This window comes from Phacochoerus africanus, chromosome 2, assembly GCF_016906955.1.
Source record: "Phacochoerus africanus isolate WHEZ1 chromosome 2, ROS_Pafr_v1, whole genome shotgun sequence".
NCBI classification, from domain to species: Eukaryota; Metazoa; Chordata; class Mammalia; order Artiodactyla; family Suidae; genus Phacochoerus; species Phacochoerus africanus.
In genome coordinates, this window is record NC_062545.1 from 205,322,438 (window position 1) to 205,394,526 (window position 72,089).

Sequence of the window (72,089 nt, forward strand, 5' to 3'; positions counted from 1 at the left end):
CCCCTTTTAAGGAGGAAAGGCAAAGGGCATATGAAGTTGTCCTTAGACTCCTTAGCTGACCTCTCTCAGAGCTCTGAGTTTGTTCTCAAAATGACTCACATCTACCTTGTTTGGCAAGTTCTGAGCTATAGCTCTAGGGTCTCCAAAATTCCTTTTCCCTTGTGTCACTTAGAGCTTTTAAGTGTAGGTCTTTGAGTCTGTAAGAACCAAAATGATCCACAACCCAGTAGTGATGTTTTTATGGGTCAGTTTTTTCCATATCTCAATTTCCAGCATGATGTTCTAGTTCTGTAATACACATAATGAAGGCTGCTGGCCTCACTAATGGGCCAACCAGTTTAGAGGGAACAAAATGGAGATAAGATGAAGACCACTTACTATCCTGGAGCCACCTGCTATTTATGGTGGAAGTTTATAATAAATTTCTATTGCCCAAGCCACCAATCTATTGTGTTTTGTTGTGGCAGCCCAAAAAGACAAATACACTGGCCCTGCGGATATTTATCTTTGTAAAAAATCTCATTTTTGAGTAGATTTCCTTTGTAGTGAAGTACTCTCTGGAATGTTTCTTGAGCAGTACCTTCTATTTGCCAAATGTTGATTTCAGAGCCTTTCACTGTATTAAAGTGTGACAGTGCATTTTTGGTAATTTTACCTTTGAGAGCTCCAACTCTAGTATTGTTTTCAGCTCTGCACAAAACACAGAATCAAGGTGTCACAATATTATGAGTCTGCTTGGAAGCTTTGTTTCAGATAGAAAGTCTACTCACAGTCTACGTACTAAAATAAAAGAGCATTTTCTCCGTAGGGCTGTGGAATTTTCCCTTCCATCTTATTTACAAGGCCCTTTTATTTATTCTTCTTACTTAAGAGGAAAGTGAATTAGATGGTTGGCATCACTATAGTCAGTGAATGCTCAATAAAAGTTGGATGAATGAATAGACAAAGGAATGCAATCATTGCAGTTTCCACTTTCACATGGAATAATTGAGTTATAGGGGAGTTTCCATCATGGCTCAACAGGAACAAATCTGACTAGCATCCATGAGGACGCAGGTTCCATCCCTCGCCTCGATCAGTGGGTTAAGGATCCTGCGTGACCATGGTGTAGCCCAGCAGCTACAGCTCCAGTTCAGCCACTAGCTTGGGAACCTCCATAGGTGCGGCCCTAAAAAGACACAAAAAAATTGAGTTATAGAATTTTATTGCCTGGAAGTTACCATAATTCACCTAATTGAATTTCTCTCTCCTGAGGTGTCTTTGATGAAATTATTCTCCTGAACATTTATTAAAAATAATGATACTAACATTTATTGAGTGTTCACTCTATTCCAAACACTGTTCTAAGTACTTCTCATGGAGTCTCCTAGTGAATTTTGTAATAGCAGTCATGTTGTAAAAGAATGTTCCCGAGCAGAAATGGGTCTTCTTGGTCTATTAATCCCTTCTCTAACAATCTCTTCATTAGGTGAGGTACTTTCAAGATCTCCTCTTTCCTTGGGAGCCTCCCACACACTCTTTATAGGCACACACACCTTTTCATGGGTTCCCAAGGAAACCTAATTGGAAAAGTAAAGCCTGCCACCTTTGTCAAAGAGAGTATTTTTAATGCTTCAATAATGAAAGAGGATGGAGGTAGGAGGAGAAGCAGATAGTCCCTGTTCAAAGACAGTGCTGTTTTTGTTGTGCGTTTTCTTCCCCTAAGGTTCCACAGGCCTTTGAACACTGAGTGCTAGAGTCTGGAAATAACCTGCCTCCTATTTCATCTCTCGCTTAAGTTAGCTTCAGGAAAGTTTATGGTTGTAAAGGGCTTAATCCATCTCCTACAGTGTCCCCTAGAAATTCATTTTAGAAGTAGCCAGTACAGGATTATCCACAGTTATGGGAATCAGGGGTGACATCAAGCAGTGAGATGCACATAAAAATCTCAAGCCTTCATTTTGGTGTACTTGGTTGTCACCACCTCCTACATCAAAACTGGGCTCAGTTTCTGCCTCCCCCCCACCTCCGCCCCGGGACAGAGACACTAAAGAACAGGTCCTTTTTCACTTCTCTCTGAAGCCCTGATGTTTATTGATATCAACACCCACATTTCATTTTTAAGTTTGTACCTGGCCCCTTGGAGAAACCACCCAAGGAGAGAGAGGACAGGGGAGAGCACCACAATGGTCCCTCCTACCCATACATGCCCACATCTGCCCTGGATGTTATCACAAAAATACCACCAATTGCGTGGCTTATTAACTATAGAGATTTATTTCTAATGATGGTGGAGGCTGAGACATCCAAGATCAAACGTCTGGTGACAGCCTGCTTCCTGGTTCATAGATGGACATTTAGTCACCGTGTCCTCATGTGCCAGAAAGGGCACACTAGCTTCCCACTGTGTCCTCATATGGCAGAAAGGGCATAATCCCAGTCATGACAGCTCTGTCACCATGACCCAGTCACCTCCCAAAGACTCCCACCTCTTAATACCATCACTTTGGGGGTTAAGATTTCATCATGTAAATTTTGGCAGGACAGCAATATTCCCTCCTTAGCAGACTTAGAGAAAAGGTTCACCTAAGAATCAGATGTTTCTGGTCAGATTTCTCAAGAAAGTGGGCCACCCAAACCACCAGAAATTAGTTCCAGGCTCAAGAAAATCAAACAAAATTATGTCAATTACATGCTTTGTGTTTACCACAGCTAGCATTTTTGTTTTAGTAGGTTTGGTTGATTATAAAAAGATGGGAAGCCTGATGTGATTGGGCATAAAGCCCATTCATATCTATTTTTTAGGAGTGAGGACAAGAGGCCATGTGGTGTTTTGGAAGAGTCTCAGGTTGGAAGTGAAATGAGCCTTGCACTGTGACCTTCCTTCAGCATATGGCTTCATCTTGGGGTCCTCACGTGAGGGAGCTGGGCTCTATGACCCAGGGCCCCCTGGCTCCTAAATTCTGGGATCCCTTCTCTTGGAGCCTAAAATGCCTATTCTTTTTTTATTTGTCTGTCTGTTCATTTGTTTGTTTGTTTGTTTAGGGCCTGCAGCATATGGACGTTCCCCAGCCAGAGGTCGAGTCAGAGCTGCAGCTGCTGGTCTATACCACAGCCATGGCAATGTGGAATCCAATCCACAGCTTTTGGCAACACCAGATCCTTAACCCACTGAGTAAGGCCAGGGATGGAACCTGTGTCCTCAGGGATACTACATGGGTTCTTAACCCGCTGAGCCACAAGAGGAACTCTTAAAGCACCTATTCAAAACAATTTCTATGGTCTATGATTAACAGTGTGTATTTCATGATCTCTCATTGTCCATATGAAGAAATGAATGACAAGTTCTTGGACAGAAAGGTGGTCCCCCCTTAAAACAGTGCAAGGGACACAGACACTCTGCTTCACAATGACAAGGTTTTTAAGGACTTTGGGGGCCTAAAAAAGGGCAAGGCACGCCAGGTCCAGTTGCCTTACACGTTGCACATATGTGTTCTTTTGCTATTCCAGCATTTCCATTGATCTGCCTGGGGTCACATAGCTAGTTAGTCACAGAGATGAGATTAAAGGCAGAAGGGAAGAGGATTAACATTTGCTGATCCCCTGGTCTCAACCTGCACCCTGCAATTTCTCCCCAGTCTATAGATGAATGCCTCCCACACAGCCTATTTCACATGTTTCATTAGTGGTTTTTTTCAACACTTTGTTGAGGGTGATGTTTTTAATATTCGTGGTGCACCCACTCAACCTCATTTCTCAGGCTCGGCAAATGTTTTTATGGATGTCTCTTCCCACCTTTAGTCCCTCGGGGCCCTGTTGGCGGTTAAAGCACACACCACCCTCCATGAGCTTTGCCCCATTTGATCATTCCTCTGGGCATCTGTGTGACTGAACAATGTGGAGATATACTGATTTTCTTCTACAGATGTAAACTGTAGAAACAATAACAACAACAGATATGCTAGGATCCATCTTTCTTTTTAAGTAGGAGTACAGGAGTTCGTGCTGTGGTGCAGCAAAAACGAATCCAACTAGGAACCATGAGGTTGCGGGTTCGATCCTTGGCCTCGCTCAGTGGGTTAAGGATCCAGCGTTGCCGTGAGCTGTGGTGTAGGTCATAGACGCGGCTTGGATCTGACATTGCTGTGGCTATGGCATAGTCTAGCGGTTACAGCTCAGATTAGACCCCTAGCCTAGGAACTTTCATATATCGAGGATGCGGCCCTAAAAAAGCAAAAAAATAAAAAATAAAAATTAAGTAGGAGTGCAAATCACTTAAATTTGTCACCTTCCCCCAACTTGACCATGGCAGTGTTTTACCAAAGGTGAATTCTTTTTTTGCATAGATATTTAAGTCCTGGCATTGTATTTTAACCAACATCATGCCACACTGAAGGGACTCTCCAGTGAGAAGAAGTGGCATTCCTGAGTGCCAAAGTAAGTGGTCCTCTTGTGGGAAATAAAGAGGAATCGAACCCCAGCCAAGCTAAGAATGAGGCAGATACAGGCAGTCCTCTGAGGTGGCTCCCTGTGAACTGGAGATGAGATGTTATTACCGATCAATAAAACTGAACTCGAAGATGAGCTATTTTCAGATGCCTCCCGGGTGTTCATTTTAATTCTCTGATAGCAGAGATTCCATTAAAGTGGGCCCACCCTCATACTGGAATCCCTTCACAGCCAAGAATAAGAAATTGAGATGCTTCCAAGAAAGACATTTCTGCCTGGAGAGGCATCCTCTGGACTGTGAATCCGACTCAGGCCCCTCCACTGGAAACCTGACGCTTATTCTGGGGCAGACCACCCAGACCAGACACAAGTGGAAATAATATAAGATGCACATGCAGAGAACCTGAACAAATTCTCATGATATTAGGCTGCAAACGGGACAGGCTGCTGCTACTCCTCTCATTCACTGGAGAAAAATAAAAGTTGCCCATGGAAAAATAAGTTGCTAATTGACCTCTGGAGCTGTTCTCTTCTATCTATAAGTGCTCTGATAGCTAGACCTCCAGATTCCAACCTTCAGTATTGATAAATGAATCCAAGAAGGTAGTTATCCATTTGTCACAATTGTGTAGAATAACATCTCATTTCTCAATCTCTTCTTTTGTCTCTCCTTCCCTCCCTCCCACCTTCCCTCCCTCTCCTCCTCCTTCTTCCTCTTCTCTCTCTCTTTCTCTCTGTCTCATAAAATTATCCCCAGAATCCCATTAGACCACTGCAAAGTTTTATTTTTAGCTCTGCCCCATGCTGCTTCACAAAGATTCAAGGCTGCTTGTAAAAATATATTTGACAAAAAATGATAAAATGAATAGTTTTAAGAAAATTCAGCAAATGTGGGAAAGGGAAGAACAAGATTCAGACTAGAGCAAGGTGAGAACAGATTCCAGGGCTGTGATTGCTAGACAGGGATTACAAAATTGGCTCTGAACTGCCCAGGGCAAAGCAAAGAAATAAATAATATCATTTCCCTGATTCATGGATTTCTCAGAGTTTCTCAGAAGACGTATGACTCTTCCTAGTGCTGAAATGTGGAAGATTTTTCTCTCTTGATTCTCTATAAGGAGGACACTGGATCAGCCAGGATATGGTTTCACTGCAAGCAACCAAAAACTCCAAACAGTGGCTTAAGTGAGATAGAATTTTGGGTCTCTCCTAAGTCATCATAAGCTTCCCTGGGCTACTATGGTTCTTGATGGGTTTCAGAAGTCAGATCCTTTTGTACGTTTTCTCTGCCTCGTGATCCAAGATGGCTGTTCAAGCTCTGGCCAAAATGTCACCATCCCTGGCAGCAGGAAGGAGGAAGGAGTGATGGAGGATGTACCTCCACCCTTTAAAGATACATCCCGGAAGTTACAGAGAATACTTCCTGTTACATTCACCACAACTTAATCCCATGGCCATACCTTGCTACAAGAGAGACTGAAAATAGAGTCTTTATTCTAGGCCCAGGTAAAAGTAGACTTTCTTTCACGAAAGCACAGGGGCAGTCAGTATATTAGGTTGCTTGGGCTCCTATAACAAAATGCTACAGGCTGGATGGCTTAAACCACAGAAACTTATTTCCTCACAGTGCTGGGAGCTGGGCATCCAAGACTAAGCTATCTACAGGTTGTTTTCCTCCAAGGCCCCTCTCCTTTCAGATGTCTGCCTTCCTGCTGCATCATCACATGGCCTTTCGTCTGTGTACGCACATCCCTGGTGTCTCTCTGTGAGTCCTAATTACCTCTTCTTACAGGGACACCAGTCATACTGGGTTAAGACCCACCCCAATGGCCTCATTTTAACTTAATCACCTCCTTAAGGGCCCGATCTCCAAACACAGTCACAGCTGAGGTCCTAGGGGTTAGGGCTTCAACATGTGAGTTAGGGGAGGACACGATTCAGTCCATAACAGACAGAAGAGACACGAGAATAATCAGAAGCTCTTGCTACCTAATTTGCCAGCATCCTCGTAACTAGATAAATGTCTTTGGAGCCATTGGTTCTGCCTCCCCTTTTAAATTCAAGTCTCCTTCAAACCACAAGTCTCATAACTTAGTGCAGTGCTTTCTGCCTAAAAGCCCTCCATGAATACTTGCAGATGAGGGAGGTGACAACCCAAGGAATCCCAACTCAAGCAGAGACTGGCTTCCAGGGGCTCCTGATTCTCCACCACCTACTCTTCCTACCAGGCTGTACTCATTCAAGATCAGACAACCATAACATTACGATGTGTTTTAGTCTTAGGGATGTTTTAATCTCAGGAATTACAAGGCCCTAAAGGACTCATTGCTGGCCCTGGTTTTGTGCAATTCTAGGCATCCTCCAGAGACCCTTGCATATCTCAAACTATTTGAAAGCCTTATATCGTGAGACATTTGAATTATTTCTGGATCATTTTGCATTGTTTGGCTGTCTATGGACATTCTCCCAAAGGTTTAGGAGGTAATGATGGGTTGTTGCAAGGTCAAAGCCAGGATGCCATAACTCCAGGAGAAGTTACAAAATCATGCCCAGCCTTTCCTTGGGGTTGAGACAAATGTTCATGCCAGCAGCCCCAGCTTGGGCAAAGGCAAAACCAGGTCCCAGACCTGGAACAGTATTTTTTCCCACTTTTCTAACTAGTTTACAAGCTGTTGCCCATTGAACTACAGTGAGATTGCACTTGGCAGCCTTGCTCCCCAGGCACCTCTGGAATCTGCCTCAGGGTTTTGGCCTCCTTTACTTCTCTATAGCAAGATTCATCCCCAAGAGGACAGGAAGTCCCCATGGAGAGCACTGTTTTATACAGCCTGAGACATATTCTCCTTGTCCATTTCTGCCCTAGCAACAGCCACCTCAAATGCAGCTTTTGGAAGCTGTACAATATAGCTAATTGTTTGCATTGGACAGTAGTATGTTTAGAGCTTATGCATCTAAACAGATAATTATTTTCTGCCATTTGCTAGTGGCACTGCCTGCCTGGTGACTTTGGCAGATGGAGAAAGGAGCTAATCTGTAGGTTATAAGCAGAAGGGTTATTGATGAAATGTCACCATCTGTTGGTGTCATTAAAATGATATGAGTCATCAAGAGTTGCTTTTGTTTTTTTATCTGAGAAAGGTTAGCTTAGAGTTTAGAGAGAAGTTGCTAGATTGCAGATGGCAGTAGGGGACCAGGCTAGGGAGAGTGTCAACTCTGGAAGGGGGAGTACCCTTGATGAAATCATCAGATCAGCTTGATGACTCTTCAAGGAAGCATTGGAATCCTCTGCTTAAATTAAACCACCTACCTTGCATGAAGCAGGGAACTGCCTCATGCAAAGTCTCGACTCTCCCATTGTTCTCCTTATTTCTGAGGCATCTACCAGGTGGAGCAGGGGAAAGGCATTCATTTGCATTAAACAAAAAATCATATTTGGGAGGAAACAGTTAAAATGCACCTGTCTCCTTAATACTCATTGGTCGAATTACACAGACATTAGTCATATAGTCAGCTGACATTTTGGGAGGCTGCTGAGCCCAGTAAGAAGTGATGTTCTCTGCCCCTGCTTCTGGGAGAGGTGGAGGTGGCTCAGAAGAGGAGCCAGAGGCAGCTTGTCCAAGCTCCCGTCAAGGCCGAGAGACGCCAGGATGGTTAGAGGAAGCAGTGGATGGACCCTCGTGAACTACATAGCAAAGGAAACAATGTTTGGTTTTTGTTGACTTTCTCTGTTGACTTCCTATTTTCAATTTCACTGATTTCTGCTCTAATTTTTTATTATTTCTTTTCTCCTGCTTACTTTGGGTTTAATTTGCTCCTCTTTTTCTAGTTTCCTAAGGTGGAAACACAGATTATTGATTTTAGTCCTTTCTTCTTTTCCAACATATTGCCTGGCATGAGAAATAAATTTAACAAGGATCCAGACATTCAAAATAAACTATGCCAATTTCCTAATTCTACCTTATTATCTAATCCTCTTAATTCCCTCATATTTGCTGTTTAAAAATCTAGGGAGTTCCTTTCATGGCTCAGTGGAAACAAATCTGACTAGTATCCATGAGGACACAGGTTAGATCCCTGGCCTCGCTCAGTGGCTTAAGGATCTGGTGTTGCCAGGAGCTGCAGTGTAGGTCACAGTTGTGGCCTGGACCCCAAGTTGCTGTAGCTGTGGCGTAGGCTGGCAGCTGTAGTTTCGACTGGGACCCCTAACCTGGGAACGTCCATATGTTGCAGGTGCGGCCCTAAAAAACAAACAAACAAAAAATCTTTTACCTACAACCAAGGACATACTCACAAAGAGAAAAAAACGTTTTTCAGTATGGCTTAAGATTACTTTTTTTAATTTTTTTTTTTTTTAATTTTAACTCCTGGAGGAGGGGGGGGTGATAGTGTAAGCCACTACAAATCCTTTTGGCAGCACTAGGGTATAAATTATAAATAAATGAACATTGCACTGCAGTAAGTCAGGCCTCATACCCAGCCCTGCCTCTAGTCTCATCCTCTTCCTCTTCACCAACTGGCCCAAGCCTGGCCCACCTCCCACATCCTTAGGGAGAGAGATGCTGGTGGGATTCAGTGCTGCTCCTTGAAATAGTACAAGAGCCATGGGATGGGGGGTGGGGGGAGTGGGCAGGGCTGTATGAAGCCTGTGTAGGTTATTTATATGGTCCCAAAAGGAAGCATCTGTGAAAAAGTTCCCATTGATATTTTTAGATCTGATGCTTGGTCCTGCTGCTGCACTTTCATTTTTAAACAAGCAAGGAAGGGAGTGATTGATGCTGTCTGCAGTGCTGTTGTGGAGGCTCGGAGGGCCCATCTGACAGGCTAATGGTCATCCTGCTAGGCTCAGATCCACCTTCTGTCCCTTCTAGCTCTGGAACTTCAGAAGCTGCTAACTTCAGTGGGCAGCAAATAAAACATAAAATGCTGGCCACATGCTGCCAAGGCAAAAATTCTGAAGTTTACCCCTGTGCACTTGACATCCACACGTTTAGTATCTTGCTCTACTTCCATACTCATTTGTTCTGCGACTGTGACATATGTTTGCATAATAAGCCTTTGGCCAGAAGTAAAATGGCTTAGAATTTAACAAAGCAACTAAGCAGGTTAAAAACGCACAACCACACAGTGATCCACAAACTTAACCCTTCTGGGGCCAGCGAAGGCAGTTGAGTATTGTTACTGAACGGTTTCTGTGGTTACTTTCATTTGCCCAGTCAAAAATAGTGCTCTAAAAAAAACTTTTTTTGATTGTTGTACAACTATAAATGTAATAAAATTCATTGAGTAATTAAAAAAATTTTTTTTGTCTTTTTTATGGCCACTCCTTAGGCCTATGGAGGTTCCCAGGCTAGGGGTCAAATTGGAGCTGCAGCTGCTGGCCTACACAACCACAGCAATGCAGGATCCAAGCCGCATCTGCGACCTACACCACAGCTTACAGGAATGCTGGATCCTCAACCCACTGAGCAAGGCCAGGGATCAAACCTGCATCCTCATGAATGATTGTCAGATTTGTTTCTACTGAGCCATAATGGGAACTCCTAAAAAAATTTTTTTGAACTAAAAAAAAATTCTTCCCAAGGATTCTGAATGCTCAAGGAGAAGGGAGGAGGAGAAAGTGGGCATTTGGAGTCTATTTGTTCTGTAGATATGTTTTCTCCTAGGAAGTTCTGGAGCTATAGTTCACTCCAGTTGAATGATTAATTCAGGAAAGTGAGAAGCTGGGGAGTATTCAGGGAAAGAAGAGAAAGTTCTGAAACTTTCCTGGCTGAACAATGCATTATTTGCTCCTGAGATTCAGACTGTGACAGTTTGGTTATCTTACAAACCTAAAAATTTACATGGAATTCACCTCATGGCTCAGTGGTAATAAGCCCAACTAGTATCCATGAGGATGTAGGTTCAATTCCTGGCCTTGCTCAGTGGGTTAGGGAATCCAGCATTGCTGTGAGCTGTGGTGTAGGTCGCAGACGTGGCTCAGACCCCACGTTGCTGTGGCTGTGGTGTAGGCTGGCAGCTGCAGCTCCAATTAGACCCCTAGCCTGGGAACTTCCATATGTCATGAGTGAAGCCCTAAAAAGACAAAAATATAAGTATAAATAAATAAATAAATTTTACATGGATGAAGCTGCTAAGATGACCCAAGAAAACTAATGAGATCTGGGCTACCTTCCTTGCTTTGTGGCCTGTGGACGTTGTTGTATTTTTGTTTATTTTCTCTCTCTCTTTCCACAACAGACCACAGAGACAGGTGAAGATGAAGAGGACCAGCCTCTCAGCCTGGCCTGGCCTTCTGATCCACGCAAACAAGTCACATTCCTAATTGTTTTCCCTATAGTGTTTCCTCTATGGATCACGTTACCTGATGTCCGCAAACCAGTGAGTAAAACATGTTTGAAATGGATTTTTTATGAAAAGCACAGCATGTAACAGTATGCAGAGTCTGCTTCCACTTATTTTAAAAGGAAAAGGGGGTGACAGACACACGTGTTTAGGCCTTACACGCCTGAAATGTCTCTGGACAGACACACAGTCATAGTGATTGTTCTGGTTACTGCATCTACCTAATGAACCACCCCAAAATTTAGTGGTGTGAAATGGCAATCATGTTATTCTGCTCATGGACCAGGAATTCAGATGGGCACACTAGAGATGGCTTGTCTCTTCTCCACAACATCTGGGGCCTTAGCTGGGAAGACTCGAGTGGCTGGGGGCTGGAATCAGCTGGAGATTTCTTCACTTCATGTTTCCGGCACTTGGGCAGAGATGATTCAATCCCTGGACTCACCCAGGATTGTCTGCCGGAGAGCCTGGCATGTCCTCTCCTTGTGACTTGGGTTTCCTTCCAGTATGGTGGCATCAGATGTCCTACATCAGAGACTGGGGCTCCAGGAGGGAGTGTTCCAGGAACACAAGGAAAAGCTCCATGGTCTCTGATGACCTAGTCTCAGCAGCCACAATGAATCACTTCCACTGAACTCTACTGGTCAAAGTAGTCACAAGTCTGTCGTCATTATAAGGAGGAGACACAAAGTCTCTAGTATATATCAGTGTCATGTAGCCTGTGACACCCTTGAGGGGAACAGTTCCAAAGAATTTGCAGTCATGTTTTAAAACCACCACAGTGATTATCTCTGGAAAGGGGAACTGAGGGTCTGAGGCAGAAGGGTTACTCACCCTTTGTTGAGTATTTGTGTACATGAATTATTCGTTCAATTCAAAAAATAAAGAAATGCATTTGTGTAGGGTAAATGCCTGCATGTCTGATCTACTCCCTCTGGTACTATTATCATTACCATAATCAATATTATTATCTACCATTATTATGTATGGGTGCTGTGAACACAATTCCATCTTATAGTTAGCAAAGCACAATCAGAATGTAGATTAAATCAAAAGAACATCCCCTCCCAGTGTTGTAAAAGTGGGTCCTTGGGCCACGGCTTCATAGGATGAAAGAACTAATGAGAGATAAGGAGAAACAGCTCTACAATTTATTATGGCCCTACACACACATACTCGTTCAATAAAAGTATGTATCTATAAGCATCATACTCTATCTCTGGTATTTTCCATAAATTCTATTGTAAATATCAGGAAACATCTAGTGTAGGAATATATGTATTATTTGCATAAGTAGAAAGAAACTCAGGCAAAAGAAGATAACTAGATCATGTCTGGTCCCTTCCTAGGGCATAGAGCTGAGATTCAGACCCAGGCCTGTGTGACCACACAGCTTGGGCTCTTCCTCATATTTCATGATGTCAGAAGGTAGAACTTGAAAACATCATTTCTAAGAGCACTTGGAATATAACACTGCAGTATCCCAGCATAGTTTAGCAGCCGTCTTTAAGAGCCCCATGAAGGCCCCATTTTCCTCACTTGGAAAAGACTGGAGAAAAGTCATCTCATTACTTTGACCTGGAAATAATCCAGCCTGATGAAGAGCTTTGTTCCATCAAGTATAGGCCAGGGATGACCCCTCATGTAAGGACTCCTAACACTACAAGTTTCCTAGGAAAGAATGCACTTAACAGGTGTGACTCACTTAAAGCGATATCTAAGTTTCTTTGTTCAAGATGCCCCTGCAGAGCATCTGCTCTATGCAAAGGCCTGGCTTTCTGGAAACCCGCAGCCAAGTAGCTGGAATGTGTTCACTTTCTTCCTGGCTCCCATCACATTGACATTTCTGAGATGTGCATGGGCACAAATGTTCACTCACTCGTTCTCTCCCTCTTCCCCTCTTTTTCTCTTTTGTTCACCATTGTGCTGCGTTGAGCCCCATGCTTTTGCTTAGTTTAGGAAGGAAAATCAGGGAGACATGGTTTTCTTAATCCCCACAGTAGGCCTAGTGTGATGGGGCCCAGAGCAGACGGGGTTGGTTCACTTATAATAGTGATTAATATTATAGAATAGGTAACCAACAAGGACTTACTTTATAATGCAGGGGACTATACTCAATATCTTGTGGGGTTTTTTTTTTCCTTTCTACAGCCACACCTGTGGCATATGAAAGTTCCCAGTCTAGGGATCAGATTGGAGTTGCAAATGGGGCCTACACCCATAGCCACGGCAACACCTGATCTGAGTTGTGTGTGCAACCTATGCTGAAGCTTGTGGCAACTCTGGATCTTTAATCCACTGAGCAAGGCCAGGGATCAAACTCGCATCCTCAAGGACACTATGTCGGGTTCTTAACCCACTGAGCCAAAATGGAAATTCCATACTCAATGTTTTGTAATAACCTATAAGGGGAGAGAATCTGAAGAATTATATATATATATCATACAACAGTATATATATATATGTGTGTGTGTGTGTATATATTATCTGAAGAATTTATATATATAATACACACAGCATATATAATATATACTGTGTATGTATAGTATATATATATAGTATATATACTGTGTGTATATATAAATTATAAAATGAGAATACATAAATATATATTATATATAAATATGAATTATAAACATATTCAGTTTATATATATAAACTGAATTGCTATGCTGTACACATGAAACTAACAATATTATAAATCGACTATAGTTCAATTTTTCAATAATAATAATTAATTTTTAAAAAATGATGTCTACACACAACCACTGAAGCCATCAGGAAAATGTACAGGAATGGGAGAAAGTTGCCAATGACTCAAGGCCCTGGGCTCTCAGGGTTGGGTGGGACTCTCAGAGCAAGGCTGACAGAGTGCTTGTCCCCTCTGTGGTCTGATCTGCTAGTCTATGAAGCTGTTAGGGAAGATCAGAGTTCTCAACTAGTGGCTCCTGGATGATAAACAGGACTCCACCAGGGCAGTAGTTACCTGGATCAAATAACTGCTTTGGCCTATGCTCTAATCCCAATGGGTACAGCTGAATGTGACGCTCTCACCCCCAGTCCTGTTGACTGTCATTTACCAGGTAACACCCAGTGAAACCAGCCCCTGCAGCATGCACTGGAGTGGCCAAGGGGGCTTTTGCTCAGTATACCCTTAAGGGCCATCTCTGGATGGACTAGATTTTTTCTGTCATGTTCTGAGCATCCCATGTTCCAAGCATAAATGAGACTCTCAGGTAGAACATTGGGTGTTCCTAGATTTCTTCAGCAAATACTTGTTGAGCACCTATCACATTCCAGGCATCAGATTTGTGTCCTAGAAGAGATTAAAACACACAGCAGTCACAATTCACTTTTTTTAAGGCTCTAAAACTCAGTAGAGAACCAGAGCATGCCCACATAGAACTATAGGGCAAGACTGTACAGCTGTACTAGTGAGAGCAGCTAGACTCAAACCCAAGTCTCCTGACTGCAGAATATCCTCATTCTACTACGTCGACTTGAGTTTTTCCTGTGTGACTGTGCAACCTTGGGAAAGTCACTTCTCAACTCTGAACCTCCTTTATCCCCCCTCTGTGAAATACAGGGGTGGAAGATCTCTGGATTCCCTGGCAGCCATGACATTCTGTGATTTAGGAAAGCAAAAAGCGATAACCATCAATACAGTTATTACTCATTTAAGATGACTGTACACCCTCATTTGCATGGGATAACCCCAGTTTACTCTCAAAGCATGCTGGCTTTCTTTGCATATATGAAATGCCAAATGACAGCATGGCGATTTATACAAAGGCAGTAAGTGGCTTCTTGTTCATTCTCAGCGCAGGAGAGTTTCATTCGGTTTGATCTTGTGTCAGTTAGCTTTTGCTGTGTAACACACCATCCCAAAACTTAGTGGATTAAAACAAGAAGCAGGTTTTTTACCCTTAATTCTAGGAGTTGGCGATTTAGGCAGGGCTTAGCCAGACAGTTCTGTTACTTGCTTATGTGGCTAGGGGCCAGGTGGAGTAGAGCTATGTCAACTGGAACACCTTGTCTCTGTTCCATGTGGTCATTTATTTTTAAGCAGGCTAGCCTGGGCTAATTCACATGATGGCCAGGTCCCAAGAGCAGTAAGAATAAAAGCCGCAGAGCCCTCTTGAGATCTAGTTTGGAATCTCCACGCTGTCATTTCCACCACATTCTGTTGGACTGCACAAGGCATGAGACCAGCCCAGATTCAAAGGCTTGGGAAATAGACCTCCTCTCTTCATGGGAGGAATTGCAAAGCGATGTGGCCATTTTTTGCAGTCTGCCACAATCCTCATATGCTACCACAAGGGCCTCTTGAAAAAATATCCAGGGAGAGGAAAGGCAGGAGAAAACTATTCATTAATAGACAATTTGCTACTCCTCAGAGCCTTAGCAGCTCTGCCTGCTCAGTAGTTTTTGAATCACCCATGTAGATGAACATCCAAAACCTTGACAATAATTACAAGGAAAACATGATATTTTTCTTAATGTATACATCTAGTTTCAGAGTAAATAGTACTCCCACTTGTTTTTATTTCCACTTCATTTATATGCAAATTACATGACAGTGTTTGTTGAATTATGCACACTTCCAGCTCCGATAATTAACATGGGCTTCCCTTTTATAGTTTTCTTCAATTAATGGCTTTGTTTTAAAAGTTAAAGAACTGAAACGTACACCTTAATGAGGAACATGTCTTTGATGAAAATTAAAAGTAATAAACGAAGCAAAGACCCCAAAAGTTTTATTTCCTCATGACCTAGGGTAACTATTCTTACAAAACAGGAACACATCTCATGAGATATCAAAACATAGCCCATCAGATTAGGAAGGTATCTGAGAACCCAGCCAGGTTTTTGCTGTTTCTACCATGCCTTGGTTCATTTCCCAGGTATTTATTGTGTCTGCTATGTACTGTTCACGGTTCCAGCAAGGATGGAAAGATTGAGGCCCTGACAGGCTGGATGACTTGCCCAAGTACATCCAGCTAATAAGAATCCAAGCCAAGACTCTGGGCCAGGTCTCTGAAGTCACTTTCATCTCCCTGAGTTTGTTTTCCCTTCTTTTAAAAATCAGGGAGTTCCCATCGTGGCTCAGTGGTTAACGAATCCGACTAGGAACCATGAGGTTCGGGTTCAATCCCTGGCCTTGCTCAGTGGGTTAAGGATCCGGCGTTGCTGTGAGCTGTGGTGTGGGTTGCAGACGAGACTCAGATCCTGCATTGCTGTGGCTCTGGCGTAGGCCAGTGGCTACAGCTCCGATTCGACCCCTAGCCTGGGAACCTCCATATGTGGCAGGAGCAGCCCTAGAAAAGGCAAAAAGACCAAAAAATATATAAATAAATAAAAATAAAAATGAAGTGGCTGTTCCCATTGTGCCTCAGTGGTAATGAACCTGACTGTTATCCATGAGGATGCAGGTCCCTGGCCTCACTCAGCAAGTTAAGGATTCGGCATTGACAAGAGCTGTGGTGTAGGTCACAGAGGTGGCTTGGATCCTGCATGGCTGGGCTGTGGTGTAGGCCGGCAACTGTAGCTCCAATTCGACCCCTAGCCGGGGAACTTCCATATCCTGGATATTCGGCCCTAAAAAGAAAAAAAAATCAAAATGAGGTTAATATTGCCTAATAACAACTGCCATTATTGTCTAAGCACTTGTGTATGTGCCTGAGAGTTTACTAAACACTTTAGGTGCATGAAATCCTCAGAACAACTAGATATTGTCATTGCCCCCATTTTACAGATAAAGAAACTGAGACCTAGAGAGATGAAATAATTTGCCTCAGGGTACATCTCTGGTAATTGGTGAGCAAAGATGTCAATACCCAACATAATAATTCAGAGACCACACTTTTTAATTATTAACAGGATTGCTCTAGAGAACTTTGTTAAATATGTATACTCAGTGACTATCTGTTGAATTTAAATAAGTAAGGAAATGGCCAATTTGTGCAACCAGCTAATGTCCAGCAATGTTTTTTAAGCCAAGAAAATATCACTCTGATGTACCAAAAGCTTCTAATGAGAACATTAGCTGTCAATTATACAAGTAAACCATCACATTGGGAACAAAATGGCCAGCACGTGGACACAATCTGCTTTTTGCTAATTGGTATGAGGCCCATTCCAGCAGATGTCGGGATGAGCCACCACCACTAACCATAAATTGACATGTCAGACCTTGGCTTCCAGCACTCTTTCCTTCCTTCTGATGAGACTGGTAACTAAATAACTGTACAGGTGCTACTGGGCAGTGATATCTGGAAGGGGACCATAGAGTCCCAGTAAGGGGAATAGTCCACCAAAAAATGAAAGAAGAAGGAATTACCTGGGCTGTGAGATCGGAAAGGGCAAGATAGTTTGACAATCAGGAAACACTTAACCGAACCGCTGATGCATGAAGAGTTGGTGCTTCCAAAGCAGCAACAATACGGGAGGCTGGGTGAGGCAGATGGTCATACAGCTGGAATGCTGGTCTGTATTTCCCTGATGTGCTTTATTTTCTGACATTCAGCACACAGGCTAGTATTGTGATTATGGTGATCATTATGGGTCCATGACCGGTGTATTTTGAGCATTATTGGCCTTGTCTTTCTTTAGAAATGAGTATGACCTAGATTCTTAACATCTAGAAATATGTCCTGTACAGTGAGACAGAGACCTAGATGTGAATTTCATGTCTAGTTCAGGATCTGGGTCCAGAATGGGTGCCCAGCCTTTACCTACCCCTCTTAGTGATGAAGACCTGAAATTTTACAAAAAAATTATTTTTAATGTTTTTTTTTTTCAGTGAGCCCTTAATCCAACACTAGGTCTGTTTAGATGTCCATTCATTACTAATTGGCTTCTTGATCAAGCGATAAGTATCAAATTTTGAATTAGAGAATTTCACTAATATGTTAATATGAAATTCATTTATTTTTTTTTTTATTTGTTTGCTTTTTAGGACCGAACCTGTGGCATATGGAGGTTCCCAGGCTAGGGGTCTAATCGGAGCTGTAGCCACTGGCCTACACCACAGCCACAGCAACGCAAGATCCAAGCCACATCTGCAACCTACACCATAGCTCACGGCATCTCTGGATCCTTAACCTACTGAGCAAGGCCAGTGATCGAACCAGTGTCCTCATGAATACTAGTCGGGTTCATTAACCACTGAGCCATGACAGTAACTCTTGAAATTCATTTACTTTTTATTAAAGTATAGTTGATTTATAATGTTGAGTCAATTTCTGTTGTATAACAAAGTGACCCAGTCATATGTGTTTGTATGTATGTGTATATATATATATATATATACACATATATATATGTATATACACATTCCTTTTCTCCTATTATCTTCCATCATGTTCGGTCACAAGAGATTGGATATGGTTCTCTGTGCTATACAGCAGGACCTCATTGCTTATCCATTCTAAATGTAATTGTTTGCATCTGCTAACCTTAAACTCTCAGGCCATCCCACTCCCTCTGCCTCCCCCTTGGCAACCACAAGTCTGTTCTTCATGCCTATGAGTCTATTTCTGTTCATTTGTGCCACATTTTAGATTCCACATGTAAGTGATATCATATGATATTTGTCTTTCTCTTTCTGACTTACTTCACTTAGTATGAGAATCTCTAGTTGCATCCATGTTGCTGCAAATGGCTGAACCTAGTTCGTTTAAATTCTCAGTCTGATTCCTTATTTTTTGCCTTTTGACTGGGAATGTTCTGTGATTCAGGGATGATATTTTTCAGATGAGAAATATGTTCAAGTAATTTGATCCTCACTTGTGACGCTATATGAATGAACAGACATGCAAAGTTACAAAAATAAATAAATATTAATAAAAGAATAGTTACATAGTAAGTGAGCTAACCTGGAAAGGGAGCCATCTATGAGATGCTGGTCCTCAGTCCATGTCACGAAGTGTGGAGACGGTACTCCATTCCCCTCACAGGATGCTCAGAGTCAAGCCAAAGCCTGACTGCTGCTCCAACCATACGTGTGGTCCCATACCATGAGAGGAGCCCTTCTATTCCCTGTGACAGAGCATGGCCGTGGGAGATGAAATCCTCATAAGAGTTCCCACTGTGGCACAGCAGAAACGAATCTGACCAGTATCCATGAGGATGTGGATTCGATCCCTGGCTCCACTCAGAGGGTTGGGATCTGGTCTTGCTATGAGCTGTGGTATAGGTTGAAGACAAGGCTCAGATCTGCATTGCTATGGCTGTTGTATAGGCCGGCAGCTGTGGCTCCGATTCAACCCCTAGCCTGGGAACTTCCATATGCTATGGGTACAGCCCTAAAAAGCGGGAAAAAAAAAAAATTTCAAGAAATCCTGATGAGGATTCAGCAGAATTAGCGGAAATGAATCTGACTAGCATCCATGAGGATGCAGGTTCGATCCCTGGCCTCGATCAGTGGGTTAAGGATCCAGCATTGCCATGAGCTGTGGTATAGGTTGCAGATGCAGCTTGGATCCCAAATTGCTGGGGCTGTGGTGTAGGCCAGCAGCTATAGCTCCAATTTGACCCTTAGCCCCCTAGCCAGGAACCTCCATATGCCACAGGTACAGCCCTAAGGAGACAAAAAGAAAAAGAAATACTCATCTCACCTAGGATCCTAAAACAGTGACCTGTGGCCATGGGAAAAGAATGGGGCCTCTCATCAGCTAAATCCCTTACCTGGGAAAACTTTGATTTCTGGGCACTAGAAATTCCAAGGATCAGGCAATCTGCTGTCCAGAATGCAGATGAACTCCCAGCTTTGAAGTAATTTGTTTTCAAAGTGAATGTCTCAACCTCCACTTTGAAAAACCAATGACTTTTTTTTCCCATAACCCATTAGATAATGCTCAGTTTCCCAGAAGGAGTTTCAAGTCTTTGGCTGAAATATTTTCCTTCCTTTTTTTTTTTTTTTTTTTTTAATCTCATTTGCAGCATGTGAAGTTCTGGATCCAGGGATTTAGCCCAGGCCACAGCAGTAACAGCACCAGATCCTTAACCTGCTGAGCTACCAGGGAACTCCTGAAATATTTCCTTCTAAGAAAGAGAAGTAGAGTTCCTATTGTGGCTCAGTGGGTTAAGAACCTGACTAGTAGCCATGAAATTAGGGTTTGATCCCTGGCCTCACTCAGTGGATTAAGGATCCAGCATTGCCACAAGCTGCAGCGTAGATCACAGATTCGGCTCAGATCTGGTATAGGCCAGCAGCTGCAGCTCTGATTTGACCCCTAGCCTGGGAACTTCCATATGCTGTGGGTACAGCCCTAAAAAAACCAAAAGAAAGCAGGAATAACAGAAAGCATTTAAGAATAAAGTTGTAGCTACTGACTATGGCCTGATGCTTCCTCCATTTTAATCAAGCCCATAGTCTTCCAGACAGCCCAGCTAACAAATAGCCCAAGAAAAGCAACAACCATTGAAAGAAGAAATGGTTATTATGAAATTTAACAGAACCATGTGAATGATAATGAAAACATGTATTAAAAACTTGAAATTAGTAAAGAGAACCTAAGCCTGGTTTGGAGTGATAGAGACTATGGTCATCATTACAGATATTCAAAAGATTGCCATGCTAAGGTTTATCTTTTCCTTTTAATGAAGCTCTCAAAAGCCATGGCAGAAGTGTTCTGTGTGACTGCCCAAGGTCAGCCCTTCAGACAAGTGAGATAAATTTCATCCAAGCCAATGCCAGGATTCATTTCTCTGGACACAATTGGGTGGCATTGTCAAAGCAAAAAAAAAAAAAAAAAATGAGATTGTTTCTCAAAGTGGAAAGCTTTGAGAAAGTATTTGGCAATAATCAGTGAGAGACTCTCTGAGAGCCTTCTGCTATCTGAACATGTTTTAAAGGACCCCACTTTTGCAAGGAGAACATCAACAGGACACCGTTGCCATCCAGGGCAAGCATGGCTTTCCCTGTGCTGGGATGGATAAGAAATACTGCATTTTGAGGGTCTGATTTGGGCTGATGTTTGAAAGAAACTTTAAAAGCGCTCATACTGTAAGCCTGAGATTGCACAAAGCCGAGAGCTAAAAGCATAATTGGACATAACATGGTTAGGGGTGGAGAACAGGAGAAACATTTCCAAGCATGTCCTTTGCCACCCCTGTAGACAAATGGTCAATAGTTACTTGTGCGATTCACATGTGCTGGAAACTGACCATCCTCAGGCATCTGTATTAAATGTGGTGATGGCTTCTTTTTCCTCATATCCATGGAACTGTAAAAAGAGCCCATCTATTTCAGAAACTATTGATCCTTCTTGTTAAATAATTAATCCCATAGGTTTTCTGGCACATGGATTATTAGGATATGTAAGTTGAAGCCATAGAGACTGATTTTGATGAACTTGAGGAGAAGATAGAAAAGAGAGAAGGAGAGGGAAGGAGGGTGTGCAGTAGTTAAGGGATTGAAGGCAAGGCTGAGAAACCAAGCCTGGGAAAGAGCAGGAGCCAAAGAGCATCTGAGCAACCAGTAGCAGGAACAGACATTCTTTTCTAAAGATTTCCATCTCAGGAGCTAGCTTTGTGATGGTTTGGCTTCAACCAATTTTACATTCTCAAGAGAAAAATCTTAATGTCCCAGCTTGACCAAGGGTTGGTTGTGGATTTTTTCTTAGGAGGGGCATTTTTTGTGTTTTAGGGCTGCACCGATGGCATATGGAGGTTCCCAGGCTAGGGGTCTAATCACAGCTGCAGCTGCTGGCCTATGCCACAGCAGCTCGGGATCCAAGCCACGTCTGTGACCTACACTACAGTTCGCGGCAATGCTGGATCCATGACCCACTGAGCAAGGCCAGGGATCAAACCCACATCTTCATGGACACCGATCGTATTCACTTCTGCTGCACCACAATGGGAAGTCTCTGGTTGTGGATTTTGATCACCAGTTCTACCAGGACTCCAGGCAATGGGGGAGAAGTGGCTGCATTGGTGGTCTTAGCTCAGCACTCATACTCGCCCCTCTTCCTGGTTCTCTTTCAGTCATCAAGGAAGTTTTTTCCCATCACATTCTTTGGCTCCATCACCTGGATCGCAGTATTCTCTTACTTGATGGTCTGGTGGGCGCATCAGGTAAGACCTTAATATTGACATACATCTCCTTGGCTATTTTCTTGGTTGCCAAGTGGCTAATCAGCGTGTTTGCTTTCTGAAACTGTCACAAACAGTATTGTGTGTGACAAATTACTTATGCCAGGACTAAAGGAATTTACTCCACTTAACCTTCCCTTGTCTCCTGGCCTGTTCATGTAATGTGGACTCAGATCAGCATAGCCCCAGACTGCCATGTGGAAGAAAGGCAAGTCTAACTGCTTCTTTCCCTCTGCAACCTAAAACCAGGCCAGCCCAGGCCCAGGGGAATGTCCAAGTGTTGTCAGGCTCAGCAGCGCTTACTTTCTCTTGGGCAGCCCACTCACTTGATGTTCTCATCCAAACTCTTAGGAAAAGACCTGGAGACACACTAGTCTCTCCCTAGAGCCTCAGTTTACAAAAAATGAGAATGTATTTCATTTTTACTATTTTTAACTCAATAGCAGTCATAATGCCCATCACCAGAATAAACTCTCAGGAATTGTTTGTTGTAACACATAAAGGGAGAAATGAGATGAAAATATTTTATGTTCTCAGAGATAATAACAGTAACCATTATTGACTGAATGTGTACTGCATGCTGGGCAATTCATATCCCTTTGTCCTTGTACATGGTTATAAATTCTATGAGGGAGGTACTAGTATTATCCACAGTTTACAGGTAAAGATTTAAGCTTAGAGCTAATTTTTAAAAATGCTCAGGATCATATAGGTAGTAAATAGTAGAACTAAGATTCTAACCCAAGACTCTGCAGCTCCAAAACTCATGCTTCTAATCTCTATTATAAACTACAGAAATCCCAATTGCCCACTTGTATTCTGTCATATATAGTCTTTAAATTATTATACTTCTTAACAGAAATAAAATATAGCAAGTTGAAATAAGGAGATATACACCGAGTACATATGTGTATAGAGTTCTCAACAAATGATACTGGAATAATTTCTATATGCGAAAATAAATTAACTTAGACCTTTGTCACACACAGTATTCTAAAATTAACTCAAACTACTATATATAAAATATATAATCAACAAGGACCTACTGTATAGCACAGGGAACTCTACTCAATATTCCGTAATAACCTATGTGGGGAAAGACTCTGAAAAAGAATGAATATATGTAAATGTATAACTGAATCACTTTGTTGTACACCTGACACTAATACAACATTGTAAATCAGCTGTACCCCAATATAAAATAAAAATTAAAGTAAATTGAATTTAAAAATTCACCCATCAGGGAGTTCCTATCATGGCTCAGCAGAAATGAATCCAACCAGTATCCATGAGGATGCAGGTTTGATCCCTGGCCTTGCTCAGTGGGTTAAGGATCTGGCGTTGCCATGAGCAATGATATAGGTCACAAACACAACTCAGATCTGGTGTTGCTGTGGCTGTGGCTTCAGCCAGAGTCCACAGCTCCAATTCGACCCTTAACCTGGGAACCTCCATATGCCACAGGTGTGTCCCAAAGACAAAAAAAAAGTAAAAATAAAATTCACCCATCAAAAAATAAGTAAATAAAACAGAAAAAGTAGTCAAAATAGACTAAAGAGCTAAATATAAGAGTGAAAACTATAAAACTCTTAGAAGAAAACATAGGGGGTAGGTAAATCTTCATGACTTTGGGTTTGGTAGTGGAATATTATATATGACACCAAAAGCTTGAATAACAACAACCACAAATATATAAGTTGGACCTGACCTGTCAGCTTGCATGGCTGTGTTGCCTCTTTGAGGACATCTGTCGTCAGAGACCTTCCTGGACCATCAAAGATGTTATTAGAGAAAGAAATAAGCAAGTGATAGATATAAGCCATTGCAATTTTGGATTTTTTGTTAACATGTGTAATCTTGTCATTCTATTTAATGCACTACTCATATTCATAAGGAGATTGATCTACATTTATCCATAACAGTTTTAAATTCTGCCATTTACATTTAGGTTTTTAATATGTTGAAATTAAAGTTTTTAATTAATTTTCCCAAATAGAAAAAAAAAACTCAAAATGCATTATAGTTCTAAATATAAGAGCTAAAACTAAAAAACATCTAGAAGAAAACAGAAAATCTACATGACCATGGGACAGGCAAAGTGTTCTATAATGTAACACCAAAGCATGGTCTAAAAAGAAAAAAAATGGACTTCTTGTCGTAGCTCAGTGGAATCAAATCTGATTGGTATCCCTGAGGATGCGGGTTCAATCCCTGGCCTTGCTCAGTGGGTTAAGGATCTGGTGTTGCCATGAACTGTAGTGTAGGTGGCAGATGGGCTCAGATCCCTTGTTGCTGTGCTTGTGGCATAGGCCGGCAGCTACAGCTCCTATTGGACCCCTAGCCTGGGAACCTCCACATGCCACAGGTGTGGCCCTAAAAAGACAAAAAAAAAAAGAGAGAAAGAAAGAAAAATATATGGTTAATTAGATATCACAGTTAAAACTTTCGCTCTTCAAAAAAACACCATTAAAACATGAAAAAAACTACAGACTGAGAGAAAATATTTGCCAATCATATCTCTGACAAAAGCACTTGTATCTAGAGTATATAAAAAGCTCTTAAAGCTCAGTAATAGAAAGGTAAGGATCTATAAGCATCTTAATGTTTAAGAGAGAAAAAAGATTTGAGTAGGTATTTCACCCATGAAGGTACACAGGTGGCTAATAAGCATAAGAAAAGATATTCAATAGCATTATTCCTTAGAGAATGCAAACTAAAGCCACAATGTGATACCACTTCACACTCACTCGAATGTAATCAAAAAGAGAGTAACAAGTGTTGGAGAGGATGTATAGAAATTGGAACCCTTATGTATTTCAGGTAAGAATATCAAATGGCACAGCTACTTTGTAAACAGTTTGGCAGTTCCATGAGTCATTAAGCATAGGATTATCACAGGATCCAGTGATTCCACTACCTATATACCCAAGAGAAATGAAAACATCCATACAATTTATACACAAATGTTCACAGCTGCATTATTCATAACTGCAAAAAGTAGAAACAACCCAAATATCTCTCAACTGATGAATGGATAAATAAAATGTGATATATCCACACACTGGAATATTATTCTATGATAAAAAGGAATGAAATACTGATAGATGCTACAGTGTGAACAAACCTCTAAAATATTATGTTAAGTGAAAAAGGCCAGGGAGTTCCCCGGTGGCTCAGCAGCTTAAGGATCTGGCATTGTTGCTGCTGTGGTACAGGAAAAAAAAAAAAGCAATCAAGAGATCACATGTTGTAGGATTCCATTTAAGTGAAATGTGAGTAATAGGCAAATCTCTAGACAGAAGGTAGGCAACAGTTGCCTAGGGTTGGGGAGGTTGGAGGGAAATGGGAAGTAAATTATAGTAATAGTTGCACAACTTTATAAATATGCTAAAAACTATTTAATGTACACTTTAAATGGCTAGCTTTTAGGGTTGTGTGAATTATGTATCAATAAAATTGCTTAAAAATAAACATAGTGGAGTTCCTGTTGGGGCTCCGCCAGTTAGAGACCCAGCATAGTGTCCATGAGGATAGGAGTTTGATCCCTGGCCTCAATCAGTAGGTTAAAGATCCAGCATTGCTGTGGTTGTAATGCAGGCCAGCCACTGCAGTTCTGATTCGATCCCTAGCCCAGGAACTTCCACATGCCACAGGTTCAGTCCTAAAAAGAATGAGTGAATGAATGAATGACACCACTTCACAACCATTAGAGTGACCATAACCAAAAAGACAGACAATGCCATGTATTAATGACGATGTGAAGAAATAGACGGCATACATCTGTCAAAACTCACAGAACTATACACTTTTGTAAAAGGGTGAATTTTACTGTATGGAAACTACACCTTAACCTTTTTAGAAATAACATCACTATTTTTTCTGTGTCACTGTCTTTCATCACTAACAAAATCCACTGAAACTACTGGCTTGATAAATCAAGCACTATTCCTGTACGATATTTTGTACTATTCCTATCACAGTTATTTTACTGACACTTGACATCAGATTACTCTTCCTTGACATTTCCAAAAATCATCAGCCCCTTGAAGAAGTTCTCTCTGCCTCAGAGTCATTACTTTTTACATTCATTGAGAGATATTTGCTACCATCACTCAGCAGAAATTGCGGAAGGTAAGCTACTTCTCAGCCTCCAGATTTCTAGGCTAAAAGGACTGTTTGCCACTTATATATAATAGCCTTCCCTAATAATCATTTTTATTCTCCTGTGTATTGATAAAGAAAAAAAAAGGTGGAGTTCCCACTTGGCACAATGGTAACGAATATGACTAGTAACCGTGAGGACAAAGGTTTGATCCCTGGCCTCACTCAGTGTGTAAAGGACCCAGCATTGCCATGAGCTGTGGTGTAGCTCATAGAAGCGGCTCAGATCCCATGATGCTGTGGCTGTGGTATAGACCAGCACTGTAGCTCCAATTCCACCCTTAGCCTGGGAACCTCCTTATGCTATATATATATATATATATATATATATATATATATATATATATATATATATATATATATATATAGGAAAAGCAATGTTCTCTCACTTGCTATAATATGTTTTTTAGACATTTCTCCTTAGCCATCCTAGAAAACATCATCCTACAAGTTTCTATCTTTTTTACTTTTTAATGGATATCTTAATTCCACTATCTTGTTTCCTTTTCATTCTCATAGAAAAATACAAACACAGAGAGTTCCCATTGTGGCTCAGCCATAGCGAACCCAACTAGTATCCTTAAGGATGCTGGTTCAATCCCTGGCCTCACTCATTGTTGCCACAAGCTGTGGTATAGGTTGTAGTTATGGCTCAGATCCCACATTGCTGTGGTTGTGGTGTAGGCCTACAGCTGCAGCTCTTCTTTGACTCCTAGCCTGGGAACTTCCACATGCCACAGGTGCGGCCCTAAAAGGAAAAAAAAAAATCCAGACAGCTGATCAAAATAGCAGATTCTGTCCTAAGCCTGTAGCTGTAATTCTCTTGTTTGTACTTTTGAACCAAAAAGTCTGTAAAGATAACAAGCACACCATTTAGTGCATGACCGTCTGGCAAAAATAAATGCCCTTCACATAAAACACTTTATGCATATTTTCCTTTAGTTTTTTGGGGGGGGTGTTTTTGTTTTATATCATGAATCTTTGTCTTAGTAAATTTCATGAGTGATAAAAACCTGTGATTAAAATCTATCCCACATCTAGTTAATTAGACATTAATTCTAAGTTAATTCTAAGCGTCAAATACAACCTCATGTCTCCTTTAGCCAAAGTGACATTTTTGCAGATCCTCATTAAACCAAAGCAACTAACAGCATCATGGAGATTAGAGCAGCGCAGGATATGGATTCTGAGTGACCCCATTATTTCTTTCTTTTTTAGGGGGGCCCACACCTGCAGCACATGGAAGTTCCCAGGCTAGGGGTCAAATCAGAGCTATAGCTGCTGGCCTATGCCACAACCACAGCAACACAGGATCTGAGCCACATCTGTGACCTACGCCACAGATCATGGCAACAGCCGATCCTTAACCCACTGAGTAAGGCCTGGGATCAAACCCGCATGCATCCTTGTGAATATTAGTTAGGTCCTTAACCTGCTGAGCCACAACAGAAACTCCCCCATTATTTATTTCTATTTGAAAACAAAGAAATTCCCCTAAGAGACGACTGATGTCCTTTCTAGCTCCAGACTCCTTATGCTCCTGATTTGATCAGAGTACCGTCCTATCCATGAGCCTTGCCTCTAACTCGTCAAAAAAACACTGTCAGTGAAATAGACTCAAAATGAGCTTGTAAAGACTAGTTCTTCAGTGAAAGTGTTTCTGGAGCCACCCAGATTCATCAGGGGTTTGATGTACAGTGAAAATCCTTCCTGATTCCTATGATTTCCCATGTTGTAGACTGACCCTGCTAAGCCATCTTCTGTCCCTGCTGCCAGACCCCTGAGGGTTGCACCCTATTACATTGGAAAAGGAGGAGTAATGTCTGAGTTAGCATAGCTGATATTTATTGAACATTTACTTTATGCCTGACACTATCTGCTATTTGCTTTACATGCATCATTACATAAAATCAACCCAGAAACTCTGAGGGTAGATATTATCATTCCCAACTCACATATGAGAAAGACTGAGACTCAGAGAAGTTGGCCATTGTGCATGAGGAGTGGCAGGCTAGGATTTACACCCAGAGCTCTTATACCCCATGCCAGCACTCTTAATCATGCCACCATAACATCTCTTTTCAGTGTCCACATTTCTCTGTCAATAGTGGCATTCAAACTCCATAATTAATTGGATTTTTAAATAGTCACTGCTTTAGAACTCTAAGAATTTAAATTGGCAAGACTATATTAGATACTTTGGAACTATTTGAAGGTAACAGTCAGCATCTCCACAGTCTTGGAAAATGTTTCACTCCAAATCTAACAGAAAATGTCATCACAGAGAATATTTTGCTCAAATAGGTCCCTCCTGTACAAAACTCTTTTTTAACTTTTTCTAGGAGAATCAGTGCAAATCATGCTAGTAAAATCACCTTAAGTATGCAGGCTGATTTGCTTATTCAGCAAATAGGCATTGAGAGCCTATCATATACCAGGCTATGTTCTGTGTATCAGTAGAGGCCACGACCCTCCTCACGTAGATGTTACTTCCTAATGGGAGCAGCGAGTCTGTGCGCCACAAGGACAGGTAAACTGGTTCAGTTCACCAGGATCTAGAGTAGGTATGACCATCAAAATAAAAATAGCTCACAACTCTGCTTTTTTTTTTTCTTGTCTTTTTAAGGCTGCACCCGTGGAATATGGAGGTTCCCAGGCTAGGGCTTGAATCAGAGCTGTAGCCGCAAGCTTACGCCATTGCCACAGCAATGTGGGATCTGAGCAGCAGTGCCTGTGACCTACACCACAGCTCTCAGCAATGCCGGATCCCCAACCCAATGAGTAAGGCCAGGGATCAAACCTGTGTCCTCATGGATACTAGTAGGGTTCGTTAACTGCTGAGCCATGACGGGAACTCCCCAACTATGCTTTTAAGCTAATGAGAACCACGCTATTGCTTATAAATCAAAACAAAGATTTAGAAATAGGTTTATTCTATTCCCCCAAAGCCTTTATCCTTACATGCTACTTTGGCCCTTTACATTTTTTCAAAAAATGCTGGATGTCAACAGGTAGGAAACCAAATCAAAAGCATTGTCTTAAAGGTTTTCAGAACTGCAGTTCACCACTCCAGAAAACACATAAAGCTTTTAAAAGAAAGACAACAAGAAGACAAAACAAGTTGCTCAAGAGAGTGGAGAGCTTCCATCTAAGGCTAGACCAATGGTCCAAAATCAAAGTCATCAGTCTTTAAAGCCAAAGATCTGAAGAATATAATAAGTGCCTCTGTCACTTTTTAATAATGACATACTATTTACAAAGGGTTTTTCCATATACTATAATTTAGTCTTCATGACCAACCACCTTGTAAGGTATTATCATCCACATTTTATGAATCAAAATACAATTAACACAACTGTATGTTAAATATGAAAGTTGTTAAGAGAGTCAATCCTAAGGGTTTTCATCATAAGGAAAAAATTTTTTTTTCTATTTCTTTAATTCTGTGTCTATATGAGAGGATGGATGTTCACTAAACTGATGTGATAATCAGTTCACGATGCATATAAGTCAAGTCATTATGCCCTGTACATTAACCTTATGTAGTGCTGTATGTCAATTATATCTCAATAAAACTGGAAGAGAAAAAAAAAAGAAAAAGAAAGCAAGTATCAAAGATATTGCCCAACTGGTTCAGTTAACATTAGGTCAAGTACTTAATAAGTGCCGGAGCCAGACCTTGGACCAAGGTCCTCTGATTCCCTAACTGTTGCTTTCTCCCTTGGCTGCCTTGCTGATTTACAGTCCTGTGTTACCAAGTCCAAAAACACTGAAAGTCAAGTTTTCTGTGGAAATGCTAGAGTCTACAAGTGGTTAAGATTGGCTTATAGATGCTAGGAGATATTAAGGAAAACAGGACACTGGGTGTCAATCCTTAACTTTTGATGCTAAATCCAGGGACAAATCTGCTATAGGGTTTGGTGCCATTATCTGGCACTGGCCTCTGGAGCCAGTGACCAACTGACATTTATAATTCTGATCTTCTGCTTCCCCTGTTTGGTCTTAATTAAAAAAATAAAAATAAAAATAAAAGAGGCTGCACTCTCATCCTCTGTAGCTCTTTTTTGAGATTGTCTGTTTAATCCTCATGTGAACATTCCTGATGTCTCCAGTCTGAATATCATTAAAGTATAGAATCCACTCTGGCAACAGTTGTGTTTTATTCTTTGATATTATCTCAACACTCAGCACAGAACAGAGTAATAACTCATTCAAAGGGAGTTAGTGGAGTTCCTCTTGTGGTTCGGTGGGTAAAGAACCCAGCTAATATCCATGAGGACACAGGTTCAATCCCTGGCCTCGCTCAGTGGGTTAAGGATCTGGCGCTGCTGCAAGATGCAGCGTAGGTCACGAATGCAGCTTGGATCTGATGTTGCTGTAGCTGTGGCATAGGTTAGTAGCTGCAGCTCTGATTGATCCCTGGCCCAGGAACTTCCATATGCCACAGGTGCAGCCCTAAAAAGGGCACGGGGGGAGTTGCATTGAAACATTAGTGGTTTTGACGGTTTTGTGACTTCAAACACTCATATGTTTGTCCCTGTCATCACTTTTAGGTTGGAGAGACAATTGGCATTAGTGAAGAGATTATGGGTCTGACCATCTTGGCTGCTGGGACCTCCATCCCTGATCTGATCACCAGTGTCATAGTGGCCCGGAAGGGACTTGGGGACATGGCTGTATCCAGCTCTGTTGGAAGCAACATTTTTGACATCACTGTAGGGTGAGTAGAGCTAGTTATATAAAGGTATACAACAGCTCCACTGGTTTTGTCTTCTTAGAAGCTGTGAAGACATTACCAGGATCTCAGAGCCCAAAGCCAACCAATACCTAGGCAGCCAATCAATTTGACCAGTTGGATTTTTCATTTTCAAAGAATTTCATGAAGAATAAGTTATCCCTAGATAGGCAGAAACACATACTTGCCCACAGAGTGGGTGTTGTAGGAAATACTTAAAGAAGAATCTCACCTATAAAACATCATTAGCTACATGTTATGAATATTCAACATTCAGATGTAACTAAGATACCCTGGTACATTTGCTGTATTTTTTTTTTCCATGTCCCAATTCCAATTAAAGTCCCTACCAGCCACAGATGAGATTTGGATCAGAAAGCAGACTGGAACAAACATGGGCCTGGAAAAAATATTCTGTCTCCTTCCTCAAAAAATGCTGGCAGGTTTAGCATTATCATTTCTTTATCTGTGCTCATGAAGATATTCTAGGTTTTCTGAAAGAAGATGAGATCTGTTCTTTCAGTGAAGCAAACTGAAGTTCTCAATATGAATCATTTCTAAAGTGGATCCAGTTCAGAAAGGAAGTTATCTCTGTCATTTCATTTAACAAGTTTACAGCAAATCACTCTGAGAAATAACCCTGAACGGCAGCCCCCTGAGAAAGTAACACATGACATACTAGCCTTATGTTCCCAGAAGAACTGGGAATTTGCCACTTGAGTTTGGAAAACCACTACAATAGATATACTTTATCATTAATATATATCATCTTTATTTTTTTGTCTTTTTTTGCGATTTCTTGGGCCGCTCCCGTGGCATATGGAGGTTCCCAGGCTAGGGGTCGAATCAGAGCCATAGCTACTGGCCTATGCCAGAGCCACAGCAACGCAGGATCCCAGCCGCATCTGCAACCTACACCACAGCTCACAGCAACGCCGGATCCTTAACCCACTGAGCAAGGTCAGGGATCGAACCTGCAACCTCATGGTTCCTAGTCGGATTCTTTAACCACTGCGCCACGACGGGAACTCCAATATTTATCGTCTTGAATATTGTTCTCTTTTATCCTTTTCACTACCTAAGATATAATGGTTTTTTCATTCAGTCTTACTATGTGCACCATACATACATTTTTATTCATTAAAGCCACACCATGATCCTATGAGGTATATATTATCATGCCCACTTTTCAGATAAGGAAACTGAAGGGCCTAGAGTTCACACAACTAGTAAATGAGATAGCTGAGATGTGAGCAGAGCCTGTGCTCTCAACTCCAGTACTATCTGTGCATAAACCCCTGTTCTGAGCTTCCACTGTCTCACCACTGAGTTCCAAAGATGCCCTTTTATTATGCTTTCTTCCTTTACTGGCACCTCTCACTCAAGAGCCCTCATGGCTTGTCTGCCTGGGAAACTCCAATTTTTCCTTCCAAAGTCAACTCAAATCCTGGCTTCTCTGATTCTCTTAAGTCTGACCTGGGCAGGTTGTTCTCCTGTATAGTTTCTGTACATCACACTCCTGTCATGGTCTTGTAGATCAGCCTGCCTGCTAGCCTCCCCAAAAACAAGAACTCCCCAAAGTCTAATGTATTAACAATGTCTGATGCCTGGTAGTGGCTTGACAAATGTTTGTAGGATGGATGGATGGATGGATGGATGAATGGGTGGATGGATGGATGGGTGGATGGATGAATGAGTGAGTGAATGAATGTCAAAAAAAGTATATGTTTTAAAGGAAGGACATCCCTAATATAAACAGTACTTCTCAGTTCCACTGTCCACACATTAAGAGTAGTTTTCTCGGTCAATATCTTATAAAAGCAGAAAATATTCTGTAGTACAAAAAGAGAAATCCTATATATTGGGAAAAATTACAAGTATTTTATGAGACATATTTTGTCATGTTTTTGAAAAATATTCTAGTGAATTGCAAGATTCTTTTTGTTCATTGTTCTTAAATTATATATATCTTGTAGCCTGAGGTTTAAAAAAAAAAATCCCTAATCCTACTACCCCAAAACATTTAACTTTTGTGGGTTTTCTTCCAAATATTTCATAAAATTTTCTTAGTGAATTATCAGTTTTACCTTCTAGAAGAGCTTTTATTTTTCCATTTGAAAGCCATTTATGCCTAGCACAGAGTAGGCATATATTAGTAAACTAGTAAATCAACCATTTCTTTAAGTTTCTTCATAGCTCTCATAGTTAGCATTCTATGGCTTCAAAATTGTCCATCCTGGGCATTCCTGTCATGGCACAGTGGTAACAAATCTGACTAGGAACCATGAGGTTGCAGGTTCAATCCCTGGCCTCACTCAGTGGATCAAGGATCTGGAGTTGCCATGAGCTGTGGTATGGGTCGCAGACACGGCTCGGATCCCACGTTGCTGTGGCTGTGGTATAGGCCAGCAGCTACAGTTCCGATTCGACCCCTAGCCTGGGAACCTCCATATGCCAGGGGTGTGGCCCTAAAAGGGACAAAAAGACAAAAAAAAATAGTCCATCCTGTTGCTTTCAGTTTAATGATTATCCTTTGTATTTTTTGTATCCTTTGTATTTTTTCCAATTTTCTGACATAATGGGTGTTTTATGTATGCTTTAATTCAGAAATATCTCTTAATTATTTTATTAGGATAAATTCATTCAAGAAATATTGATGGATTAAAGATATTTCAATGTAGTATATTTTTCCTAAAGGTCTTTCCCAAGAGTTTACACCAGTTTATAAAATCATTACCAGTATGTTGAGTGTAACAGTTTCTTCACTGTCTTACCAGCACTTTCTTCCTGCTTATAAGATTAATACGTACTCAAGGTAAAGGATTTAGAAAATACATATAAAGCATAAATACAAACCAACATATAAGCATATATAAAGCATAGATACAAACCAACACCACCCTTTTTTTCATTGCTAATTATGAGAGCTATGAAGAAACTTGGAGAAATGGTTGATTTACTAGTTTACTAATAGATGCCTACTCTGTGCCATGGAACCATGAAGTTGCAGGTTTGACCCTTGGCCTCACTCAGTGGGTTAAGGATCCGGCATTGCTATGAGCTGTGGTGTAGGTCACAGATGCGGCTCAGATCTGGCATTGCTGTGGCTGAATTAGACCCCAGGCCTGGGAACCTCCATATGCCGTGGGTGCGGCCCTAAAAAGCAAAAAAAAAAAAAAAAAAAAGTTCAGTGGGAGGCAATGGGAAGTGTAAAGAGGAGTTCCCCTGGACAAGCATCATCACACTCTCAGGCCCTCCCCTCCCCTTATTTTAATCTCCAAAGCTGATCACAGGATGCCAGGTCTGCCCCCTACTGCTAAGAGCTGGAATTACATCTTGCTCCCTGGAGCTGCCGTGTGAAACCCTTCACCCTCCTGCCACTGCCCATTTTAAAGCCAGGCCGTAGTGGACAAAGCACCTGTACTGATGGCCAAGAGGCAGTCTCATCAGTCACTTTCTAGGTTATCGCATGCACCCAGATGGAGACCTGCATGTCTGGGAATTCAAAGATGCATAACCTGTGGGCTCCCCTTCACAGCCCCTCTCTCCAGCAGAGGAGACAGAGGTATTAACTCACTGCCTCATTCACTGCACTATTTCTCTCCAGCTATTTGCTTTTTGTTTGGAAAACTTTCTGTTTCAAAAGGGCACCTCTTCTTTCACATCCCTGAGGTTCAGTCAAGACTAAATCTCCCTTAGCCATTTGCTTAGCAGGAGGCTCCGCTGGCAGGGTCTGTATCTCCTAGCCAACACTCCAGCATTGGGCTCAGTGGTTAGAACTCAGCTGCATCTCACCAGCCACTTGGAGATGCATGTGCCACCGAGGCATGGTCCTCAGCCATGTTCCTCCCGACAGAGTCCTCACCTGTGGTGGACCTAACAGTTAGCTCTTCTGATGTCCTTTCAGAATCACCACTCTGGATAGGAAACAGAAGATATTATCAGATTTTCAAAGCTAAATGCAAAGGGAGAGAACAGGTATAAAAACACATAATATTGTCTTCAAAAATTGCATCACCGGAGTTCCCTGGTGGCTCAGCAGGGTAGGTATCCGGCATTGTCGCTGCAGTGGCATAGGTTCAGTCCCTGGTCAAGGAACTTCAGTAAGCTGCAGGTACAGCACCCACCCCACCCCCGCCAAAAAAAAAAAAAAAATCACATCACCAATGTAAGATACAGTCTTCCTCAGATCTTTCAGAAAGACCCTTTTTAGGTCAAAAGCTTGTTCCATCTTTTCCACAGTAAACTGTATGTGTATCATGGCCACTTCTCCATCAACATTTATTCTTTCTTACTCTTATATTTTTAATTAAGTCATCACTATTCTCTGTCTCCATTTGAAAAATAACAATTTGGTATTTTCACCACTAATTCCTATATCTTTTCTCAATTTATCATCTCCTCTCACCCTGTACCATCCTCCAGTTCACCTCTTTAGGGCTGAGAATAACACTTTAATCTCAATTAGAAAGGAAACCCCAAAAATTATTTTAAATCAATTTCAGAAAGCACCTGCAGCTGTCATGTCTCTGATCTTGTTTAAACATAGAACAAATTCTCTGTGTTCTCCCTAATTTGGTCAGAAATAGATGTAGGTAGAGTTCCAATTGTGGTGCAGCAGAAACGAATCCGACTAGGAACCCTGAAGTTGAGGGTTTGATCCCTGGCTTTGCTCATTGGGTTAAGGATCCAGCATTGCCATGAGCTATGGTGTAGTTCACAGATGTGGCTTGGATCCTGCATTGCTGTGGCTGTGGCTGTGGCCAACAGCTATAGCTCTGATTGGACCCCTATCCTGGGAACCTCCATAGGCTGCGGTGTGACCTTAAAAAGCAAAAAAAAAAGCAGAAGAAAAGAAAAATAAATGAAGGTTTTTAAAGTTCACCTGACTTCCTTCTATGATTTCCTGGGCCAACCATTCCCAAGTCAGAGTGAGCCTTACAGGATGCCTGTTTCCAAGAAACTTAACATTTTGTCCTGTGCCTTCTTCCATGTGTCTGTCTGCTCCCCTCACAGGCTTCCGCTGCCCTGGCTGCTGTACACCATCATTCACAGATTCCAGCCTGTGGCCGTCAGCAGCAATGGCCTCTTCTGCGCCATCGTCCTCCTCTTCATCATGCTGCTCTTTGTCATCCTCTCCATCGCCCTCTGCAAGTGGCGGATGAACAAAGTGCTGGGCTTCATCATGTTCGGCCTCTACTTTGTGTTCCTTGTGGTCAGCGTCCTCCTGGAAGACAAAATTCTTGTGTGCCCTGTCTCCGTCTAGCAGGAAAAGCCATATCTTGAACCAACAGCATGGACAGTCCCTCCCTGCTCTGGGTTGTAGGCTCCTTGACTTCTGGAGAAGAGGCCGCTGGCACACAGCCCTGGGCATTTCGAGTGTCCCTCCTTGGAAGATTCAAGGAGGGATGGGTTCACCCTGGACCCATTCATTCCACGGGCTACTCCCACCCTCACCTACTGAAATGGCTCCATGCAAGAGACAAAGAGATCCGACCCTTTGGGGCTTCTCCCCCTGCACCGCTGACAGGTATTCCTTGCTGGTCAGAGGTGCATTCATTGTAATGATGCAAACAATGATGGAGGAGATATATATACATATAAAGTATACATATTATATATAGATGCACATGAACATACTCCCGCCTGTTCCTGTATTATACCTCTCCTTCCACACCTATAGAGTAGTACATACCTGTATACAAACACAAAGAAAAATTATATATATATAAAACCATATATATATGTATAAATACAACTGCATCTTTTCAGGGATAGCTCTAGTATATTTATAGCACCTAGTTGAAGAGGGGCATCAACCTTCAGTCTGAGCTTTACCTCTTAAGTGCAAGAGATGAGCTAATAGAATCATTACTGTGATCTTCAGCCTACCTTGGACATGCTGGGATTCTGCCTGATAAGGTGGACGTTTTAGGAATAGGTTGCAAGACGATGGGCGGGGTGGAGAAGATCTGTAGGGGCCCTGAAAGGAGCCCTCCAAAACATTCCCACAAGCCAAACTGAGAGGAGCATTTGCCCACCCGCAACTAGAATACACTCTCTGAAACTCACAGGGTTATTGGAACATTCGGAGGTAACACCTAGGCTAGATGGATACTGGTTTGGGACAGGGGGAAGTGACCATGGTTGGGTTTCAGGGGTTGTTTTTTTTTATATATTGCCCCAGCATGCAAGTAGAAAATAATGATTGCAAACCAAATTAGTGCTCTTCTAGGACAGCAAGACTGTATAAACTGAACCTATACTGTTCCAATGCATGTCCCATTATCATCAAAAGAAGGGGGGCAAGCTTAGCCATTACTGTCCTTTAGATGTATTTTGATGCTAAGGGCTCGTATATAATCAAAATGCCTGCCAAGAGAGCCTGATCTGTACTAAGAAATACCATCCAGTAAAGGCACTCAGTGGGACTTGCCCCCTAAGGGCGTGGTTCTTTAAAGCATTTTCCAGTGCGGTCATAAAGGGCTTCAGTGACAAGAAATAAATCATTGTTCCTCCAACCAATATAACTAAATTGACTCTGAACAACACTGGATTGAAACAGTTTAGAGATGTTTGGAAAGGTGTGCGTTCCCTAGAAAGGTATCTGAGTCCTGTGTCTAGTGGTGCCTGTGTTTAGTGATGCATGGTTAAAGCCCATGCAACATGGGTGTCTCTCCTGCCCTCAGGACCCCATCTGGGACTCACTACCCACAGAATGCACTGCAGACCACAGTCACCAGTTTCTTTACATTAGCTTCAAGCCAACCACTCCAAGGTTCACATTTCCAGAGCATTCATGAGACATTATCATTTCATTCAGTGCCCCCAAGCTCTGTTTGATAGCTTGTGTGATTTCTCGGGTCTATCAACAGAAAATGAAACCAACAGGGGAAAAAAAAAATTTAGGTAGACTAAATTGGTTGAGAGGAAAGTTTTTCATTTCCTCAAATCATGCTTTTTAAAATCAGTTGAGAAAGTAAATAGAGGACGGCCCCTTATTCTGCAGCCACCCCGCAGCTCAGAGCTTCAGCACAGCAGGCAAGAGCAACGACAGCGCCTGTGTTCTTCGCTCCCATCTATCGTGTCCCTGATGCTGCTGTGAGTGAGCAGGTACCTCTAACACAGGCCGAAACAGGCTGCAGAACCCACGACTGAATAAAGAGGGGGACCTGACAACCCCAGATCAAGCACAGTATTCCTTGCACAAAACCTCAGCTCACTCCTCAGAGCCTGGCAGTAACAGGCGGTGCCCATCGCTGCTCTGCTCGTCCACCGGGAAAGCAGCAGACCAAGATGGCTGCCGCCCGGGAGCTGGCTTCCCAGTCTCTCCAGCGTTGAAAAGTCCGTGTTCAGCTGGGGCAGAGAGACCCACGTCTCCGTTATCCAGGGCAGGATTTTGTGGTGAGGCAAGAATGTGTGCTGTTTCCTTCGTGTGAAAGAGAGTAAGTCAACATTGAGTTTGTAAAACTCTGGTAGTTTCCCCTGTGCGTTACTTGAAGGAGAGCAGAGTTGGTTATTGGGGGAACGTGTGTTGTGGCCTGGCCTGTTGTTTGAAAGGATTGACTAGGGGACTGTGACTCAATTCCAGAGAGACTGTGTAAAACCAGAACGGATGAGGGAGGTCCGGTGCAGCTCTGTTCTTATTCCAGCACGTCCTCACGTACCCACTGCCTCCTCACTCTTTGCTGTTCATTCCCAGCTCACAGTGAAGATTCATGCAACCAGCCACAAAGGTTTTTACTTGCCTGGGAGCTCCCGCTCCTAGGGAGTGCTGTGGTCATTCGTGAAAAGTTGCATTTGAGAGGACACTTTTTCCGACCCCCATTTCCACCTCAGTGGCGTGCAGTGTTCCCTTGCTGGCCTGTATGCGGGTACCCTCTCCCTGCCACTGCTTGCCCACTTCCCCTCTTGACAGGTTAATGTATTGGACTCAGGTTAATCCAGAGAGAAGTGTGTAAAATGCAAGAGTGGATCTTTAAAAACATGGGAATCATTAACATAATTATAAGAACTTTCCACAGCATGGTTTCCTGAGTAGGTCATCTCCAATGCCTGTGGAAATACATGTATAAATGTGTGTGTGTGTGTATATATATATACACCTTCATACCAAATCTATATATACACACACAAAATACCACTTATATAATCACCCTCTGACCCAATCACACTCAGGATTCAAAAGCAGGGATCACCAAAGTTGGCCCTAGTGAAGAAAGAGGAAACTCGTGCACACCAACAACCTAAAGGAACATTTCCTGATTTCACAAGGTTTGCTTTGTGCACAAATACATAACAAACATCCACATATGCACCCTCCCCATATATTTTCCTACCCCAAGAATATAGATTTACAGCCTTACAGAAATGGCCAGCCATGTCCCTAATGCTGAGGTAGAGGTAAAGAATGCACAACAGAAAAGTACAGGGGGAAAAGATTTAGACTACAGATATTCTCTTCACTTTTCTGGAGCAGGATATAATATCAAAAACTCAAGAGCCAACCTCTTACTGTTCCATCTAAAATAAACGAGCTGTACTCAGATGGTTCCATTTACCTGCAGCGAACCAAGCAGGTCTTGCTTGCTGTCCCTTCCCCTGTCACCCCAGGCAGCCTCAAGACAGGAGAGCAACTTGGCTCACACTGAAAATACCCAAAGAGAACCTTCTGAATTGTAGCTGGGAGTGCCCACGCTGAGTCCAGCTGCCCTTTGAACCTGACTAGTTCCTGAAGAACTGAAGCTGGAGATGAGATGGTGTTTATGCAGCTTCCTGGACTTAAGCTGAGCTAGGCAGTCAGTGACAGATCAGGAAAACCCAGTAATGTCCAGAGTCTAAGGGGGAGGGTTGTTTTATCAGTTCGGCCGAGGCAGCAGAATTTCCCAAAGCCTTGCCCAGAAGATTATGAAAAGCAGCGGGGACAGTCTCATACATTTTCAAAGGAAAAATGCTTTGTAAGGCTTCTAACAGGTGTCAGCTGACAGGAGCCATTATAATTTATTTTCTAGGGAAGAAGTGAATCAGGTGTTTGGAGCCCTTTCAGTAAAACACAGCTGCTTGACTGATGAGACACTTGATAATATTAATGTAATCCATTCCTAGGCAGGGAGAGAGCTGGCAGGCTCCCCACCACTGCTCACAACTCCTCTTGTGACAGAGATGAGTTATCAAGGCCCCCACCTCCCACCCCAGACTACCCTCACTGAAAGCTGAGGAGGAAAGTAACAGGTAGCACTGCTGGCCAGATAGACAGCCGGAGAAGATGGGCCTAATGTTAAATGCTCTGTTGAAACTGCTGGGTTGGAATCTCTAACATGGATCTCATGAGCTGTCTGAATGCAAGCATTTCAGAAAATTTATGCTTTCTCCCTACATCTACCAATCCACAGACACACAGACATACACATACACACACTCATGAGGATACCATGCCTTCTTGCACCTGGACAGATTGTTACTCCAGTTATTAGGTAGCTATATTATAAGTAGCAACACTGTTCCTGAAGAAATAAAGGGGAGCTGTTCTCAGGGTGGTTTCTGGGGAAAAAAATCAACTGTGTCCTGAAAGCTTACTATAGAAACTAGTGCTCATTCTTGCTAAGCTAGATCTTACTTAAGCACCTGGCTTCATATTTTTACAAGATGCATTCTCAACTCCTATACGTCCCTTAGCAGGATGGTCTTTAATTAGCAGAAAAAGAGAGAGTGGGGAAAAAAGGAAAGGGAAGAAAAGAGATATTAATTTACTTTTACTGGGATTCTCAAAAAAGCAAGTATCACATTGATATATATCCCTATGTAGTTTTAAATAATTAAAAATTTCAGGCTTTTTTTTTAAACCAAATTACAAAAATCGAATTTCAGGGAGTTCCTGTCGTGGCTCAGTGGTTAACAAACCCAACTAGCATCCATGAGGACACAGGTTCAATCCCTGGCCTCGCTCAGTGTGTTAAATATCCAGTGTTGCCCTGAGCTGTAGTGTAGGTTGCAGGTGCAGCTCGGATCCCACGTTGCTGTGGCTGTGGTGTAGGCCGGCATCTACAGCTCCAATTGGATCCCTAGCCCGGGAACCTCCAATATGCTGCTGGTGCAGCCCTAAAAAGACAAAAAGACAAAAAAAAATAGTTTCGGATAAAAATATGCCCCCCTCTCAAGAAGGCCTTGGGCAGAAGTTCCCTTGTGATGCAGAGGGTTAAGGCTCCAGCATCACCACATCTGTGACCCAGGCTGCAACTGCAGCTCAGGTTCAATACAAAAAAAAAGGGCTTGGGGGTGGGAGGAGCAACCTTGGGGAAAAAGGTAAGGGGCCTCCACTCCACTGTCTTTTTAAGGTTAGCTCCTTCCCTCTGCAGCTTTATGTTTCCTTTTTCATCTCAGCTTCCTATTCTTTGATATATCTAGCAAACAAAAAGATCAAGAAAGGGCACACTTCCAGCCAGCTAAACTCCGTTACGTATCATTAGCTGCCCATCACACTTTTTTTCACTTCACTGGGAGCCTCAACACAGCAGGAGCTGCAGCACAGAAACCACCAGGAGCATTTTGGCCTATGCAGAAAACACAGGGGCACCCATGAATGTTACAGAAGTAACTCGGGCTTTCCACCTAGATGCCCTCACACAGTGTGCTCACTGCCACTTTCCCCGCCTTCCTCACACAAGGGCATCAACCTCGCCCAGCACCATCTGAATGCCAGCGTGGTCTTGACTGTCAGTTTTCTTTAAACAAAGGGAGCAAAAGCTACAAGGAACACATGAATCCACAAGTCCTCCGGGTTTTTAGAGAGAAAAAAAATGACCCTGTAATTATGACTGGGTAGATAACTCCGTTCACATTAGCAAACAAGGAGTTTCCATTGTGGGTCAGCAGGTTGGGAACCAGACTAGTCTCTTTGAGGATGTGGGTTCAATCCGGGGCCTCACTCATTGAGTTAAGGATCCGGCATTGCCATGAGCTTCAGTGTAGGTCACAGATGCAACTCAGATCTGGCATTGCTGTGGCTGTGGCATGGGCCGGCAGCTGCAGCCCCAATTCGATCCCTGGCCAGGAACGTCCATATGTCGCAGCTGTGGCCATAAAAAAAGAAAAAAAAATTGCGAATAATGGGAGACTCTGTGGAACACCAAATTACCTAAGCCAAAGCCCTTTCACTAAATGATGGGTTGACAGACTGGAAAACCTTAAAGAATTTTGTAAAACACAAATACCTAAGTCTGAAAAAGTGCATTGAGCCAAAGGTTTAGTTCTGTTTAAAGTTTGTCCAACCTTTCTCCCTCATCCAAAGGACAATCCTTTCATAGGAGAGGCATCCTAGCATAGATGTTCCTGGTGTAACTCAGGTCCATCAGATATTAACATTAACAATGGTCAGTGTCAGAAAAGTCTTCCTGAAGGTTAACCCCAGCCCCTCACAGTGATGAGTTAACCTTTTTTTTTTTTTTTTTTTTTTCCTGTTTGGGAGAAAAGAGCTGCATCTGGACGCTATTCAGTATTTACCCCTGACAGAGCCAGGAGTCACCACTACGAGACCTTTTATCTATTTTCATCAAAAGTACTTTTAGATTTTTATTTCTGAGACTTTTTTTCTAGCCCTCTTGGTAATTTTTATGTTCTTCTCTACTAAGCCTTTCAAAATGCTTCATGTTGCTCTGAGATCATGGAACCTTATGACTAATCATGACTCAAGTATAAGGTCTGAACAGGGCTGAATGGTAGACTCAACCCCAATGTATTGCTCCCTTTTATGCACCTCTTGGTGGCCCTTACCTTTAAGAAAGTCACGGTTCATTGCTAATTCACATTAATCTTGTGTTCTCTCTAACTTCTGTATCTTTCTCCAAGACATTCGGGCAAAGCCCTCACGTTTCTCAGCTTGTTCCCCATGCATTTAGATGGTTGTGTATTACCTACCATGAGTTCCTCTACATTTGGCCTTATTGAGTCTCCTTTTTTCCAGTCCAGGGTGGGCCAATGCTTTCTTTCCTTCCAGGTTCTCACTACCAACCTCCCACTTAGTAAACTTGACAAGTCTAATGAGCATTTTATCCATCTCTGCAATGGGGTGAAGATCAAAAATACTAGACCCTTGACCCCCAACTACTTATGTTTTTTGTAATTAACTATTCCGGGGGTGGGGGGAATCCCTCTTAGTTGATACTAAAATGTGAACAGAATTCACAACCACAAGAGAATAGAATCACAGGAATACCTTAAGACCACCAGTAGGCCTCAACTCAACAAGTACTAACAGGCATTTATAATCTGGTGCAAAGTAGAACACTGGGTGCAGCCTATCTTGAGGCCCTAGTGAGGTCAAGCTCATGCACTTCATTTTTTTAAAGTCATAATCCCTCTCACCAAGAACTCAGCATGAGGAAGACACCACTGGAGATCATTCAGGAACTCTGGACCTGCATTTACCTGCATCGATTTACCAAAAGTTATATTTTCGCTCTCAGTAGGACATGGTTGGACCAGCTCTCATCACCCAGTATTGCAGCACATTTACTTTCTCGGGTGGTGGGTTGGATGGGAATTGCAAGATTGTTGAGTGGTGTCCTGGCCCAGGAAAATGGGCTGCAGCATTCACTGAAAGGATGGGAATTGGCTCCTGCATTCTCACTTATGGGATGCATGCCCCTCTATAATGGGTCTAGGAATAACTTGGGCCTTGGGACTCATAGTTCTCTAAAAACGCTTAACTAACCATAAAAGAATACTAGCTTTTTAAATCAGGTAATCAAAAAAAAAAAAAAAAAAGGAATGAAGTCTGAATCCCTGAATAAAGTAGTTTGAAGGATGAAATTTCATGCATGAACTAAAGATAATTCCTTGCCATTTATTTAAACAAATATCCAATTCTTCTCATCAGGATAAAACTGAAGGACAGTGGATGCCTTTTGGGTTTTTTAATTTTTTAATATTGCACTTTATAGTACTTCATAAGAGACGGTTGTCTTTATTAAAGCCATAAAAGACCAATAATACATATATTCAGGGCTTCTGAATATAGTCAATCAATAAGTAGTCCATGAGTCATTCCTGTTTTGTATTGTTTGTGGTAAATTGGAGTTTATCTGTTCCATTTTTTAAGGCATACAATTATTATTCTAGACAATCCTACTGATAAATTTTAGAAGTGTTCTTTAATAAAACTCTGAAAGTCAAAGAAATTGTTCATTTCACAAAAGCATTCTTTACTTTCAAAATAGCTTGTTACACAGTTCCTTTAAATAGAAAATTCTGATACTGCATTAAAAGTACTTTTTTAAGTTATAGATTTACTGTTTTTCAGGAATCCATTTGTTATGTAAAGCAAGGTTCACCCACATGGAGAGTGAAATGGATAATTAGCAAATATACACCTGGAAATTTTAAGATTTGAGTGTTTATATAAATATAGGATGAGTCTAAGAAGTTCCCTTATAAAAATGGCAAATAAAGATAGACAATTTACCAGTCATTTCTTATGCCTAAATTATAAACCTTCCTTAGGAGGGCATGTAAAACAGAAGATTTCATAATGCATTGGGTGGTTTTTATTTTTCCTTTTCTGCTAAAATACACAATGTCTGGCTTAGTATGGTAGACTACTTACACACATATGCACATATGCACATTAAAGTGAAACTTTAATGTTTCACTTCATCAAAAATTTTATGTGATTTGAGTGAAAGCTAAAAGAATGACTAAAAGACATTTAATAGCCTAGAAGTAACCACCACCTGGTTACCTAAATGATCAATATAGAGTAAATATGTGTGTTAAATTGAATGCCCCCATCAATTTGATGTTTAATTGGCCATTTGCCCTAAAGAAAGATTGTCTGGATCCAGAGCCAGTGATGTTTCTGTTGGGGGCTGTTTTGTGGTCTGAAGCATTTCTCCAAGGCCAGAGACTCTTCATCTGAAAGAGGGAAACTGTTGGCATATAGTCCTGTTGAACCTTGCACACAAAGTTCACGTTTGCGCCCTGCATCTAGCCTGGATATTTTCCTTCTCCAGTCTGGAAAAAAACTCCAGAAGCAACAGCTTCCATCTCCAAAGAATCTACAGTCTCAAAAGAGCCATCAAAATAAGAGTAGCAGGAGTTCCCATTGTGGATCAGTGATAACGAACCTGACTAGTATCCACAAGGATGCAGGTTAGATCCCTGGCCTCATTTGGTGGGTAAGGATCTGGTGTTGCTGCAACCTACAGCATGGGTCGCAGATGCAGCTCAAATCCGGCATTGCTGTGGCTGTGGCATAGGCCAGCAGCTACAGTTCCAGTTTGACCCCTAGCTTGGGAACTTCCATATGCCATGGGTGCAGCCCCAAAATACAAAGAAAAAAAAATTAAGAGTAGCAAAAACTACCTTCCTGATTTAATGAAGAGACTGCTAGCACTAAATGAAAGATAAATTATACTTTTGTTCTTTGCATAGTGTTAAAGCAGAGAATATGCTGTCAACATTGACTCTACATAGGCTTTTGCTGTAGAACTTGTAAACTGGTGGACAGGTTACATTACAGATATCAGAATGCCATTTTTGTAAAGGATCTTTTTAGTGATAGGTGTCATCTCATGCTTCCTCTGTTTGCCTCCATTTTAAAGAAGCATTTTAACCTCTCTCTTTACCCCTACAAGAATCCCACTGACACACTTCCAAATTGTTTTTGTCGTTTTATGTGTGCTTTATTATGAACAATTTTCGCTGGATGACGAGATGTGCGGAGATTTTGCGTCAGTTTATTCTCTGTGAATATGTCTGTATATAGACCCAAAGCTATATTTATTTGTATATAGGCTCTTTGGGATAATGTGTTTCCATCACATGGACTTCACACAGATAAAGGTCGCTTCTTCACTGTGTTCATGTTACACTTTCCACGCCTTTGTGCTTCTACTACTGGTAATCAAGTCATAGACTAGCTCACTTTCTGTAACAAAGTCTCCTCGATGTGAAAAGTAATAATAATAAAATTAATGACTCAAAAAAGGTGTTGTTTGGTTTTGGAATAATCCTCAAGTTCAGTTAACCAGGACTCTCAGGATCTCAAGAAAAGGCACTAGTTGTGGAAGTTTCACTACAAGGGTTCAAAAGAACAGAAGGCAAGCAGGAGTCACTGTTAATTATAACAGCCACTTATTTTGGGGGCCCACTAATGTCAAGTGAGCTTTTAAATGTCTGGGGAAACTTTGTGCAGTAAAAGGACTACTCTGGAGTTCCCGTCGTGGCGCAGTGGTTAACAAATCCGACTAGGAACCATGAGGTTGCGGGTTCGGTCCCTGCCCTTGCTCAGTGGGTTAACGATCCGGCGTTGCCGTGAGCTGTGGTGTAGGTTGCAGACGCGGCTCGGATCCCGAGTTGCTGTGGCTCTGACATAGGCCGGTGGCTACAGCTCCGATTCAACCCCTAGCCTGGGAACCTCCATGTGCCGCGGGAGCGGCCCAAGAAATAGCAACAACAACAACAATGACAACAACAACAAACAAACAAAAAAAAGGACTACTCTTAACAATTAGCTTGTAATCAAGTAAATATATTGAAAATGTAAATTCAAAAGCCTAGTGTTCCCTAAATCTTTAAATTAATTTTGAAGTCTTGTATAAATCTTTTAGCTAAAAATAAGAATTCATCATCAGTTTTTTCTTTGATTACACTCAATTAACTGATCACTTTAAAAGACTGAATTCTAAATAACTAACCCAATTTATGAATTAAATTCCCTCGGGACCTTTTTAAATTTTACACATTTAACATCCCTGATTCTCTCAAACACTCCAAAAGCCTGACAAACTTAGAAACCTAAAAAACAAAATCTTCCCATGCACTTTAGCAATTCCAATTAACTTAATCTATCAAACTTAAAATGTACTAAGCCAGGTTATCTGAAATATTCAAGTGCCATTTACAAGCTTAATAAGAGTCTACTAGACCTTTAAAATTAATAAATCTAACATATGTTTCAAATCGTAATCAGATTATCTAGAATGCAAGATTGAGTCCAAACACCTTGAAATACAAATACACACAAAATATCCCAAAGATTATAAAATGTATTCCTAAATTACACCAAACTGTTAACACTATGATTTACTTTGTTATCTGCATTTCTGTAAGGACTTTCCAGGCTTTGAAGAGTCACCCCACTGAGCAGATCTCATCTCTGACAGGATAAGGTAGATTTGAGCCCGAGTCACAACACTATTAGTTATTTAAAGAATTAACCCCGGAACATGACACATAGTCCCCATACACTACCAAAATGATTCTCCTGGAGCCAGACATAATCATAAAAGGCTTTAAGTCAAATTCTATCTCACTTTCATGAAAGGTCCCTTTCAGCTGGAGTTTAATTTTGCTATTCCATGGGCATCATTACCATTCCTTTTTTTTTTTTTCCAATTTCCTCCAAAGTTTTGTCTCCTCCTTTGAGTAGGTGAATTCTGCTGCCCCACCTAGCTTACAGCCAGTTTTTCTATACCAGTGGATTATATTCAACTAATCTCTTTATTCCTTGATTTGATCCTTCATTCTGTTCATCATTTTATCTGTTCTGGTCACAATTCCAAATACTTTATTAATAGTGATGTGTCTATACTAATGCTAAATGCTTTGCATGCATGATTCCGCACAACTCACTGAGTTGGGTACTATTATTATTCTCATTTTACAGATAGAAATATAAGACCCCAAAGTGGTAACATGCCAACGTCATACAGTAAAAGTCAGAATTTAAAATTGAAACTGAGTTCTTCTGTTACCCAAATTTAAGCATTTAGTTGTTACTTTTTACCTTCCCGCATTAGCTACATAATTACCCCATGTCCCAGGATTTACAGTTGTGGACTAGGATTAGGCCATTAGACAGGACGAGGACCTCAATGTCAACCAAGTGCTTGGCTTCTTTTCTTGGCTTTCCTAAACTTACATTTTTTTTTAAGCTTAAGTTTTTTAAATTTTTTTTCAAAATAATGTAAATTCTCATTATGCATAGTATTTTGTATCAGTTCAAAAAATTATCTTCTTTTAATGGACAACATTTATATATTAATTTATAAAGTTGTTGCTTTTACATTATAGTTTCCTGAAGCTTTTTTTTTTTCCAGCTGGTGAAAAGAATCCTTCATTCATTCTTCCACATTAGAATAATAATAATATTCATCTTACAGTATTATTGTAACATATAATTTAGGGTTTAGCACAGTAGCTCCTAGCAAATAATCAATATTTTAATAGCTAATATTAATTGTATTATTATTAATATATTGATATTAAATTATTAATATATCAACATTAAATTATAACTCATTGGCTGAGAATAATCTCATATTGCCATGGTTGTGTTCTTTTTATTTTGCAGGTCTTTTTATTTATCAGTGTAAATATTGATGTTATCACCTAAGCTTTATCATACCTGTCTTTTTTTTTTATTACTCAAATGAATTTATCCAATTTCACAGGATTTCCATCCCATAACCCAAGCACATACCCCCACCCCCCAAACTGTCTCCTCCGGAGACCATAAGTTTTTCAATGTCTGTGAGTCAGCATCTGTTCTACAAAGAAGTTCAGTCTGTCCTATGTTCAGATTCCACATGTCAGTAAAAGCATTTGATGTTGAGGTCTCATTGTATGGCTGACTTCACTTAGCATGATAATTTCTAGGTCCATCCATGTTGCCCAAAATGCTGGTATTTCGTTCCTTTTAATGGCTGAGTAATATTCCACTGTGTATATGTACCACTTCTTCTGGATCCACTCCTCTATCGACGGACATTTAGGTTGTTTCCATGTCTTGGCTGTTGTGAATAGTGCTGCAATGAACATGGGAGTACATGTGTCTTTGCGAGTCATGGTTTTCTCTGGATAGATGCCCAGGAGTGGGATTGCTGGATCAAATGGTAGTTCTATGTTTAGTTTTCTGAGGAATCTCCATACTGCTTTCCACATTGGTTGCACCAATTTACAATCCCACCAACAGTGTACTAGGCTTCCTTTTTCTCCACACCCTCTCCAGCACTTATTGTTTGTAGCCTTTTTGATGAAGGCCAGTCTGGCTGGTGTAAGGTGGTACCTCATAGTGGTTTTGATTTGCATCTCTCTAAAAGTGAGTGATGTTGAACATCTTTTCATGTGTTTTTTGGCCACCTGAATATCTTCTTTGGAGAACTGCCTGTTTAGATCTTCTGCCCATTTTTTGATGGGGTTGTTTGGTTTTTTTGGTATGGAAAAGGTTTATGTACACCAGCTGCATTTGATTGAGTGAACTTGGTGCCTCGCTCACAGGATTTCTCAGCCTTGGCTCCATGGACATTTGGGGCTGGAAAATTATTTGCTGGTGGGTGCTGTTCTGTGCATTGTATTTAGTAGTATCACTGGCTTTTACCCACTGGGTACAAATTTCAACAAACCAAAAAATGTCTCCAGATAGTGACAGACCCAGGGGTAGGGTGGGGGTGGGGCGAAATTGCCGTGGGTGGAGAACTACTGCAGTTCCATCAAGCAGAATTCATTCCACTGCCTCAGGATGGCTGGAATTCAGCCAGTGCTTGCCCTTTCAATCACAATGTAAAACTTCAAGCAGGAATAGCTCATTTGGCACGATTCCTCAAATGGTCTCCGTGTGAACAGCAAACTACTTAAGCTTTGGGACTCCTTTAGCCCATTCCACACAGATGGGCAGTTTACCAAAAACAATTTGGGTTTAAGAGGTCTCCCTCTCTTGAGTGTCTTGGTCTCTCCCTGAGCAAATCTTTGTCAATAGCTGAAGGAATTTCTGCAAGCCACAACCATGGAAATAACAGGTCCCAAAAGCCATGCTCTAAAGTGACCTCTTTAATGAACGTTCATGGATATTGTCTTGATAGCTGGATTTCTCCCTGGAGGAAGATTTAAGGTCTTTTCTCCGTCAGCACAGCTGATGGGCTGAGGGCACACAGCCAAGTTTAAGAAAAACTTGAAATCCACACTCCTCTCATTTCTCTTCCTTCCAAAATGAATCCCACTTCTCAGAGGTGAGGAATTATCAACCACTTTATATTTAGGGAAAAGGTACAAGGCATTTTGACACTGTGTTCAACCCAATGGTGTTTAAAATTCTAGGGTGAGCCCTTGATGGCATTTTTCATCTATGCTTGAGAATACAAATATTTTTATCATAGTGATAATAATGCTGATTTTCATTAAAGCTGATTTCAGGCAATATTCATTAGGTTGATTAAAATCCTTGATCAACTGTCTATAGATAACAGTTTCTAATATATCCTTTTTATTTTATAGATGTTTTCAAGGAGACATTGATTTCTGTATAAATTTTAAAATAGAAACTCAATTCATCAGCTGAGTTTGGTTTTGTATGCATATCAAAATTTTTACCAATCATACGTGCTAATAGGAATCTTCTCCATTATTGCTACTGAACCCAGTTTTTACTGATTTTTACAGACCAAAAAGATTTGAGTTTTCCATCAATTTTTCATCCACAACTGTGTAACAGATTGCACTCTTTGGAGGTTATATTGCTAAAGAAAAAGCCATAGTATGCCCTGGAATTGCTATATTTTTCCAGAATGTCTTACCCTTTTCTAGAGGATTGGTTTTTAGGTTTGGCCACAGTGACAATTTATGGCAGTGAGAACACCTGATTTCCTATAGTACAGCAGCCCTGCCTGGGTTTTTGGTCGGGGAGTGAGTGGGTTTTTTTAACTGCTCACTCTCAATCTTCTGTAATGCCATTTTCTAAACTTATTTTTGAGTGCAGTCTCATCTTAAAATTATGTAATACTAAAAGAGAACTCTCTTATTTAAATAACAATCAAAAAAATCTATGGTAGTATGCATTTGATTAACTTATAAAATGTTAAAGGAAAATATTTCAAATGAGAAATTATGTTTTTCAGTTAATTTCTAAAAATAAAAATAAATTACAAAAGGAAAAAATCTGGAGTTCCCGTCGTGGCGCAGTGGTTAACGAATCCGACTAGGAACTATGAGGTTGCGGGTTCGGTCCCTGCCCTTGCTCAGTGGGTTAACGATCCGGCGTTGCCGTGAGCTGTGGTGTAGGTTGCAGACGCGGCTCGGATCCAGCGTTGCTGTGGCTCTGGCGTAGGCCGGTGGCTACAGCTCCGATTGGACCCCTAGCCTGGGAATCTCCATATGTCGCGGGAGCGGCCCAAGAAATAGCAAAAAAGACAAAAAAGAAAAAAGAAAAGAAAAAATCCCCTCACAACTATTTATATTGGCAATTGGCCTATAAACATAATTAGGGGTTTAAAAAAAATTACTCCCTAGTTATCACAAATTTCAACATACTGGAGTCCAAATGCATTGACAATTACATACAGAAGTCCAGACAGTGGAGTTCCTGTTGTAGCTCAGTGGGTTAAGAACCTGGCATAGTGTCTATGAGGACACAGGTTCGATCCCTGCCCTCACTCAGTGGGTTAAACATCCAGCGTTGCCCCAAGCTGTGGTGTAGGTCACAGATGTGGCTCAGATCTCGCATTGCCGTGGCTGTGGCATAGGCTGACAGTTGCAGCTCTGATTTTTCTCCAGCCCAGGAATTTCCATATGCCACAAGTGTGGCCCTGAAAAGGAAAAAAAAAAAGAAGAAGAAGAAAGGAGATGAAAGAAGGAGGAGGAGAACTCCTGACAGAAATTGTGCTGTTGTGCTATGATCAGAATCCAGAACATTTGGAAAGACTGACCTTGGTCCACCTCTTCTTGTGCAGCTGTGTGCAAGTTACTCAATGACTCTGCATCACCAGTTCCTTTGCTATGAAATACTACAGCTGCTTTAACTCCCACCCCATAAGTTACCAAAAAGAGTGAGTTATTATTCCATAAAAAGCCTGGCTCATAGTGGGCTTTAAGTACATGTTAGCTCCCTCCTGTCTGCCTGCTCTGACTTTGAACAAGTTATATAACCTAAGATTCAGAAAATCTCTTAAATGGGTCCCTTATTGAGATGTCAGTATATTCTCTAACCTTAAAGATTATAGGAATCCTGTTTGTCTCAGTATCCTAATACTACTAACATCAGGAAACCCAGTTCTTCCTAGGATGCCCCTGATCCTGGTTCCCAAACTACCCTCATCCAGTAAGGGGCCAGGTGACCCCTGGAATCTAAAAGTCAAGCCTGGATGTTCCCATGTGGTGCAGCAGGTTAAGAATCCATCGTTGCCACAGCTCTGGCTCAGGTCAAAATTGCAGTGTGGGTTTGATCCCTGGCTCAGAAACTTCCACATGCTGCAGTTGCAGCCCAAAACAAACAAACAAACAAAAAACCAAAACTAGCTTGGTTAGAAACAGCATAGAAAGACAGATTACCCTTCAGTCTAGATGTCAGGCTCATTCCAGTGCATGAAAAATTTCTGAGCTGCAACAAATTCCCCAGGATTCCCACAACTTTTGGAGGCTTTAGTAATTTAGTCATCTCTACCTACAAATAACATGCAGAAATGCTGAACTGCTGCTGGTTGTCTTGCCTCAGGACCACCACATACATTAAACACATTATATCTCTACAATGACAGACCTAAGACATTCCAACCCAGAATTAGCAATACCTGGGAAATTATGGCACTCAAGCTCCCTCACCCACCACAGACATCAACAATCAATCACAAAACCATTCCCCACTGTATTTTTTCAGCCAAGCACTCCAGGCAGCCACTACCTATCAGTCCCAGTGGCCTGCAAGAGAAAACCAAATATGTTTTAGACAAATCCATAAATGAGGAAATGAGGACTAAATCAGGAGTGTTACTTTCCTGGGGTGATACTACTAAGCTGGGTATTAGGACCTTGTTTTTTGTTTCGTGAGTAGTCTTTGCTGCAACAGCCAAAAAGTATCTGAGGTATATCACCTATGGCCATGAGTGTTTTAGATCGCAAACCATGACGCGCAGAGTCACAGAGTAGAAGGTTTGCTGCTCATAAGCCAGAATACTAGAGAACTGTGATAAGAAAAGTCTTACGTTAGGTCATTGCTTAGGCTATGGCCAGATAGCAAGTAATAGCATCTTCTAATTATTGAGAATTGTGTAGGGGAAAAAAGAAAAGCTTTGGCTGCTGGGATTTATTAATGGAATTTCCAGTAAATAATAACAATCACCTCAGAGACAAAAAATAAAGTTATGCCAGATAAAGGCCTAAGCACTTACTCTTGCCAAGGAGAGTAAGTTCCAGGCTCTGTTCCCAAAGACTTGGTGGTCTGCAGAGGAAGACAGACACATGATAAGGGTAAGACTTCACTAGAATAAGTAGCCTAGAAGGTGGTTAAGAAGCCTGACTGCCTGGGTGTTAATCTCAGCTCTGCCACTTACCAGCTGGGTGATCTAAACCTCTCTGTGCTTCACCAGCCCCATCTATAACCTCAGGAGAATGGTTTTATGTGGGTTAAATGAGTTAATTTTTTTCTTTTTTTGGAACACCCCTAGAGTAGTGCCTATATTATAGTTAGGTAATAGGCTCTGCTTGATAAAAAAGTGCTATAAATAGATTTCTTGATGCCATTGGAGCCCACAGAATAGCCTGGGGGTTCAGGGAAACTTCAGAGAAAACATGACCCCTGAGATGTGGGAGGGGGATGGGAAGTCTAACACGGAAATTCTTCTACCAAGTGACAGGTGAAAAAAATGTGACATTTGGGGAAAACATGTTCAGTGTGGCTGCAAGGGTAGGGTCAGCTGGGGAGTGGAGGAACAGAAGCTGAAAAGGTGGGCAGTAGCAGATTGCAGCTGGCCTAGTCCAACCCACCAAGCAGACCTCATGCCACTGAAGGTTCATTCACCTGCATGTGCCATGGTGAGACTAGGCTTACGAAAGCACTCTGCACATACCAAAAATAAATGATGTCTTGGATTTGCTTCACACTGATGCTGGGAGTGAGGGGTTTGGGGGCTTAAAAGAATGGGGGCACTGCAAACAATTGCCTTTGGAATGGATAAGCAATGAAATCCTGCTGTATAGCACTGGGAACTGTATCTAGTCACTTATGATGGAGCACGATGGAGGATAATATGAGAAAAAGAATGTATATATGTATGTATGACTAGGTTACTTTGCTATACAGTAGAAAATTGACAGAGCACTGTAAACCAACTATAATGGAAAAAATAAAAATTAATTAAAAAAAGAATGGGGGCAACTCACAATGAGTTGATGGTTGTTGAGGGTGGGTGATGGATATGTGAGGGTTCTTGATCCTATCTCTTGATAACTGCAAACAATTATCTTGAAAGAGCAGCTGGGAGAAAATTCTTAGACATCACCTCCCTCTGCTATTTATTAGTAGTTATATGTACCTTAGTGTGAAAGGAGGAAAATTTTGACCAGCATGAAGAGGAAGGAAGGGATGCCTGAGGTAGGAAGGGGCAAGACAAGCAAAGTTAAGGAGGAAAAGGCAGTCATCAGGGAGGCTGGGCAGTCCAACACCAGTGAGCCCCCTTCCCCTCACGCAGGCTCCCCCACCCCTACCTAAAGAGTGTGACTGACGCAGGTGTTACCAATATGCTCTCTGACCTCTCAAGGCCAGGCGACTGCCGCTCCAGTCCCCTTAAGTCTAATACTAACATGTTTCCCTTGGGCCACCTCTGACCAACTTCCCCCCAACAAATGCCTTCCAGGATTGCCCCTAGCGATTTTAGCATCCTGGATGAGGAATGTTTTCTGAAATGAATGTTGTCCAAGGCCTGATCTAAGATGTTATCACACCTTGTATCCTTTCCTCGAGGACGAGGAGTTCACTGAACACACTGGGTCATGGGCAGGAGCTGGGTTAAAGCATGAGAGAGCCCCAAACAGCACCGCCTACTGCCGCCACTGCAGAGTGATCCTCTAGGAGGGTCAGAGAGGTCAGCCTCTGTGAGACCCAGGAGAGAAAATTATCAGGAGCCACTGATGATAGGCCAGGTGTTGCTTGTTCTACAGAAAGAAGATAAATTGAAGCCCATGCATGCCAACTCCAGAGCGCAGGAAGTAGTGAGTGCGCCTGCGCTCGCTCAGGAAAGAAAGGGCTGCTGGGGCGGTTGAGGGGGGGTCTTCGGAAAAACAGGGGCTTCTAGAAACATGCAGGCACCTAAGGCAAAAGGGGGTTTCCCAAGAAGGGAAAATGTTATTTTTCTAAAGTAACGCTAAATCTAAAGATGCTGGCCTATTCTAACAATTAAGTAGGGTTCTTTCCTGTATCTTCTTCCTGTTTCTGCAGGGGGACGGAGAAGGTTCTTGAGCTGCCCATAGAGAAACTTCTCTCTTCCAATTCTTCTTCTCTGTTGGAATAGAGGCAAATGGGGGATTAGAATCGTCCTGTGAGCTGCTTTGACATCTGTTGTAAAACTAATGACAGTAGACTGACTCAAGGTTCTTCCTGGGGAAAAAGCATAGGGGGGGTTGGGGGAGAAGAAGAATGGCGGGGTTGGTGGGAAGAAACCAAGAGAGAATGCCCGCTCACAGCTGGTGACGGGCGCGGGGGGTTAGTCCTGGGGGTTAGTCCCGGCTTCCCAGCCTCCTGCCCTCGCTGCGTATCGCCCGGTGCCAGACTATGGAGAAAGGAGCACTGCCTCCCTCTGCTGGAAAGGGCTGGTAGGGCGGGATCGAGCCAACCCAACTGCTGCTGCTAGGCCTCCTTCCTGGTCATGGGTTGTTAGGCTAACGGGTGGAACTTAGAGAAGATGCTGTCTAGATGAGCCCAGGTGGGAAAAGAAATGGAGAGAACAGAAGGGCTGGGCTGACTACCACCTTCCATAATGAAAAATCAAGCCCCAAAAAAGGCTCCCTGGTGGCCCAGTCGTTAAGGATTCATGTTGTCAAGGCTATGGCCCAGTTTTTTTCTGGCCTGGGACCTTCCACATGCCCTGGGACAGATGAGCCAAAATAAAAAGTGAAAAAAGGGGGCCAGTAAATCCTGGGTGCTGCCGCCCTCTACGGGCTAAATGGTGGACTAGGATGATTGGCCCCACTAAGGTGTTCTGAAGCTGGGCTACACCCCAGTTTCCTACTGGGAAACCTTGTGGGGTTAATATGAGAGAAGCAGAGGTGGGGGCAGGAACCAGCTGCAGCCTTAGTTTCCCCAGAAAGAGAGGCCAGGTTGCCTTACGGCAAATCTGATGGCCAGTGCCCTTCTCACCTAAGGGCAAACCCTACCATTACCCTGCAGGGAGATTTAACATGTGCAAATAGTTTGGGGTTGTCCTGTGACTCGAACACCCTCTGACATTTAATGGGAAAGGCCCAGCACTGCTAAATATCCTGCAAAACAAGGGAAAGTCCTGAACAGAAAAGATTTCCACTCAAAATGCTACATAGTTTCCCCCTGGGGAAAAAAAAAACTAAGTCCCTGCTTTTGCTGGATCCACCCCCATACACACACACCAGATCACTGTTTCTTGAACATAGGGATTCTGGGACTCCTGAATGTGTGTTCAACAACCTCTACACAACCCAACTTGAACAGTACGTCAAAAGTGTTTGCAGTTCTGGAAACTGGTGATCATAGGATTGTATACACAAATGCAAGATTAGGCACTAAATATCGCCTGTTGCTATTGGTTTTGATGGTAATGAATGGTACAGAATAGGCATCTGTTAACCTTGAGAAGGAAATCACAATTGCTACAGTGTTACCATGAATACTCACATCCTCAAGAGTATGCCTGTGAATCTCTTCACTATAAACCAAGGATACAGACAAAAACTTAATCTTTGCAGAGGAAGGTGTCCTGGTTTCCACAATTCAAGTGCAGCTGCTTAAAAGACACAGGGGCAGCACCTGAGAACTCAAAGGCACGTTCTCAGAAACTGGTGGTGAGACCCAGCAAACTGGATTCTAGCAAGTCCTCCAGATAATCCTGTTGCTTGCTGAAATGTGAGAACCACCCAGCTAGGAAACAGTTATTCTCTTGAGATGTGGGTGCCTTATTTTCCTAAATGACACACCCATCATGACAGGCAACAGCTGAGAGCACAGAGTAGTGAGATGCGTGCAGAAGAAACTAGGCCCAGGAGACCCAAAAACCCCTCTTCTTCTAAATTTTACTAAGTCATTATCAGCCCTGTCTTAACTTTCCATGAAGATGAAAATGTCCTTTATCAGTAGGTGGCTGTTGCGTGTTAGATGTGTGGATGGCGCAACTGAGAAGTAAATCTTTTATTCAATTTAAATTTCAATAGCCACAGGTGGTTAGTGGCTAATCTGTTGCACTGAGGAAGATTGATCAGACAGTTTTGTATAAACTGGAAAGCCTCACCCAAAATAATCCTCAGGGGAGAAAAAACACAAGCATGTTGGTACTGCTAGAAATCACATTTCTCATTAATCTTAAAAAGAATCTGTCACCATTTCCATTAACAATGTCAGAGTTAAGGAAATGCAATTTATGCACAGACTCAGTTACTCAGATTTAAAGAGGTCTGCCTTTTCTAAATGTTGGCAGGCAGCAGACGCCCGACACGGCAGCTGTGAGCCCACCAGCTAATGGACAGAGTGAGAACAATGAAGGCAAATGGGACCATTTCAACAGCTAATCTTTTCTTCTCTTGACAGATTTTAAAGACACCCTGTCTTATTCCTTCTAATCACTGCGCCTCTATATACTAAAGAGGACACAGTTAAGTGGTTACACTGTGGGGTTTGACCCACAGCAATGAATTTAGCAGGGACAACTCAGTGCTGGGCAAAGCAGTCTTCCAAAATGGCAGGCTAGTGTAGCAAGCCCCATAGTTAACACCATTGGCATCTGTCATTTGGCCATTCGGTGCCCACTTTGGCTGGGAATGCCAGATTGAGGGGCTGTTTTAATACACTTCAGAACACATGAAGGACTCCCAATGAAGGGTCCAGTTGAAGGTCTCCTCTGGCCAGCAAACAGGATCCACATGCACTTCTACTCTAAGCCTCATTATGAGCCTGTTGACTTGCCTAAATTTGAGCCCTTTTAAATGCAATAAGTGAATCAGCCACAGCTGAAGTGAAGACGAGCCTATCACTATTTTCTGCAAAAGTGGGGCCTCAGTCCAAAACCCTAAGCCTGCCGAGAGATGGAGAAGCAGGTGATGAAAATGGGGAGAGGAAGGTGAGACAAGTCCCAAAGTGACCAAGAGTTTTGGAAAAGATTCTGAAAGGTGTGTATTAAAGTATCAGGCAATGTGAAGCCACATGAAAGAATGAACAGCAGATAGGGGAAAAAATTAAATGGCTGCACAGAATAAGATCAGGGTTTTTTTTCTCCAGACCAGCATCCAGCCTATGTTCTGCCTGGTGGCTTTTGCACACACCAAGCTACCCTCTGAAGACGGGGCCCATCGTGAATGACATCTTCCAAAGAGTCCAGCACACTTGTGGACTCTTTCAAATAGTAGACCTTTCAAATAGTAATGATTTTGAAGTCATGGTGACTTGCTAAGCCAGTGTATCTCAAACTCGCATACATGTATCACCTGTTTCAATATGTTAAACTATGTTAAAGTTTGAATTGCTATGTCAGTAGGTCTGGAATGAAGCCAGAAATTCAAATGTCTAAAAGTTCCCAGGGAGGCCAACGTGTGCTGGTCCACAGACTACATTTCAACAAGCCTTTATTTTCTCTGTTGGTCATAAGCTAGCTCGTCTGGCTGAGAATCACACCAAGAAAGTCAAGGACATCAGTTAGATCCCCATCAGCAGGGTCCCTCGGTTTTACAGCTGCAAACTGAACCTGCAATCCCAGCAGGTGATCTTGGGAAGAGATGCCCATCTGAAGTTCAGCATGTTACACCTGGGCTGCTGGGGGGGGGGACCCAGCCCTGAGATCTTAATGAGTGCTCTTCCCTGGATGTCAGTTTTAGACACAATCACTCAAGCAGGATTGCAAACTAGTCTCCTCTCTCCCACTGACTAGATGGTCTCAAGTGGCTATCTACAGAGCTAATCTGAGGAAGATGCTGAAACCAGCATTAGGCTCTGCTGGAAGAACTGTACTGGATGGGTCATGTCTGTCTGTAGGGGAGGAAGATGGGGAAAGTGGCAGCATAACTGGCACGGGGCAGACCATGAGCAGGTATGAAGCTCTTGGAGGGAGGCCTGTCTTGCCTTCTCTCAGAATCCAGAATAGACAGAGGCTGGGGACATCACGGGATAAATGCCACAGCCCCTGAGAGCACACTCAGCCTGAAGTCCCCCATGCTGCTGTGTCCCACACACAGGCTACAGCTGAATAATCAAGCCCCAGATCACCTGACTCCTATCACAAAGAGGCTCTAATAACATTCTTGGGGTATCCTTTCTCCCCCGACTAGGCTGGCTGTCTCACAGGAGAACATGCGTCAAGGGACTTGGGGAGACTGAGCATAGACTCCACGTTTTTGTAGAAAACTTAAAGAATCCAGGAGCCCTAAGTTTAAGTCCTATTTCTGCCACTTTTAGAAAAGACACTTGACTGCAGTTTCCAGCCATAAAATGCCATTTAAATAGGTGGCCTCAAATTCCCTCTGTACTTGTAGACTATAGAGATCTATAATCTTAGAGGAAATTCAAACAATTAGCACCAGGTGCCCATCCACAAGTCAGCTGCAGTCGCTCCCTCTGTGACAAATTGGATTTTTTGAAAGGCATTTTGGTCCCTGGTTAGTGACTGCTGTTCATACCCTCAAGTTCTCCAGGAAGTTGAGTCCATGTGAGAAAATGAAGTTGGCACAGTTGGTACTTCCTGCATGACAAAGATGAAGTATGAAGGTCTTAATTCATTTTTTAAAGGTTCTGGGAAAAACACTGCCTTTTCTAAGATAAAAGTACTGATCCTCAATGGGCAATCCTGACCCACCTGTCTGAAAATTACCTGGGAGAATTAAGACTGAGGGGTAAAGGGTGGAGGAAAACATTTTTTAACAAGAACTATTCCCCTCCCCCATTCAGGTGATTCTTCTGCACATAGAAGTTGAGACCCACTCACCTGGGGCTTTGTCCACCTCCAGAGTGACTCAACTTGTGGGGAGAAAGGGTGAGGAACATGCTTCATACTCAAGCTATTCTCAGACAGTAAGGACTAAGGATTGGTTTAATTAGGCACATCTGGTGTCAGCCTCAAGGTTGCTTAGTAGACGGGTGTTTACTCACTAATGGAATCAAAACAAAGTCCTTGGATAAGAGATCCTGTTTTACGGCTACTGCTTTCTTTTCATTGGTTTCACACCAGGCATTTTAACAGTATGATTTTTCTGCCTCCAGTTGAGGAAATGTGTGTGCATGCCATTCTAGAGTGTGATTCAACAAGAGCCAGGCACAATTTGAATGTTGATATATTTAAAAAGCAAACATGCTATCATATAATCAAGTTTACAGTATGACCACCAGCTTGGTGGCAATGAGGTTCATGGATCACTCCAACTGTCTTACACATTAAAAAGCAGAAATGTGCTATCAGTAGTGCACCAGACCTTTGATTCATTGACATGTTTTCTCTGGAGTGACTAGATGTCTAATGTAAAACACAAAAACATGACTTAAAGAGAATGAAACAATGTTTTAATATCACTTAGCACAATTTTGTCTCTGACAGGATTATGAGCTACAAAGGGCAGGGAGATACTCTGCCAAAATTAGCCATCATCATTCTTGTGGCTATTGCCAAGTCTCTGGCAATGACTCTCAAGTGGTGTTTACCCTTCCTGGAAAATGGCCGGGCCTGGTAATGTGATTTGATCTGATGTGACCAATAGAATAACTGAAGGGAGATTGTTAGCAGAGCTTAATCCTTAAGAGATCTGGCAGGTTTCCCCTCACTCTCTTAGAAGAGGAAGAGAGGAAGGCCTCATGAGGAAAGCCAGGCCAGTCTGCTGGGGGATGGAGCATGTGCAGTAGAGATAGGCCATCCTAGAGGAGAACCCTCTAGGCCAACTACTCCTAATTGATCCCGGGGTTATCGACACACCCTGAATCAACTTGGCCCAGACCAGAACTGGCCAGCTGAGTGCAGCCCAAGTTGTTGACCCAGAGCATTGTGAACTAAATACAAAGTTTTTGTTTGAAGCCACGAACTTTTGGTATGTTCATTACATAGGAAGAGCTAACTTATACACAAGTAAATTATATTTGTTTTATTTATCTTGACCTCCCAGCACAGTGCTTGGTATAATATGGCACTCAAGAATAAATGATGAGTAGGTGAAGAAATGCACAAATCAGTGTGGCTGGGCAATGATTCACCTTTAAGTGCTATACTGTCCATTGTACCATGGAACAAAGTATCTTTCTTCCTTGAGCTATAATAAAAGGACCATTTCAGAACACTACCTTTTTGACAGCAGCAATGTCTCTGTTAAATGACAGGAAACTGATTACCTCCTGCTCTGAAGTCTGAGGCATATGCCTCCAATTCTCTAAAGAACTGAAACAACTGAAACCATTAAGTAATTACTCTTTGAAAGTGCATTCTCTGGAAATCTTTAACCTATCTGTAGAGCAGCCCTGAAATGCAGACACCCTACATCACAGAAATGAGGCCCCCTGTGGTGTGTTCCCTTCAGCAGAATTACTGGCTATATCTACTTGGGGAATAATTGGGGGCTGTGAGAAACCGAGTGAGGTATCTGAGTGTGCTTGCATGCCCCCTCCAGACTCTGACAGTGACCAACCTGCTGTTCATAAAAGTGCTAATTCTATACAGACCTGATAACAATTCAGGACTCCAGCTAACATCCAGGCAAGTGATGAGTGGGCATCAATCTATGAAGGAACCCAAAAACAATATTGAAAATGAAAAAAATCTTTGCATATATTTATACTACTCAATATTCATGAACTGTTAAAGTTGCCATTAACAAGGATGAAATTCATAGACTCAAACTGCTCAATATGACAAAGCTTATGGTACTGTGTGATGATTCAGCTTCTTTTACCACCTGTCTATAGTATTTGTGAAACCTTCATTTATAGGTTAGACTTTCACTTGGATGGAACCTATCATTTGTATGTTAACATTTCTTACCAAGATTGTTTTATCATTTGTATATAACAAAGTAATACAGGTCTCCCAAAAATAGCATGAAGGAAAACATAGAAAAGATAACTCATCCAGATCTTCTTGGAAGAACTTAATGCATAGTTCAGGACTTCTTGAACCTGCTTAGGAAGTGTATGCAGAGGTCACGAGCATCGTCACATAGGTGCACAGGGGGCCATGGTTCCTAAGGTAGCTTCTAGTTACAGAAAACTAGAGGAACAGTTAGTAATGAGACACACATCTTATAAAGTTCATGTGCTTTGGGAACAGGTCAAGAACTCTGATGTAAAACCTAGAAATTTCACTTGCAGGAATCTAGTCTACAAGTATACACAGAAGGATTATTTAAGGATAGCCTTTGCAGCATTATTTGTAACACTAACTAGGGGTGGGAGGACTGTCCCACCAGTAGGAGATGTGGTTGAATAAACATGTTACATTTATTCAATGAATTATTCTGTAGGCCTTAGAAGGAATAGCACATTTTTAGTTGGTGCTGCTATGGAACTAAGTACGTTACTAAGTAAAAAGGAAAAGTGCAGGAAAGTGTATGTTGGACTACCATCTGTGTATATGCAGGAAAAAAATTTTATCTAGATATGCAGATGCTCAACTGTGTTTACATGTGGAGAGTGGGACTAGATGATAAAGTATTTTCCTAGCTCTAGTCTAGGAATGACTCTTTTCCTCATTTTCCCTTTTGTTTACTGTTCAGAATTTTCTCTTGTGCATATGCTATTTTCATAACTGAAAATTACAATCCTACCCATCAGTTAACTGCAGTAAAGTGCAGAAACAGATATGACTCCACCCCACCCCTCCCCATGTTCATGACCCTTTGCAGTATGACCTTGCAGCTCCTCCCACCAATAAGCAGGGTTTATTTCACCATTCCTTGAATCTAGGCAGGACACGTGCCTCGCTTTGTTCAGTAGATTACAGCAAAAGTGACCATAGAGTTCCATGTCTAAGAGGCCTTGCCTCCATTCTTCCTCTTAGAATCCTATCAGTCTGCCATGTGATCAAGCCCCAGCTATCCTGCTGGAGGATGAAAGAGATCATGCAATGAGCTGTGCCCTAATCCCAACACTCTAACTGATAGCCAAACAATCTAGACTTGTGAGCTAAATAGATGCGGTGGTTCTAAACCACTAACTTTGGGAATGGTTTGTAACATAACAAAAGCTAACCATATTCCAAGCACATGACCTTTGGAAGAATGTTTCCTCTGTTGTAAAATGGGGGTAATAACTACACCAATTACGTAAGATTTTTGCCAAAGTTTAAGTGAGATAATGTTTAGAATTTCTCCTTCCCAGTGCCCAGTAGTATATGAATCTTGAAGGATAGAACAGAGGGAAGTGATCCCCCACACCTGTTTGGAAAGATGATGCTGTTACCTAGCGGCACACGCCTTGGGCTAAAAGAGCCAAAATCAAGACTGTGTGTGCGCATACACGCACATGCATGCACACATGTACAGACTTGAAACACTGAGGAAGGTCTTCCTGGTCAGCTCTTCTAGAAAGAGCTCTCTTGGCCCAGTGACAGGACAAGCAAGTCTATGCCCTTGGACCACTTTCTGACAGATTCAGAAATGGAGAGAAAGCCCAGGAACCTTGCCAAGCAGGGCCATGCTGGAGGTCAACAAATGGCAGGGAAAGGGTTACAAAACTCAAACAGAAGTCCTTACTTCAGCAGAATTGGTTATCACAGCTCATAGCCCCTTGCCCTTTTCATTACATTAGGTGCCTGTACTGTAGACACACAAGAGACTCTCCCCTTTGGGGAACAGTCTTCAGGGACAATATATGATAATAAAGTCGTATTACTCCCCTAAGACTGCCAACCTCAGGAGATTTCATGTAGTGGCTGCAGATAGTACAGCCTGCAGGCCTCAGGCCCTTGCGAGTGGGGGGCTCCGAGCTGCCCTGCTCCCTCAGGTGATACCAGAGGAAAATCTCCCTCTGAGAGGAGTCCTGGGGAGCAGCTCCATGAGGGTCTTAGAGCAACAGAACCAGTTAAGCAATATAGGAAAGCAAGCCTGCCTGGGCCTGCACAGTCTTTTGCCAGAGTGAGGCCTGAAGGAGAGCAGAGAGAGGCTGGTACAGCCCTTCCACAGAGAGAAGACCTCATCATTCACCCCTGCAGGGCACTCACAGAACCCTGGAAATGAGAGGACAGCCACCAGCTTGCCCATCAGAGGGGATGGGTGGGGGCCACCCAACTGTCCTTCAGATTCTGTACTGGGAACTCCACCCTACGAGAAAGGCCAAGAGAAAAGGCAAGAAGCATGAGGGTTGGCATCCTAAGCAAGAGGAAGAGTACGCAGAGAGGCACAGCATGAGGGAGGTTAATGTACCTGAGGGCAGCTGGAGCTGACCAGCCTGTGAGCGATGGCACTGTCAGGCAATAGCACACGTGGTGGTGAGGGAGGCCAAGTTGGCCTAGAGAACGTGAATTTCATTTTAAGACCACACGATCTTTTTCCTTTCAAGTGGGAAGGTGGAATTAAGCACAGAGCCTGGCAGGTTATTCTTAGATGGATGAATTAAAGGAGAAATGAATCTGGGTCTTACTGAGCCTTCAATCTCAGCAGTCTGTTAACCTGGGGGAATTCTTGCTCAATTTTTATAATAAAAGCAGTTACCATCTACTGAGTACTTATAAACAAGTGCTATCTCACTGGCTCTGATGTGTGGCCCAGGTTGTAATTATCAGGGAGGTTTTTCAAATGCTAATGGATGGTTCCCACCACCAGAAATTCTGATCAAACAAATCTGGGTGCTGCTCAGCACTGGGAGTTTTGAAATCTTCCAGCAATACCAATGTGCAGCCAGTTTTGAAACCCATGGTCCTCTCACATTGAATCATCATAGCATCTTCATGAGGTAGACTCATTATCTCCACTGTGCAAAGTTGTGCAAATAACCCTATTGGAACACGGCGTGAAAGAAAAGGAGACTTGAGTTCATGAGTCAAGGAGCCGATCAACTATCAGCCTAGCTCAAAGTCTCTCATTGGTTGAGCACAGATGAAGGGTGGGGTTGCTCTGTCTTCCCAGAGGGAGAGGCACAAGGGCAGGGGGATGCCCCCTACTTTCCTGAACTAAGAACAGTGAGAGCAAAAAAGGGATAAAGAGGAAGATGGTAGGGATTCAGCTAAGGAAGGAGAGCAGTGTGGATGCTGACAAACTCTTCCCATCCTCCTGCTACTATAAGCAGCTGGCTGCTCTTTTAATAATTCTTGGTCTTCTCCAGAAAGACAAAACACAATCTACATAGATGCTTCTGTTAGCAGCTGCAGTAGTTGGTTTCAAAGATGGGGAAACATTTCGTGATATTTTTTCCCCTTAAATTTGAGTTACTGTGATTAAGAATGCATCATGTATTACTAGATCAAGCAGTAGCTGGGTGTCTAAGATGGGGACAGCATTGGCATACTTCATTACCGCAATGCATGTGGTCCCCAAAAAGTGAGTGTTGAAGATAGGGAAGCCTCTTCAGTTCCAGAGTTGCCTATGATCAAACTTTACCCAATTTCTTACAAATGCCTGCTGCATTCATTAGGCCTCCTCCTTGGTTTTAAGTGACAGAACCCAGCTTGATGTGGAGTCAGCAAGAACTTATTAAAATGTGACAGGAGTATCTCACCTCACATTGACCTGGAAGGGAATAACAGGGGTGGCAGTTTGCCAGGGAGAATCACCACCTCCTCTTCCAGATTCACCTTGAGAACTTGAAAAACGTCAGTTGCCTGACTGACCGCTGAAGTCAGAATCCCTAGAGGCATGGACAAAGCATCCCTATTTTCTTTTAAAAGCCTCCTCATATGTTCTTCATGTGGAGCCAGCTTGGGAACTATTGGTCTAGAATAAAAATAAAAGCTGATGTGTATTGAGGACTTTCTAAGCCTAATTATAGGTAGCAATTCATTTAAATCCCGATACTTAATGAGGTGGGTACCATTTTATCCATTTCACAGATGCAAAAGCTGAAGTACATGGAGGCTTCAATAGTCCAAGAAATCTTAGTGAGAACATGACATGGGTCCAGGAGAACAGCTGGGAAAGCATTTGAGGGGTGGCAGGAAAAGAAGGAGCACAGGGGCCAGTGGAAGGTAATGTTTTGTAGCATAGAACCAGGTGACAGTCTCTGAGGATGCCCGTTATATATCGGGATGACCTCATCACTGTGGAAGAGACACAGCTCCCACATGAGTGCCTATGTGGCAACCATGTGGCAACTGAGAACAGGAAGTGAAGGAGTGGTATTTGTGTGTGTGTGGCTGTTTTTTTTTTTTTTTGGTTGTTTGTGGGGGTTTTGTTTTGTTGTTGTTGTTGTTTGTTTTAAGCTGCGCCCATGGCATCGTGAAAGTTGCCAGGCCAGGGGTGGAACCAGAGCCACAGCAGTGACAACCCCAAATCCTTAACCACTAGGCAACTGGGGAACTTCAGTGATGCTCTTTTTAACCAAAGCTGCAATGGAAGAATTTTGGTCGGTAGAACATCTATCACCAAGACCAGATTTGGGCTCAGAAGGCAAAACTGATAGCCTTTCCTATAGAGAGTGATCCTTGGAAATTTAAGGACAGCAAGGGCTTGAAAAACTTTATTACAGTCCATATACAGAGAGCAATTCTGAGCTCTTCTCATGACTTTCAAACGTCCACCAGCTCCTATCCACTGAACAGGTTTAGAAATGATAACAAAGCCACTACCAGTGATAATTCCTAGAACCTAGATACAGCTTCGAAATACAATGTTTCACTAAAATAAGAAAAGCTTCTAGAGTAATGGCTGAGTCTTGGTCTGGGTAGGAAATGTTCAAGACGACTCTAGAACATACTGTTCTAACGGATAACAAGGAAATTACCAACTTCTAGAGTCATGTCAGAAAAAATTGAAGAACCCACTTGAGACTCAGTGGCCAAAGTTGGATCAAAATTGAATATAAGTAATATTTGTAATGGCTTTGAGATACATCAAATATGTTAAAATCCATCAGTTCTTAATTACAGACATCTAATATTTTAAAGCAGTAAATAAAAGAATCACAATATGATCTTTATCACTGGGTAATCAATGAGGGGAATTTTATCTTTATACAAGTATTCAAACTATTAAAAAGGTATAATAGGATATGACCATTTTGCAGACAAACCCCATTGAATCACTAGGTGTGAGCACTTAAGCATCATTGACTTCTTACATCAGAAAAAGATGACCAGACGTTATCTGCCTCCTATAGATTTACCAAAGGAATCACGCCCGAGTCTTAAGCCAATCTCTAGATCCAGCTACCAATTTGAAGGAACTTGGTGAACTATTCATGAATATGCAATCAGCAAATCCAGACTGTGGAAAACTGTGTGGGTCAAATGGACCAGATTCTTCCACAGATAAAAGAAAACAGATGGCAGGGAAACATCCAGATTAAAGGATATAAGACTGAAAGACTTAAAAGGCCTATCCCAGCCTTTTAAATGTCCCAAACTGTAATGGATGCACATTTGGATGAAAACTGTTTAGAAACGTGGGATATTAATTACCTGTAGGAAAAAGGACAGGAACTGTGGCAGGAATAGGGGACTGATCTAAGTGGGCTTCTGTGGTGGCTGTAATGGTTTAGTTACTGACCTAAAAGTGTTTGCCCGGGACAATTCATTGTCACATATTTATTTTGCTATCTGTATGCGTCTTATTCAATTTTTTCAAATTAAAAGAGTAGTACTGGTGAGTTCTAGACTCAGAAGGAGAGCACCTGCATCCTCAGTGAAGACAGACAGCACTGGTATTTGGGGATGTGAGAGTAGTGACCCATATGTTCATGGTTGACCAAAGTCTTGAAACCTCCGAGATGAGGCTCTTAGGTAACCATAAAAAACATTAAAGTAAAAAAGTTATTTCCATTTCAGTGTCTCAAGAATTATTCTAGCCTTTTGAATTAACTGTCACCTCTCCCTACACCTCTTCATTTTATTTCCATAAATATGTATCGCAAACTTCTTACATGAAAAGCACCTGTGCTAAGCACTGTAAGACAAAATGCAGAAGACAAACTCACTGCCCCTTTTGAACCTTGTATTCTAGTGAAAAAAAGTAGACTGATAAATCCAGCAGTGACAAATGTTGTTGGGTCCCAATAAGGAAATAAGCAATGCATTATTTTAGAGAGAAACAGAGTGTGGAGTGCTGCTACAGCTCATGGGTGAGGAAAGAGCACAGAAGAAATGATGTGTATTCTGGGGTTCAGAAATAAGTAGGATTCAGTTACGGGTAGAGCAGGTGAAAGAACATTCTCTCATCTCCGTCTGCATTGCCACTACTGTCATCCAAGCCCACACTCTCTTGCCTGGACTTCAATGCCCTCTTGATATACCTCCAGGCTCACCCTCTTGTGTAGTCTACTCTCTAAGGAGCCTACACAGCAGCAGTTTGTGATCTTAAAACTTCTAAAAGGTGGACATTAAAGGGCCCTGAAGTGAGGAAGAGATTGACAGGGTCTTTTTTTTTTTTTTAAGATTTTTATTTCTTCCATTATAGTTGACTTGCAGTGTTCTGGCAATTTCTACTGTACAGAAAAGTGACCCAGTCATTCATATTTTTTTTTCTCATTATCTTCCATCATGTTCCATCATAAGTGACTAGATAGAGTTCCCTGTGCTATACAGCAAGATCTCATTTCTTATCTACTCCAAATGCAATAGTTTGCATCTATGGTTGACAGATTTCAAAAGCTGAATGAATATCATTACGGCTACTGTGAGAGGCAAGTGGCATAAGATGGGAATGGAAACATGATGGGATCTGATTGTTCAGGGTCCCAGAGGCCACAGTAAGGAACAATGGGATGCTTTCTTAGGTTCACAGCAGGGGAGGGACATGATATATAAGTTTTTTGGTTTTTTTAAGGAAACTATTTTTTTTCTTATTTTTTTCCATTTTTTTATTACTCAAATGAATTGATCACATCTGTAGTTGTATAATGATCATAACAATCCAGTTTCACAGGATTTCCATCCCATAACCCAAGCATATACCCCCACCCCCCAAACTGTCTCCTCCGGAGACCATAAGTTTTTCAATGTCTGTGAGTCAGCATCTGTTCTACAAAGAAGTTCAGTCTGTCCTATGTTCAGATTCCACATGTCAGTAAAAGCATTTGATGTTGAGGTCTCATTGTATGGCTGACTTCACTTAGCATGATAATTTCTAGGTCCATCCATGTTGCCCAAAATGCTGGTATTTCGTTCCTTTTAATGGCTGAGTAATATTCCACTGTGTATATGTACCACTTCTTCTGGATCCACTCCTCTATCGACGGACATTTAGGTTGTTTCCATGTCTTGGCTGTTGTGAATAGTGCTGCAATGAACATGGGAGTACATGTGTCTTTGCGAGTCATGGTTTTGTCTGGATAGATGCCCAGGAGTGGGATTGCTGGATCAAATGGTAGTTCTATGTTTAGTTTTCTGAGGAATCTCCATACTGCTTTCCACATTGGTTGCACCAATTTACAATCCCACCAACAGTGTACTAGGGTTCCTTTTTCTCTATACCCTCTCCAGCACTTATTGTTTGTAGCCTTTTTGATGAAGGCCATTCTGGCTGGTGTAAGGTGGTACCTCATAGTGGTTTTGATTTGCATCTCTCTAATAATGAGTGATGTTGAACATCTTTTCATGTGTTTTTTGGCCATCTGTATGTCTTCTTTGGAGTATTGTCTGTTTAGATCTTCTGCCTATTTTTTGATAGGCTTGTTTGTTTTTTAGGTATGGAGCTGCAGAAGTTGTTTATAAATTTTGGAGATTAATCCCTTGTCAGTCGATTCACTTGCAAAGATTTTCTCCCATTCTGTGGGTTGTCTTTTTGTGTTGTTTAGGGTTTCCTTTGCTGTGCAGAAACTTTGAAGTTTGATTAGATCCCATTTGTTTATTTTTCTTTTTATTGTCAATACTCTGATAGGTGGATCTGAGAAGATGTTGCTGTCATTTATGTCAGAGAGTGTTTGGCCTATGTTTTCCTCTAGGAGTTTGATAGTGTCTGGTTTTCTATCTAGGTCTTGAATCCATTTGGAGTTTATTTTTGTGTATGGTGTTAGGGAGTGTTCTAATCTCATTCTTTTCCATGTGGCTGTCCAGTTTTCCCAGCACCACTTATTGAACAAGCTGTCCTTTATCCATTGTATATTCTTGCCTCCTTTGTCATAGATTAGTTGGCTGATAAGTTTTAAGATCACAAACTGCTGCTGTGTAGGCTCCTTAGAGAGTAGACTAGACAAGAGGGTGAGCCTAGAGGTACATATAGAGAGCATTGAAGTCCAGGCAAGAGAGTGTGGGCTTGGGTGACAGTAGTGGCAATGCAGATGGAGATGGGAGATGGGGCCAAGAGCTGTTAGGACAGTAGAATACACAAGCCCTGCTACTGGACTGATGTGTGGCAGGGGGTGCAGGAGGGAAATACTGTGTGTCCAAGGAGAAAAGCATTGAATAGAAGAGTCTGTAGCTTGGTACAGCCATCAATATACAGATGACATTTAACTTATGGGACCAGATGGGATCATTAAGAAAATATAAAAACGAAAACAGAGGGTCTAGGAATATGCCTGAACACACACCATCATCTAGAACTGGGGTTGGCAAACTTGTCTATAAAGGGCCACATGGTAATAGTTCTGGCTTTCAGGGCCGTGTCATTTCTGTCACAACAACCTCACTCTGCCACTGTAGCATGAAAGCCACCATACATCATACAGAAATAAATGAGCATGGCTGTCTTCCAATGATGCTTGAAATTTGAATTTTGTATAATTTTCAAATATCATGAAATATTCTCCTTAGTTTCTTTTCAACCCATGTAAAAGTGTCAACCTCTTTTTCGTTGCTCAAGATTACTGCAATAATAGGCAGCAGGACAACTGGGGCCACAGGCCATGGGTTGCCAACACCTGGTTTATGTCAGAGAAAGGAGAAAGGGCCACAGGTGAGATCAGAGGAATGGCCTTTGTGGAAGCCTGAAAAGACCCATCCCAACCCTCTCCAAAAAGGGGAGACCCAACCACAATTAAGGTCACTAGTGGGTGCAGAAAATTTTACTTGGTGGCTTGAGAAAGGTTAGTATCCTTGGACCCTTCCAGGACTAAGGGGGATTAGAGACCTCAAACCCCTTGTTCTTTTAATTTCTGTCTTATATTGGAGAATAGCTGTTACAATGTTACATTAGTTTCAAATATACAGCAAAGTGATTCAGTTACACCTATAAATATACCCATTCTTCTTCCGACTCTTTTCCCACATAAGCCCATTTGTTCTGATTCTACTGGAATTTGGAATTTTGAGCCAAAGGTAATTTTCATGACCATGGAAATCATCCTCATATCCTTAATTCTTCTCTACCCCAGTTGATGGAAAAAGGACAAAGGAAATAGCATATGTAAAATATAGCAAATCTAGGGCTTTCCCCCCCCCCCAGTATGGGGACAGGAGAACCCTAAAAAGAGCCACGGAGTATTGATAAGGATAATAATGCTATTTAGGCTGTGGTAAGCAGAATTCTAAGATAGCACCTGTTATGGTTTACATTTCCCCCCTGCCCCAAAAATTGAATGTTGAAGTCCCAACCCCCAGTACTTCAGAATGTGACCTGATTTGGAAACATGGTCATTGCTGATGTAATTAAGATGAGGTCATGCTGTAGCAGGTTGGGCCTAACCCAATATGACTGGTGTCCTTATAAGGGGGATGTGGTAGGGGGGAATCTGGACATAGATACACAGAAGGAACAGCCACGTGAAGAAGGCAAAAACTGGAGGACACTGCTACAGGCCAAGGGATGCCAAAGATTGCCAGAAAATTACCAGAAGTTAGGGGAGAGGCATGGAAAAGATTCTTGCTCACAGCCCTCAAAGGGAACCAACCCTGCTGACACCTTGATCTTGGACTTGTAACCTTCAAAGCTGCAAGAGAGTGGAGTTTATTGTTCAAACCACCTAGTCCATGGTACTTCTTAGGGCAGCCCTGGAAATTCAATACAGTCCCCCTGATGTCTACAATCTGAGTAATTCCCTCTTCTTGAGTTTAAGTAGAACTTATGAATATGAAGAATATCACTCTTCTCACATTATATTACATGGCAGAAGGGATTTTGCAATGTATTTAAGGTCTCTAATCAGTTGACTTTGAGTTTATCAAAATGGAGATTTTCTTGGAGGGCCTGATTGTAATCAAGTGAGATTTTAAAAGGAATTGAGCCCTTTTCTAAGATACTAGAAGCCTTAGAGTGAGTGCCATTGGGAAAGGGTGGAGTAGCAAGGGGCTGAGGGCGGCCTCTTGGAACGAAGAGTGTCCTTGGAAAACAG

General features: G+C 42.1%; 1 protein-coding gene across 1 annotated transcript; it reads left to right on the plus strand.

Annotated features, from left to right (window-relative positions):
• Positions 1-5,667: 5,667 nt before the first annotated feature.
• On the plus strand, positions 5,668-36,348 carry LOC125120810 (sodium/potassium/calcium exchanger 2-like). The gene is made up of 5 exons (XM_047769228.1): positions 5,668-5,802; positions 10,666-10,806; positions 21,763-21,852; positions 30,585-30,751; positions 35,783-36,348. Exons 1-5 carry the CDS (start codon positions 5,668-5,670, stop codon positions 36,030-36,032), a joined length of 783 nt encoding a protein of 260 aa, XP_047625184.1. The 3' UTR covers positions 36,033-36,348.
• Positions 36,349-72,089: the final 35,741 nt, after the last annotated feature.

What these genes read in the sequence shown, in the direction of transcription:
- LOC125120810 (XM_047769228.1), top strand. Translation starts at nt 5,668, where the DNA reads ATGGTTCTTGATGGGTTTCAGAAGTCAGATCCTTTTGTACGTTTTCTC. An exon ending in AGGAAGGAGTGATGGAGGAT is followed by an intron (nt 5,803 to 10,665) that starts GTACCTCCACCC and finishes TTTCCACAACAG; the next exon opens with ACCACAGAGACAGGTGAAGA. An exon ending in ATTTTTGACATCACTGTAGG is followed by an intron (nt 30,752 to 35,782) that starts GTGAGTAGAGCT and finishes CTCCCCTCACAG; the next exon opens with GCTTCCGCTGCCCTGGCTGC.